Source organism: Myiozetetes cayanensis, unplaced genomic scaffold (assembly GCF_022539395.1).
Source record: "Myiozetetes cayanensis isolate MyiCay16 unplaced genomic scaffold, myiCay2020 scf1, whole genome shotgun sequence".
Taxonomy (NCBI): Eukaryota; Metazoa; Chordata; class Aves; order Passeriformes; family Tyrannidae; genus Myiozetetes; species Myiozetetes cayanensis.
In genome coordinates this window covers 27,635,356-27,707,444 of record NW_026086604.1, presented here as the reverse complement: position 1 = coordinate 27,707,444, position 72,089 = coordinate 27,635,356, and the positions used below count along the sequence as shown (strand labels likewise).

Sequence of the window (72,089 nt, the reverse complement as noted above, 5' to 3'; positions counted from 1 at the left end):
CTGCTCTGACCTGGCAAGGCCTCACCTGGAATATTGTGTGCAGTTTTGGGCACCACAATAAAAGAAAGATATTAAGCTACTAGAGAGTGTCCAAAGAGAGGCAGTGGAGATTGTGAAAGGCCTTGAGAGGAAGCCGTATGAGGAGCAGCTGAGGTCACTTGGTCTGTTCAGCCTGGAGGAGATTGAGGGGAGACCTCACTGCAGTCTACAACTTCCTTGTAGGGTAAGAAGAAGGGCAGACACTGCTCTCTTCTCTGCAGTGACCAGTGACAGGACCCAAGGGAATGGCCTGAAGTTGTGTCAGGGGAGGTTTGGGTTGGATATTAGAAAAAGGTTCTTCACCCAGAGGATGGCTGAGCACTGGAACAAGCTCCCCAGGGGAGTGGTCACAGCACCAAGCCTGATGGAGTTCAAGAAGCATTTGGACCTCAGGCACATGGTGATTCTTGGGGTGTCCTGAGTAGGGCCAGGATTGGTCTTGATGATCCTGATAGGTCTCATACATCTCAGCATACTCTATGATTCCATGATATTGAGATGCGTTTCTTTATGATGGTTTCTTTTATTTACTTACCTTGTTAAGATTTGAAAAAACAGGAATAAAGTGGTTATTAGCATAGCAATTGCCTTTTTTTTTTTTTTTCCAGTTTTATGCTTCCTCACCATCCACAAGAAACATATGAATAAGCCATCACCAAAAAGCCAAACAGATCTTCTTTTGGCTTATGAAGCCTGAGCTCTTCCAAACTGAATAGACACATCCTTTTTGCTAAAGCATCTAGTGAACTGAGGTGTTTCTACTGATATAGAGTTTAGAGACAAGATCTCTTTGAGGGTTAGCAAGCATGGAGAGAGCACAGCTGTCCTTTCTCTTTCACTCATTATAGTCATGTACAGTAATCCATGACTTTTGTTCATTCACTGGTCAAAAGATTCACGGGATAACGATTTACTGTTCATGAATCTTTAAGCCATTTGCTGCCACTTACTGGATAGCTAGACATCCTGCTTCATAAAAAGATTAAAAAAAAGGATCACAAATGGGCTTATGAAATTCATAGTAAGCATCACCTTAAGCCTGTGTCAGTGTAAGAAAAATGTCAAGGGCAAAATGAACATTAAAGTTGTTCCACTCGCTGGAGACCGACTTCTTCGTTAATGAGTTACAGCTATAAAATGCTTGTAAACTGTACCACCCCATTTCACTTCCTCCTCCTCTGTGCTGCTCCATACTGGCTGCTTGACTCTCCTGGGAGTGGGAGCAGGCAACTGGAATATCAAAGCAAAAGGAATTTTAATCCATTTGCAGAAGAGTTAGAGATAAATTAACACCTAGCAGGAAGTGAGAATACATTTTCCTACCTTTTTCCACGTGAGTTTATTTCCAGAGGATACCAGTACTGATAGCTTTGCTATTTCCTCAATGAAATGAGAAGTAAATTTTGTTTTGGTGTATCTGGAGAGTTGGCATTAAAAAAATAGATGGTTAGAAGAACATTAGAAACTGCAAAGCTAAATATTTACAAATAGTAGACAGAACTAAGAGGATAGTGAATTTATACTACAGTCTATTCCTTAGTCACACAAGAACATACTGTTTTGCTGGAATTGTTGTCCAGTTGGGAACGGGAGGGTGAGGTACAGCCCATAAACACTTGGTCTATCCGTGGTTTTCAGTCCCTCTTCACACTACTGAGACCCTGATCTGAAGGTAGAATTATTAATTTCTTCCCAGATTGTCCTGAAGAAGTGTCATCCTATTATCCAAGCACACCACAACCACAAATTAATTCATTTTTCACATTGCCTCAAAGAGAATAGCACTGAATTTCTCATTTCACAGCTGACAGCTGAGATGCAATCAGCGATGTCCACAATATTTTCATAAAGGAAGCAGCCAGCTCTCAAGCAGGGAGCCTGGAAGAGAGAAATACCACCAGCAGTCACTTTGGAAAAGCCTTATTTTAGCGGCATGTATGAGGTTTCTGTGACAGAGCCAAGCACAGAGCACAGTTCTGCACTGCAACACCTGTTTTCTTGGCTGTGCTTCTTTCAGCTCCCTGGTTAACATGGCCAGGGTCCAACAGCTTCCTTCAGTCAATAAACCTGATCCATCCCCAAATCAGGTCTATGATGTTTATCAGTTCAGCTGGGAAGTCAGGACAATACCAAGTGATCAGATACTCAGAACTTCCAGACTGGATACCACTAGCCAAATTTTGAGGCTGGAAAAGAAAAACTTCATCCTGGAAGCTTTCCTGATAGGCCAGGTGCCAGGTCCTGCTTTGTGAAGAGACAAAGCAGTTGAAGTGGGCAAGCAGGGAAGATCTCAAGTCAGTTCAATTTCCCCTGGTCATTCCCATTTATGACCACTTTTGAATAAAGTATAAAAAGTGAGTTATGAATAAAGATGCCTCTGTGGTTCAATGTTTCCTGTTGCACAGAGGGATTAAAGGTACAGATTAAGATCCTTCACCCTCATGGTGTGACCAGTAACCAACTCATTCTTCTGTACTGCTTTCTGACTTTCTCACCAGTTCTTCTCAGCATTTCTAGTAATTATGTTTTGCTGTGTTTAGCAGCAGAAAATGTAGAGAAATGAAAAAATGAGAGATTTTGCTTGTTAATGGGGTCACCCTGTAACACCAAAGCTGTCTCTAGTTCTATGAACACACAATTTACCTAAGCACAGTGTTAAGAAACAAAAAACCAAAGCTTTCTGATGTTAAAGGAAGGGTAAGCTTAACACATTCTAGACTTCTCCCAGTCAGGTTTACATCCCTCACCTCCTTAAAGTGGAAAAGTATTCAGAAGTGGGGCATAACCAGTGAAGTAGCCTTCAGGGCAATCATACTGAATGTATTCATTAATTTTTAATTTCTTTATTATGTGGCCCTTTAAAAAAAACAACAAACAAACCAAACAACCAAAACCAACGCAACCACACGGCGTTTGGCTGCTGCTGTGCACAGGCTGTCTGCGGACCAGCCAAGGGATGATGCCCCATCCCTTTTCCACTGCCTTCACACCTACCTCCAAGCATGAGCTCATCCAAGACCAGAGAGGTGGCTGCTGCATCACTTGCTCTGGCTGTGCAGACAGAGAGGAAGGAAGAAAGGATGCACTGTGGCTTGGACACAGAAGATGAGGAGACAACAGCAGCTACCCATGAGTATGTGTGGGGGGGGGGGCTTCCTTTTCCTCCTTGTTGAGCTCTGGACAAGGACAGCCCTGCCTTGGAACAGACTTGGCTCAGGGTGGCTCCATGGCCACTGAGAAGAGAGGTTGTTGGTTGAGCTTTGCCTGAAGGCACAGCCATTTCTAACATAGCTGCTGGCCTGTTTTCTGGTCATAAAGTGGAGTAGGCCTTACAGCATGACAAGTGTTATCATCTGTTGGCTGCAAATAAAGCTGCACACCCACTACATGGGATGCTGCATTTTATGCCTTACTTTACACTGATCTCACTCACAGCATGATCAAAGCACTATGAAAAAAAAGAAAGAAAGCTCAAATCCTCTGCCCTCCTAACCATCTTCTATTTACCTTTTTTTTTTGCCGCCTTTAAAAGTAAATCTTGAGTGAAAATGCTGCAACTCCACTGAGCTTTATCTTTTCCTTCTGCCAAGGATGTAACAGAAAAATTACTCTTAGCGGGGAGAGGCCACAGTGTCGGAGAGGAACAATATGTCCATTGCGACTCCCCCTCTGAGACATCCTTAGGAAGTGAGTTCTGCCAGCAGATGCCAAAGGTAAACCATACCATATGCCTGACACCACATCCACCTGGTTAGCATATTAAGATCAAAACAGAAGAGAGCACACACTAAAGTATAGATGCAGACAGACAGAAAGCAGCATAACCTAAGTGCTTAGGAGTACCTCTGTGCATCAGCTGTGTTTAAATTTCAGATTAATATGCAACTGCAGTAGCACAGAGGCTCAGGGACCACAGGAAGGCCTCATTGCCTACAGAAATCACACACAGTACTGATGTTTAGAAGAAGCCTGAGGAGTCGGTTACTGCTGTGATATCATACATGCCACAAGAAACTACTTCAAAACCACATGAGGTCTGAGACACCACAGCCTGTTCTCCTGCAGCTCAGGAACCAGCGCAAGTGTCTAGCTTTATTAAAACTGCAGACATCAAACTGGCTGCCATGTCCATCCAACTGTGTTTAAAAACCCCCTGACAGAAGAAGGTCAGCACAAACTAGGTTGGATATAGCTCTGGTCATGGATGTGCTACGAGCTCCGGATGAAAGCTGCTGCAAAGCCAGAAGCAGATGCATTCAGCTTTTCCTAAGGCTGAGCTTAATAGCCAGATGAAAAGACAGATTCAGCCTTTAAGCTGCTCCAGCCTAGTGTGTGGCCAACAGGACTTGGACTCAAAACTCCAGTCTGAAAGAGGTCCCATTGATCGGCCATGCACGGCTGGTCTGCCCACACCAGCACATCTGTCCAGCCAGACTGGAACTGCTGTGGATGTTGGGAGCCAGGACACAGACACCTGCCACTCTCAAGACCTCCAGACCCCTGAGTGTGGCCCTGAGTTCTTCTGTACCTTTATGTTCAGACACATGTGAAGAAGGAATTTTGCAGAAACAGGACAGCAAGTGTGTTTTGTTAACCTGTATGACTAAGACTGATGTTTGTCTTGCATTTTCTACTTGAGATAACAGCTGTCCTCCAGCAACCACTTTCCTTTAGATCTTGGTAGATTGGTTTGACTGTAATAAGCAAAATATGAACAGAAGTTACTGTTTCCCAAAACAGTTTCCTTCTGCCTTATTTGCACTTGGGTTTTCTGCCTTTTAAACAACTTTTTTGACCACAATTTGTTCATATTCTCTTTTTTGCAAATACATGTGCATATATATATTTGTGCCCAAACACACATTTACAAATACTCGCACATATGTACATGCACAAATTCCCTATAACATTCACTAAACTGCAAGTGCTAGTTCTTTAATACTTGTATATATAATGTCCTGTGTACTGTTACAACTCATATTAATTTTTATTTTCTTAGATTAGATTTTCAAGCTCCTCTTCTTTGCAATTTCTGATTAGTTTTAAAATACCAATGAATGTCCAAATTGTGGTAGGAAGGTTGCATAGGTCTTCCTCTATTCTTTTCAGCTCTTTTAGAAAAATAAAATATATTTGAAATGGTTGAAATGTTTCAGATTTTGATTACTATTTGTTGCTCTTCTTTTTTTTCTTTGTCCAAGATTAATTCCATTTTGGTTGTCTTCTACAAAAAGTAAACATGTCAGAATTAACATTTCAGAAAAAAAATTATTGTACAATTATGCATATTTTCTCTACAAATTCATTCCTGTTAAATAATTAATTGGTTATTTCTACAAGTCAACAATTAATGAAAAAATTTTGATAATATTAAAAATCTGAGAGGTGATGTTTTGATTGACCAACGGATCTCATAGCATTTCAGTATTCTTCTACCTGGGCCTTTACACTGAGAATCAGATTTCTATTGTAGAGTTGCGCTGTTGCACTTGCAAATATTCTTATCAGGATAGATCTACTTCTTCACAGTTATTTTCAGGCCTCAGATTTCAAAGGAAGATACACAAATGATAAATAATAATAAATAATGGCCAGTCTTCGCGAGCGAAGATCCGGGGAAGGTCTTTCCACCTTCCAGCCTGCGCATTGGATTTTTTAGGTGAGACACAGTGTGCGCGGAACTGAGCCCACCCTTTAATCCTAAGGTTCATCTGCCGGGGCCAAGCGAGCTTGGACGGTGGCAGCGACGTCCTTAGGACGTAGGTGGGTTGCCTTTAAGGGCTAACGAGCCCCACCTGCCCGGGAGTGGCCCTGACCGGGAATCGAACCCGGGTCTCCGCGGTGATAGCGCGGCGCCTTTACCACTAGACCACCAGGGGCTCCACACAAATGATACACAACTATTAATTTAGGAATGGTCTCCTGTGCAAATGTTGATCATTTTCTTTTACAAGCATTTGTATTTAAAAATGAATGCAAAATTACAAAATAATAATATAACAAACTAAATTTATATCAGAACTCAGATACATATCTAGACATTGCTTTATAATTTCTTTTAACTCTGAGAGCAAAAACATGATCAAGGTGATTTTTTTGCAGGTTTGTGTCCCTAAATCTCTTTACAAACATGTTTAAACACAGAACATGCAGCTGATCACCATGGACTTGCATTCTCTTGTGTCCTTGGTCTTGATGTTTCCTATTGATAAATGATTACTGAAAGTTCAGGGACTTGTGTGGGGTTTAAATCACTTGCACATAACTGCTTGAGCCAAGTGCTCTGCTGCTCTAGAACTTGATTCTGTAATTTGAAGTTGCAGAAGAAATGCCAGACAAACACACGAGTCTCTGAGAAATGTTGTTGTCTGCAGGAACAGTGGGGATTACCTATTCCAGCTGCTACTGCAGATGAACAGTGGCTGAAAACCCTGTATTCATGGGTTTTGGTTCCTCAGGTATCCAGACAGAGTACTTGCTGAAGAAAAACACAGCTCACACCTAGCCTGTGTATTTGTGCCTTGCTGAACGGGACACAATCAAGATGTGCACCCCATTGTGGGAATCTGGAAGCACCCCTGGGTGCTCCAGCTTAGACAGAGCCTCTGAGGCCACATCAGAATAGAAAGATGTGACTGGGGTGTCCTTACTCCTTGATAAGTCCCAGCTGCTTCACTGCATATCAGGCAGCCCTCCAGTCTCTGGCTAACTGTACGTTTGCAAAAGGACTCTCTGAATTCCTCTGTCTACGGGTGACTCAGACGGCCGGAATTCAGCCTTACCATAATTCATGCTCAGTTGCCTTTATAACTTGTCCTTTAATTAACTGATGCATGCAAGAAACCTGTTCTCCCAGCTATTCAAAATGTGGCTATGCAACATTAATCCATAGTCTCTTACTATATCAACAGTAACCAGCACAAATTATTTCAGCTACCTGACTTGGATCATTTTGGACAGAAGTGAAGTCCCTTGGATAAAGGAACATTGTTTCAGAGCAGCCTCTCTTATGAGCACAATAGCAGATTTAAGGCCAATTCAAAACTGAATTCCCAAAATGTCATGGGATACTGAAGTCTATTAATTGCTTGCATCCTGAGATGATTAGTGGTTATCTTAAAGAATAAGCAGGTCTATTTTCTTGAGCTGAACTCTGGTGGGAGTATTTGCTAAAACATGTAGCCCCAACCCAATATAGTGAATAACAATATACCCAGAAAATAGACCTAGGTCTCTTCCTTCAGGATTACATTCTTCCTCTCCTCCCACACTCTGTTTTTATACAGTTATTGAATATTGTTAACCATCCATCATAGTTAATTGTAGAAATGACTGCATTTCACTTACAGGTGAAATATTATATTTTTTTATTTTATTCTCTGACAAAGCTGGCTGACAGGCTTGCCTGCTCCCACCTTTGCTCTGTTCCCATACTGCCCTCTCAGTTGTGCCAATAATGACTGTGCAGGGCTGCACAGCAAACCGGATCAGTGAACCGATCTTTTAACTGGCTTAAAAGAGCCCCCCCCCCAAAAAAAAATTCAAAACAAAACACATCCAGGGCTGCATTTCTCACAAAGAAAATGTAACGTGAAACTATGGCCTCCCTCAACCCCTCCCTCAAAATAGTCCCAGTTCTCTGATGAATAAAATACATGGAGTTTTCTCACTGTGGCTGTTTTAATTCTAATTCAGGATGGAAAATGTCAGCACATCAGGATTTTATAAAAGAATAGAAAATCCATTTCCTTATTGGGTCAATTAAACAATTGGTGTCCTTTCAAAGCAGCAAAGCAATATTTTTAATGGCAAAAAAATGAAAATGCTGATTATTAGTGGTATTCTCCAACCTTACACTTTTTTTTTTTCTCAAGACTTTCCTTTTTACTTTCTTCTGTTTATCTTGTGGACGGAAAGGAAAGTTTAAAAATACGCAAGCTCCCTATCAGACCTGCCTTATCTCATCTTGAGGTTTTCCTTGTCTTGGGTAGAGCTGAAGCCAGGCAGAAGCCACGTGCCTCCAGCCACTCCCTTGCTGCCTCCTGAGCACTCAGGGAGAGGAATGTTGGCACCTCAAAAAGAACCAAGCACAGGGAGACCTGCCCTGAGCATGACTCGTCTCATCAGAGGAACAGCACTATCCTTTTTTGACTGAAAAATTACCTTCAGCTCTTTTGTTCTCCTAAAATAATCACATGTTAACTCCATATCTCTGTCCTTCACAGTGACCCAGCTATAGCCCTTCTCTCTCAGCCTCCAGCAAAACTTACCTCTTCTCCGTAGAACTGTGTGTCCCTTCACCCATTCTCCAGAGACCGCCAGGCACCAGGATATCCACTTGCCCACTGCACCTACAGCCAGAACTCTTGAAACCATTTGCAAATCCTGACCTTTCCTCACCCAGTCCTTAGGCAGAGAACAGAAAACATGGAAATGCCAGATGCTGTACATACCCATACACTCCCATACATCCACTGGTTACTCAGGATATTCAGCATCCCTTATTGGAACCCATTCCCACTCCGCTCCCCAAACTTCAAGACCTTGGGCAGCCAGTTGCCTGCCATGGCTCTGAAAATATATACTGCAAGCAGAGACACATGCTCATATGAATAATTTGCAAATTTGCACATTAGTTCATTCCAAAACGAGCATAAGACGTCACATGTGGCGCTGTGCAGAATTTAGCAGCCAGATAAGTGATGGCAGCCTGTCCCTGCTGACAGCTGGGGCAATAGGTCCTAAGAAACAGCTTTGGCCATCTTCCCTCCAACCCTTGCTGCCTCCTCAGGTGTGGACAAAGCCCTTGGGTGGGAGTGAAGCCCAGCAAAGGCAAGGGGCAAGTGGGGTACACCAAAGTAGGGAGTGCACTGGGCTTCATTTCACTGTAATTCAGGCATGCTGAACTTGGTTTCCCACAGTCCTGATCCTTCAAAGATGCCTTTGCTCCTCCTAGCTCTGTGTAAGGAAAAAAGAGACCCAAAGGTCAAGCTTTTCAATGTGTATTGCGGGACAAGGATTTCTGCATTAAATTTATGGATTTTGGAAGTACATCAGCATGGAAATAAGGACCTTTTACCTTCCAGCAAGAAAAAAACATCTTCCAGAGAAATATTTAACAGCCTCTGCCTTCAGACACACAGTCCAAGCGAATGAGGATGTGCTTATTTTGGCAAGGCACTCCTAAACTGAGCTGTTTTGTGTGTGGTTAGGAGTGTTGGATGCAGGCTCAGTAATTTGCCAGTGGCTTCTGGTGGTGAGTAGTTGTTGCAAGGAGGTTGAGTAGACAGCCAAAATGTAGGTCAGCAGCGGGTGGAGTTCACAACCTCCCAACTCTGCTGAAGTCAGTCACTTATTTCACAGAATTTGAAATTATTGATGAAGCCTGAAAGCTTGCCCACTAACTGTATGTCCTTAGAATGATAATTTAATTGTTTACTAATTTGTGTATGACGCTGTTTAATGTCCAGCCTATTCCTGGGTTATCTGTTAGTTAGGAGACCTTCAGACCACGTGCAAAGACACGGGCGTTACTCTACAGTGTTTAAATGAGCATGAGCATTCGCAGTTAAAAAATAAAACAAATTTTGATAACACACTTGAAGATTATTAGTCACATTTCCAAAGTGTCTTCTCTGTCCCACTCACGGCAGTTCAAAGCAACCTTTTGGCTCCTCAGCTCTGACGACCTTTCAACTGGCAGGGCTTTGAAGCAATGATGGGTGAGAGCTGTGGGATTCTCCTTCCACACCTGTGTCTCGTTTTCCTGGCCAAGCATTCAGTAAGAGCAGTCAGGGGCAAGCCTTTAATACAAGCTCTCTATAGCAGCTTCCCAGGCTTTATCCTTCCTGCTGCACGTATTTCAGAAAAAAAAAAAAAAACAAAAAACCAAACAAACCTCAAAACCTTAATAACTTTTCTAAATAAGAAGCCAAAGCAACACACTCTTTTATGTTTGCACACCCTTCATAGCTGCCTTTACTCCAGGCTAAACCACTGCTGTATATCTGCATAATCTTAAATCTTAGCAAATTAGAAAATAAATATATGTGCATGCATTTGAAATAGCACATTCTCCTCCAGGCTTTATCTCTCTGTAACTGCTAAAAGTGTCTGACAGGGATATTCCTTGCAGTCCTATCACACGGATCTGTGGTGAAAAGGTTTCAGCAGTTTGCAGTTCAGATATACTATCAGGACTGTCATGGTGATGCTTTGGAGGGATTTGTAAAAAACCGCTGTCCCTGGAGAAGATTTCTGGAGGAGCAGAGGCCTCCTCTGCACAGACATGGGGTTACTGCATACAGCATTTCTCATACATCAAATATCAGACTTACTGCCAAAACCAGTTGCTTCAGTCATCTCTGTCAATAGGAAAAATGACCAGGCCAGTTAAAAAGTGTCCCGAGTGATGTCTGCATGAATGAAACAAAGCTGGTGAGGATATCTAGTGCCGGAGGCTTTAAACAAGCAGGACTTTTATTCCGATCGTGTAATGTAGACAAAAGCTTGTGCCATACTGCTTCGTGTTTGTAGTTTGCTACCCCGTGGGAAAATGATTAAGGATTGTAGACAAAGGCATTTAATATAAAGAAAGCACTACTGGCACCAGCAGCCCTACATCAAGTTACATTCTACCTGTCCTTGCTGCTAACTCGGAGTGGTCAGTTTGGATGAGGCACAATCACCTACCAGACTGGTCCCTTTAAAGGGCAGGGATGTGCGGTTCAGGAGCCCAAAGATGGACATAAAATAGCAACAAAATGACCAGCACAGCCAAAAGGAGCACCTAAGAAACTTTACAAGTTTTTACAGGTAAAAACACAAGTGTCCCAGAAGAGTAGGTACTGTGAGATGAGGCAAGGTTGCTGTCACTTGCATCCAGGCTGCCAAATTCCACCTGGGTTGCACATTAAGCATCTGATTGCTTTTCTGGATTGGGCTGTATAGTGCATTTACACAGGAAATCTGAGGTATAGTAGGAGATCAATCTCTGATTTTCCAAATCCCAGTTCAGCGCCTTAACCACAGGTTCCTCCTCCCCCAAGTGACTCTGAACTCATACAGATGCTGGAGTTCTTCCAAATTAGCAGTGATACCAGAAGGGAAATAGGCCCTTTAAGCACAAAATAAACATGAATAGTCCATAAATGTTAATGATACAATTTAAGTGTCACCATGTTCAGTGAGTTCAACCTCCCACTCCCAAATGCTGGCAGCTGAAGTTTCTTTTGTCTAAAATCAAACATTGGTTATTTTAATGGGCTTTGTCTCAGTAATCTATCTTAACACTATGGTTAATATCTGACAATTATGCTAGATTAACATCAAAGAGTAATGGAAAGACTGAGGTAAATGTATTCACAACAGAGTCACCACATAGTTCTACATAAAGATATTTGCTGTCAAAGAATGATTTTCTATTATAAACAAGTATATTACTATTAATGCTTCTCTTTAACTATCTGTGAGTAGCAGACAGGCCCTTTGCCACTTCTAATGTCAAGTAACTAAATCATGCAAAGGTTAAGGCTTTAAATGTAAAAAGTCTTGGTGCTTCTCATAAAATAAAAATATAGTATCAAAAATATAGTAAAAACCTGAAAAGCTCTGCCTCTATTTGCCTCCCCATTGTGACCCCAGCCTTTGTCTGTAGTTACCCTGCCTGTCCATTCAGTACATACATGGTCAGTCATAGATTAAAACCAACAGGATCAGATTTCGTAGGATACTCTAGTATCTAAGGAATGATGCAAGGGTGGGACAAGATACAGAAAGGATTTAAAACTCATTGAAAAATTACTAGAAAGAAGATCTTCATCCTGAGAACATAATGTGAAAAATGAAGATACACAGATTTTTTTAATATATTAATGCTCCATTAAAATGACATTCATTGAAGAACATCATTAAAAGTCATACCAAAGGTTCCAGGTTCCTTATCTAATGATGTTAGTGCCTCATGAGCTACAAGCACTGAAACACTGCAGAATTTCCATGGAGCTTCACCCAAGAAGTCACCAGAACAATATACACATAATATTCTAAGGCCAATGTTCCATAGCAGCATCTTTCTTAAAAAACAGTTTCTGCTGTTTTCACTGCTTTTGTTTCATGAAAGGCTAAGCAGGAATCACAGCTGTGTGTACAAATACTGAAGCCGGGACAGTGCCCAAAGCACTTCTGTTGTATGATGTTTTGATCGGTACACAGACCTGTGATTTTTCTGTGTTACTTACTAGTGATCAAATCCCACAGTACAGAGACAGAAGAGATCCTTGACCTCTTGTTTACCATGATTCTTCATAAGTTAATTAATTAAAGCATTATAGCACATCACTAATTCAGGATTTCCAGTGTGCACTGATGCCTTTCATCATTCAACCTGTGGCTTCTAGGATCTCAGTGTGATGATTTAGCTGTTACTGGATACAGTGCTGTCAAGACACTTGTCAAGACACATTTCATCTGCTTTGGAAGTGGATCTCACAGAGCCACAGAATCAGAGAGTTCATCCATTCTAAATCCCTGCTCAAAGTAGTCACCCAGAACTGGTTGTCTAGGATAATGCTTCTTTGGGGTTTGAATATCTCCAAGGCAACCTGTGCCAGGGTTTGATCTCTGTCACAGTAAGGAAAGTTCTTTCGGAATTTGTTGTATTTTAATTTGTGCCTATTTTCTCTTGTCTTTTCACTGGCTATCACTCATGAGACTCTCACTCTGGTTTTGTTATTTGTTCTCATGTCTTTTCCATTATGTCTTATAATATAATATGTTATGATGTGAATATTAGATATATTATGTTTTATGTTATATTACTATGCCTTTGTTATATCTCCCCATCACGTATTTCTTTGCATAGATAAGGCACCCTGTCTCACCACAGACCCCATCTATTTCTGCAATTTGTTTGCTTTCTCTCTATGACTTTGGTGGTTTCCTGAATGCTGGCCCTAACTCCAGCATGCATTTGAGCTCAAGGCCCACCTTTTCTCCTTAGAGTTACTTGGTTACATTAATGCTTCATGGAACAGCAGTACTATCCTTACAAACACACCGAAGGATCAAGGAATGAAAGGGTGAATAAGAATATGCTGTTTTAACTAAAGTTTCTTCTGCTGCTCACACTGAAGCCCACATGCCTTTTAAGTGCAGAAAAAGAAACTGCCTTCTCCTTTTGGCAAGTCCTGTAAGAAAGGTTCTGTGGGAAGGAAAAAAAAACAAGAGGTGGAATATAGGTGCCACTTCACCATAATTTTAAGCACTTGGCCCTGGGAAGGAATCCAGTCCATGTGACATATTGCTCAGATGCTCTGTGTGATCACTGGAGAGTAATCAAGTTCAAATGCTTCCTCCTCTCCTCTGACAACATGCCACAGGGACTATATGTGCCCCAGCAGCAGTTCAGTCTGCATGGGTGTGTTGTTTACCTCCTTCACAAGAAACTGATAGAACTTGGGAAAAAAGTTATGCCCATTCATCCATTTGGTGTCGCGGCCACAGGTGCCAGAATGACCACAGCTGAAACTTGATACAGTTACTGTCCTTCAAAGTTTAGGAGTTAGAGGCTGTGTTTTTAAGTACCGGTGTAGTTCACAGGCTGAACTTCAGGCCAGAAAAGAGCATTAATGATGTGGGCAGGATCCCTCTGGGAGAACATGCCCATGGCCTTTGGAAGCCAGACAGCAATTGAAATCAGTGGGATCAGGTAGAAAACTGATCAGAGGGATCCTCACAATAGCCTGGAAGCTGGGTTGCTTTGCTTATGGCAAAGCAGAACTGATGTTTAGGATTTTTCAGGATCTGATACTTTCTGCAACAGACTACCTACCACGGGATAAAAGATTGTTTCTTTTCTGCCACTGACAGGATGTCCTGTTCTCCAAATGCATCAATCTTTTAAAAACTGACAGCATCCTCAAATCCCCACCTCCAGTTGTCACTGCTTTGGCTGTGAAGCTTGCTGGCACTGTACTTGAGAGGCTTCTCTGCCTTCTTCTAATCTCAAGATCTTTATAAGCTGCATTGACTCAGTAAACTCCAGCTATTTAAAACTAATGTTGTTTGGATGGCAAATTCAGACACTTAGATAGGAAATACTAGATCTGTACAATTGCAGTTTTGTTCTCTTTTAAATTAATTTTGTGCTGTCCTTTCAGTGAGAACACAAGTTACTTGCTTTAATTGTGGTTCTGACATTAAAATCAGCACCATCATAAGCACGCACAGAGGGGAAATAATTACAGCGGCATAAGCAGTAAAATAATTTCCTTGTCTAAGCTCTCATCTTTGTAATCTAATAACAGTGAACCAGTCTTCCTCCCAGCCTTCCTCTATCCCTCCTGTCCTCCCTCTTCCCTCCTTCCTCTCTTCCTTCCTTCCCATCTGTAGTACCTCTCCCCATTCACTTATCAGCAGCATTTGGAGCTCTGAGATTCAAGACTAACAGTAACTACCAAGAAGGAAAGCCGCACTCTCAAAGGCATAGAGAGTTTGCAGAGCCCTGGTTCAAGACTGAAGGAGTGTAATTGTCTTTCTCCTTTGTGCAAACATCAGGAAACTTCTGTTATATGTGCTGCTGCTGTCATACTCTGTAATTAGGGCTACAGATCATTTCCACTCGATGTTAGCCTGTCCACTTCTCTCTGCTTAGGAGGTGAAGAGTGAGATAAGGATTGGTGTCTCCAGTGTCATTTTATTCCCAGAGAAATTCTAAAACAGGAGCATGTGTGCTGAGTGAAGGAGGTAACCCAAAATACCTCTCACAACCTTCAGGTTTTTTTCCCTACAATACTATCTGAGTGTCTCTGTTCTACATAAAAAATTTCAATGCTTTATGCTTCAAGAGGAAACACATACTCAGTTGACAACACATGATTTTCCTCAGTAAACGTTCCTGCACACTTAATTTCCTGAGTAAGTAGGTTAGCTAGTTTGACCTAGGATTAAGTAGATACAGTTGGACACCTTTAAGCACCTTCCTATCTCAAAATCTGTGGGGATACTACAAGCTAAAATCTAAGATCTGTGAAACAGCTTGAAAAAAACCCATAATATTGTAAAAAAACAAATATTGTAAAAAAACCCACATGGAGCTTACACCCACTGTTCCTTGCATTCAGTATCTCACTTCTTCCCCAACAGGTTCCATTTGCAGTGTAATTAACGAGTCTTTTATCTCGAGGATTTTTGTTTCTTGATTGGCTCTCTTGTGTAGATAACACCTTATCACAGTTCATGGTACACATGGTTGCCAGCCTTGAGGTCTCTACCAAGCTGAGCTGTGCAACCCAGACATCAGGATCAGAAGTCACTAGGAAGGATCTTGTGCCCACTCAGACTCAGTTCTTTCCTCTCCCTGGTAACTTATTGATATTGGATTATGCAGGAACATAATTTTATATCAAGACATATATCCTTGTACTAGATGTGGTCAAAGCAGTCACTAGGCTGAAAGAAGTTAATGGCAGGGACACACAGACATAGAGGCAATCACAGAAATTTCCTCCCCTTGAAATGGTGGCAAGTTGCATGTTGCATGCTGATAGAGAAACAGATGGGAAACACCATCAGATAGGCTTGGCATTGGATTGCTCCTTTGCTTCCAGGGTTGTCACACCCAACAGTGACTCCATGGGGTGCTAATTCCTCTGGGTGGGCTCCTGAGCCAGCTCAAATGCCTCACAGCTATCTGACAAAAGGTGTTGAAGTGGTGCAAAATCCTTCTGCCAGTTCAAGTATGTTTAAAAGAAGCTTGAAGAAGCGCTTTTGTCCCTAAAGACTTTTATTCTTTCTTTTTTTTTTTTTTTCTATCAGATATAATCTATCCTTGCCCAGATGACAGTAACATCATTGTCCCAGGTAATTCAACAGAAACACAATTGTGAGTTTACATCACACCTGCATTAGGATAGTTAGTGGGTGGTTATCTACAGTTTTAAACACAGCAGATCCATGTCCTGACATACAGTAAGGTGTCTCTATGTGCAGAGGACTCAGAAGTCATGAGAAATAAGTTCTTATTTCAAGTTCTTCCAAAAATTGTCACCTTCACCTCTGGCAGGTTACTGAATCTCTTTGTTTCCCTTTTTTAATATGAAAAACAGGGATACTTACTTTTCCACGTAATGACAAATGGGAATCATTTCTTTATGTACATTTACAAACAACTCTTAGCTTCTCAGTATTAATTCACGTCTATTAATCTGTTCAGGAGCACCTTGTTAGTCTCAGTAGTTGCAAAAATTTTTGCTTCTGCTGTCACTTGTGTGTGAGTAGATCAGGATTAACTCTCCTGAAGTTAATAATAAAGCCAGACTGAGTAAATGCAGAATTAAACCCTCCCAAAAATGAAACAACCCAGACCCACTCTCACAGGAGATGAACCTCCTCTAGCCATTTCCAACATCTTTACAATCTCTTGTGACAAAAGACACCTGTTTCACAGTTTCACTCCTCCAGGATCCCATACAGACCTAACATTGCTAAATCTAACCCGTTTTCCAAGTGGAGAGTTTAATTTTCTCAGTTTGAGAGCAGTAGAACACCAATCTGGGTGCTTTACTCCCATGCACAGACACTTTATTCTCATTAAAGAACATGTAATCTACAGTGAGAAATGTGAATAATAAATGTTGCACAGTGCAGTCAGGTCCAGAAAATGATGGTGAAAGTGATATTAATGGGTTTACATTTTTCCCCAAATAAGTTCTAGAACAAGAAACACCCATGTTCTGGGGTGCATCCCGATGGAGGTGATTGTCCTGCTCTGCTCCTGGTGTGGCCCCTCCTTGAGTCCTCTGTGCAGTTTTGGTCACCACAATATAATAAGGATATAAAGCAATTGGAGAGTGTCCAAAAGAGGGCCGGGAACATGGTGAAAGATCTAGAGAGGAAGCCATATGAGGAATGGCTGAGGGAACTTGGTTTGCTCAGCCTGGAGCAGAGGAAATTGAGGTGAGACCTCATCACAGTCTACAACTTCCTTGTGAGGGGAAGAGGAGGGGCAGGCACTGATCTCTTCTGTGTGGTGACCAGTGACAGGACCCAAGGGAATGGCCTGAAGTTGTGTCAGAGGAGGTTAAGGTTGGACATCAAAAAGAGGTTCTTCACCCAGGGGGTGATTGTGTGCTGGAACAGGTTCCCCAGGGAAGTGGTCACAGCACCGAGCCTGTCAGAGTTCCAGAAGCATTCAGATAATACTTTCAGGGACATGGTGTGACTCTTGGAGTGGTTCTGTGTAGACCCAGAAGTTGGACTTGATGATCCTTGTGTGTGATATTCTATGATTCTATGAAGAACCTTTCATAACCTTTACCACTGATGAAGAACACATACTGAATACACCCACTTAATCTCTATCATATCTATTTCACTCAGCTATTACTGAATGATGGCAACTATTTAGAACACAGAGTCCTTGGCTGTACACAGCACAGAAAGCTCCAGCTCTAACATCTTCCCTGCCCAAATAACCATGCTGTCTGAAGTCAAGCAGTCCTGTTGTGCCTTCCAAACTCCTTCTAGGTTTCATATGCTGCCTTTAGCATCCAAAATATGCCTGGCAGAAATCTGTTAAGATGCATTCAGCCTCTCAACATGAGGAAGACACAAAACTGCAAATCTAGCTGAAGTTATATTACATTGTTTCAGAGAGCTGAAACATAAGTAAATCTCATACACATCATTCTCACTGCTAATAGATCTTGAATAGTTTGTTGTTGTTTTTTTTTTTTTCTCCTGTCTACTATATTCCACCTCTCAAAATAAAGGAAATTCTCTCTGTAGCATTTTTATGTCTTTTGTAGAGTTCCAGGCCAGACTAAAGTTCAGTAAAAATGTCTCTGCTTTGGTGTAAGGTGGGTTTCTTTCAAAGTATGCATTATTTTCTGGGTAAAAAAGCATGCAGTCTGTAGGTCTGGACGCTCTTCACCATAGAAAGGATATACAAGAGGAGGGACTGCTACAGAGCACAGATGCATGCAGAGCAACCATGTCCCTACAACAGGGACAGTGAACTTTGAGGGTGACTGGAACCAAATAGACTTGAGAAAAGATGGTAGACGATGGTTACTGGGACCAATCGAAATCTGTCAGTGACAAAAATGGCTCCAACAGTGCTCTACACGGCCCTCTACACAAAGTGACCACAGCACAGGTTGAGAGCAGAAGACAGCAGGCCAGTCATATAGGAGGAATTTAACTCCAAATGTGGTGGAGATCCTGTCTTCTCTGCAGCTCAGAGGCCACTGCTGTAGCAATGCTGATAGGACTTCATTCAGCCTCTGCAGCTGCCAAAAATTTAGGTTGCAATCTACTTTTCTCTCTTCCTCCCTCACCTACAATTCAGCCTTGGCTCCCTGTGCAGAGTGGCTGTCAGGACACTGATCCACAGGACCCCAAGCTCTCCCTCACATCAAACTGCCCCACTTTGCTCCAGTGCCTATGCACAAGCTCACATTATGGTCATCTCACACAGCCCCTCATTTTACCTAGAGGGGAGGAAATGAGTGCAGGGCAGTGTGAGTTTCCTCCACCCAGCCACGGCTGCGCTGTGGCAGAGCACAGATCATCCCCGCCAGCGCTGCCCTGGCCGCCCCAGAATCGTTGCCTTATAAAGAGCATTTTGTCTGTGGCTCACACCCATGCCCTGTATACATAAAGAGAAATTGAAATGTTCCAGGCTTTACTGTCATCTTGTGAGCGAAGCAGTAATATAGAGCCTTGAGAGTCCTTTTCACCAAACCCGCTGCTTAGGATGGGTCCCTCTCCCCACACGCTGCTGCAGCCACTGTGCTGGCCAGGGTGGCCCCAAGTCTGGCAAGCTAGCTCCCACAGGGAACCCCCTGGGATGGCTTTGCTCAGCCTTGACTGTTGCCATCGATATTTTTCCCTAAGATGACTGTTGGCCAAGAGCCTTCATAAGAAAAGGCTCAAATTCCTGCTACTGTGTTGCCTTTACAACACACAGGCCATTTACAGCCCTCTAAAAACAACCACTCATACTTTGTCAGCTACCTGGTAATAAAGCTGTACAATTTGCTGGAGGGAGCTGTAGTGGAAGATTACCTCAAAATTTCATCCAGGACAGTTCACATCTTTCCACTTAAAAAACTGCAAGAATGCAGAAGACCAGCATTTCACTCTCAGCAGCTCAGCATGTATTTCATGGCAAGAGAAAGGCAGCACAGCAGGAGAGTGGATATGCCAGCCCTCAAACTATAACTCACTAAAACAGCCCAGAGCAGCAAAAAGGCTTCTGCTGCTGAGAGAAATGAATCAGGCATAATTTCTGTTCAAAACATTGTCACATCTGAGGCTGTTGCACAGGGCTGGGGCGGGTAACTCTCATCCTCCTTCTACCATTACAGGGGCTTGAAGGGAAAATCAGGCTTAAGGGCTTTATGTAGGGCTTTTCCCAGTGAGAAATATCATTAAACTCTTCCTTTATTTACAGGAATGCTGGGCAACACCTGTTTTGTACACAAGAATGTGTGTCTACTGATGGTAAAGAAATCCCTTTGTCCTATCCATCTGCTGCCATTCACCATGGACAAGAAAGCCTTGCTGAAGCCTGTGACCTGAACCTCTCTCGAAGCAGAGATTTAGACTAAATATGCATTATCACCCTTAGATATATTGCTTTGTGTATCCCAACATATATCCTGCATTTAATTCTAATTATATGAGTAGTGACCTCTTCTATTTACAGAAAGGGAAGCTGGTTGGAAAATATTTTTTTTCCCTTTTTGGCTACAGGAGTCCTTCTGACACAAATATGTTAAAAGCTTCTATATCAGCTGATTTGTGTTGAAAGCCCAGCTTTAGCTTCAGGCTTATGTTAACTGATTCTTATTGAAGCCATTCCTGTTAGCCCATCAACAGTGTGTTTCCTCAGCAAAGAGGTTTCATAGCAAAATGCTGCTGTAACTTCCCATATGATTTTTTCTGTCATTCCCAGGCAGGCTCTGCTCTGGAACTGATACCTGACGTACAGAGAAGGGGGGGACCAGAGGCCATCACAGCTCACCGTATTTTCCTGTTTTGCTTTTGCTTTACCAGGCTAGTGAGGGCTTTTAGTACCTGTGCTCAGTCAGGGTGAGATTTGCCCATCAACAATTTACAAGAGCATTCAATGACAGGACAAGGGAGAATAGATTCAAACTGAAAGAGAGTAGGTTCAGATTAGATATTAGGAAGAAATGCTTTACTGTGAGGGCAGTGAGGCACTGGAAAAAGGTTGGCCAAAGAAGTTGTGGATGCCTCATCCCTGGAAGTGTTCAAGGCCAGGCTGGATGGAGCTCTGAGCAACCTGGTCTAGTGAAAGTTGTCCCTGCCTGTGGCAGAGGGTTTAGAACTAGATGATCTTTAAGGTCCCTTCCAACCCAAGTGATTCTATAACTCTATGATCTTCCACCCAGTCCCCAGTATGTGAGAGAGGTGAGCAGGACAGTCCATAGGGGTCCATCTTCTTTCAGATGGTAGACAGTGAGGAGAAAGGATAGACCTGCAATGCAGATGTAGAGAGAGAAGATCTTGATGTGACACACTCTCAGATATACTGCAGACCTACAAATACCAAATTTGGGATGAAAACATATAAATTATATATACAATATTTCTGTAATACTTATTTATACAGATATAAATATACAAGAGATAAACACTTAGCAGTCATTTGCAATATATTAGCTACTTCCTGGCTCAGTGCCCTTTATGTCATCTATAGCAATAGGAAGGAGAGAATCAATGCAAAGAAAAAGCTCCTGACAAACTTGGATTTTAATTTCTTTTTTTCCCCACAAAGTAGGCATGTGTGTTCTGCAGCCTGGCAGAAGACCCAGAGCGAATTCTGGAGGACAAAGGAGAAAAACAAACGGTGGTTTAAATTAGCAAACCACAGATTTATACACAGCACACACAGCTAGAGCAAAAGTGAAAGCTTAGGGAGATGATTCAAAAGGTGAGAAGACTTTTTCCAGAAGCATGATAAAGACTTGCCTGCAGCCTGGAAACACGTTCAGATCAGGAGCACCCAGCTCCCCACAGCTGCTATATTTATAGGACTAAAATTATTTTCTGCAAAAACTTCAGACAGGTTGATGTGGTATCTGCAGTTACAGTCCAGACATTGCAAAGAAAATCTAGGTGTGCTGAATATAGACTAGTAATATCACTTAGAGAGGGGGGAAAACAGTTATTTTGGGAAAAAAATATGTTTGTGGTCATTTCAGTTAGTGGGAAGGGTTGAAAAACATGGGTTTAGTAATAGGGACTCAATTCAGTTGCCTAAGTAAGAAATTTACTGCCCTCAAAGTGTCCTACAGAATCCTGTACTTGTCCCCATGTACTGTTCCAGTGGGGCATGGCTGTCCTGTGGGCCCCATAGTTTATCCATCAATGTATGTGGATGTCCCACATGCTAGTCAGGGCTCTCTGGGTACCAGCAAAATGAACTTGATCCCTTGGTGTCATCAGCAGAGCACTCACCATAGCCATACAGGCTCACGAGGACAAGAAAAGACAACACTAAATACAGGGATGGAAACTACGGGGGAAAACACCCCACAAATTTACAAGAAGCAGACAACAGCAAACGGATAAAATTTTGCTACTAAGTGTGACTTGAAAAAGTCAGAGCAAAGACCAGAACCCAGTGTTGTGTACACTAATATTCTAATAGAAGTTTGTACTGATGGATGCAGATTTGTCCCTAGGTCACAAGCTGGGCTCGGAGGGCTGTGACAGGAGGCACACAGGGTCCCGGGCAACCTCTCTAGCTGACCCTGTTTTGACTGCACAATTTGCAGAGTTTGTTCTGTGATTGCATGTGGAAAAAATTTACTTGCTCTCTCTAAGTTATGACTTCTTCTATCCAGAAGCATGACACAGCTGATGAGCGTATAATTGACGTCATCGTCAAGGTATTTGCCAGAAATAGCATACTGATAATGGCAGTGGTAGACAATGGACCACAGCTTGATTCTTACAAGTTTAAAAATTAAAGCCTTTGCAAATCATGCCAACGTTTTACTTCAAGTGCAGGATATTCAGTGTGTAAATGTCTTGTGGATAGTGGTGCTACAGCAGCTAACTGTCTAAGGATGTTAAGGTACGCAGATTTTAGGAAAGCCAGATGTTTTGTGAAAAATAACTAAAAAGATGTGGAAGAGCTTATATGAATGACAGAAAAAAAAGAAGACCTGAGTGCCAACAGCCTATAAAATAGCCTGAGGAAAATCTGGAATGAGTTATACCAGAGGAATGTCTGTGAAGGGAGGAAAAGAGAGGGAAGATAACCACACGGAAAAAGATTCACCAGTGCAGGTCATTGAGAAGGACTAGTCAGAAATGTAAGATGTGATCTATGAGAAAAGACACTATACAGATAAGGGAAAGGTGGACATAAGCAGCCCATGACAGATGGTAACAGCTCAAAGATTGAGAAGGATATGAATAAATGAGAAATTTATTTAAGGAAGTACTCTAAAGAAGATGCAATCACATCTTCAGTAAAATATTTTTAAAGAGAGTCTTCCTCAAGGGGATTTCTGAGAGGAAATGGCACGGAAGAAAGATTGAAAACTGTGAAGACTCCAACCTGAAAAGGAAGGAAGGAAGGAAGATTATGCAATGGTTGTTCAGTCTATGACAGATTCTTGAAGAATAAAAGAACTCATCATCCCCCTGGGTCAGGAAGATAAAGACAAAGAAGAAAAGATTCAGATGCAAGTACAGAAATAAAGCTTAATTTTTCAAGTACAAGATTCTGAAAAATGGAAAGGTGTAAAAGAATTTGTCCATGGAAAAAGAAAAACTGTCACAGGACACATGCCAGATTCATCTTTGCATTTGAACTGAGATGGTCACAAAACTGAGAAGGTGTCTGGGGAGTCTCAACTGTTGGAGCAGCCGAGATGCAAGAATCGCTTCCTGACAAAGGTCTTTGTCCCAGGATCCCTTGCAGGGGACAGGCTGTTACTGACACTGTTATGCTGGCTCTGCCTGTTGAAGTCTTCATAAAATGAATTTTGCTGGATATGAGACAAGGGCAACCCAGAAAAATAAGGAAAAATTCTGTGACTTAGGTAATAAATAGAATAAGAAATCAATCAGTGAAGGATGAATAACAGTTAAAAATGCAGCAAAATGCATGTACACAACAGAAGACTGAAAACAAAAGAAAGAGCTTGGAAAAGAGCAGAAGATAGGTAGAAACAATTTTGTGAAGATAACAAGCATCATCATTAACCATGCTGGTATCACTATCTTCATTAGCCAAAAATAAATGCCAAAACCAAACCTGCAAAGATGGATTGGATTTGAAGAATTAGGCACTCAGGAGAAGTCTGGAATTCCTCCAGCTCTGTTCAACAGTCAAAGGTGTGAGCAAGATAAAAAGCAGAAACTATTCAATGCTAAGGAGTGTCACAGATGCCAGAATGTGAAACGAGAAGACCAAAGACAAAGAATTACAGGAGTAAGACACACAAAGTTTACAGCCAGCTCAGGTGAAACTCCCTACCCCAGGTCACCATGTTATTTGAAGGAAATGCTAGCACAAGGGGGTTGAGGGAGAATTTCATACAGAAGCTTTTCTAGTCTGTGATATTACCTAAAAAGAGATGAACCAAAGGTGGCCTAATTCAATGGCTAAAAGTCTTCATGAAAGATAAGCCTTTTTTTTTTTGTGACTCCACAGGCCATACACTTCTGGAGAGCAGAAGCTGAATGCCACAGATAAAACGTGATTTGCCAACTTTGCTGAAGGCATTTTGCAAGAGCCCACAGTGAAAAATAGAAAGGGAGGGGAAGATATTTTCTTTTCAGCTGAGGTCCTGCCTTCTTCCCGTGCAAAATACCTCCTTTCCACGGTGATGGACCGAAGGAACCTCCTCTTTGCAGAGTTTACCAGGACAGAGTATCAAGCATCTACCCTAACCGAACTGCCCAGCAGTTCGTGCATATTAAGTGTTCTGAGACAGCTTGTCTACCCTTGCTGATCCCAGAACAGAAGGCTTCTAGTCCACCAGTGTTTGCTGACACACTCTGCAAGTTCATCACGCCTTTCTTCTCCCTGCGACCTCACACAGATCCAGAATAGGAAACTGAGCTGTTCCTGCATGTAACTACCCTGGTAAGGACTTAAATCAGACATCCAGGACATGAAGAGGACATGTCAACCATGATACCTGATCTCTGAAGGCAAGTTTTTAAGATTCAGTCACATGGGTTTGCAGGTGATGTGACAGACTGAAAACATCAGATGAAGGTTGTGAGATTTTTGTCCATGCTAATTCCAAGCTCTGGTGTAGTCATAACCTCAGAGAAGTGCAGCTCCACTGTCCAGAAACTCTGACAGTGTTAACAGCACCTCCAGAATTTGCAGATGAACTCTGTAACCCAATCATCCAATACTGGAGAAGGTTACTAGGAACACCTTCCCAGCTCAGGAGCAGGTTGCTACTGCTGCTGCCTGGAACAGGCTAACCTAAACAGGGCAGGTCAGTGGCTAACCAGCCCACTGTTGGCAAGTCACTTGTGGTATTACCGTGGAACATCAGTCATTTGATGAAGACATGGAGCTGAAAACTTGCTGTAAACTATATAAATAGCAGCAAGTGAGCATTATTCTATGATACAGACTGGGACATTGAATGATAACAGGAGAGTAACTTTGTGAGTCCACATGCTAAGTGGTAAAGGTGCTTCACAGTCACTGCATTGGAAAGCATACACAAGGATCAAACTGCAGCTGAGACATTGCCTGTTAATATCTTTGTTTGTTTTCAGTAACAGGAACATCTACATATACTTCATGCCATTGAATGTATGAACAGGACACTCAAATTTGCAAATTTTCCTGAACACGATGATAGGGCCATAGTAAAACTATTTATTAACATCATCAACAGCAATGTGCAGGGGTAATGTGTATATGTGTATGTAGAAGGGATGGGGAGCAGGGAGTAGCTAAAGAGTCTGTATTCCTCTTCTCCCCATAAGCACTCCCTGGTTTAACATGCACTCCAGGACACCCAACACTAGAATGTTCTTGTGGTTGTGCTTCCATTTCCAACAGCAGCTGCATTCAGCCACAGCTCAAAGGGCTCAGTCTGCATCTGCGCTCATGGAGGTGCACATATTGGCCAAAAGCCTTCTGGTAAACAAGTGTGAAACCAACTTTGTTGGTAGATGAGGGAACCAGAGTATGAAACTTAGCATGTTTCTAATTTCCTATATAACTTGACAATATGATTTTTTTTTTGTTTTTTAAGATGAGGGTTAAGGCAAAATTAAACTAGATTAAATATTGAGCAGTGACTCTTCTCCAGAAGTCTGAAGCAAAATTTCCACTGTATAAAATCCTACTATTATTATGTGCCATTTACAGATTAGTTATGCCAAACAGAATTTTGGTTAGATTTTCAGGAGCAGTCATGGGTTACTGTAGTTCACTGTAGGTACTCCTGTCTTGAAAACATTGCACCAACATGAATTAATTCACTCGAAAGAGTAGAAAAATTCACCAAGCACATTTGTTAATTGACAAATATAATCAAATAAGGCTAGTGGTGATGTTTTGGCCAAGAATTTCAGAAAATTAAGAAAAAAAAAAAAAAAGAAGGCATGTTTCTGTAACAGCCCTTTGAGCAATATGGTAACTCTCAAAAATATTGACTGATTTATTCAGGCATGCTTCTAGAAATACTAGAACGCCATACTTTTCCTAGTCACAAATCTTTTAGTCTACTTGCCATCCTCCTACAGCTTATTTTTTACTTTAACCTTTTACTTCCAAAGTTAACAGTTGTTCAGAAATAAGGTTTAATATATTCATGATTCAAATAGTTCATACTAACAGAGTTAATCCTGCGTTTTTGTTTTCCCACATGAACATTTGTTCGTGGCTTTTATGTCTGTTGTAGATTTAAAATATTGGCATAGATACAAAACATGCATTATTTATGAAAGATTGGACAAGAGGCAAGTTGCTAGTATATTTCCTGAGCTATTACACGCAATGTTATGGAAATGTTACTAAAGTGCCCTATTTCACAGTCAGATCAGCCTCAAAAGAAGCATTTAATACCTGAGAAAATTTAAGTGATAGGTTTATGCAAAACTTGTCAAGAAAGATCTTGGTTTACATCAAGCTAAATTCAGACTCCCTTCCTTCAAGAAATTGTGAAGTGTCATTATCCCTTTTCATCCTGTTTTATGACCCCAAAGAAAGCTGACATTTCAGCATTTCGTACATGAAGCCAGCACGTAGTCATCATCAAGGATAAGACTTCAGCAATAGGCAAGACACAAACTTGTTAAAGTGGGTCCAGAGGAGGCCACAGAGGTGATCAGAGGGCTGGAGGACCTCTATTGTGAAGACAGACTGAGAGAGCTGGGGCTGTTCAGCCTGGAGAAGGCTCCAGGGAGACCTTAATGTGGCCTTTCAATACCTAAAAGTGGCTTACAAAAAAGGTAGTGTGAGACTTTTTAGCAGGGTCTATAAGTGACAGGACAAGTGGCAACATTTTTAAACTGACCGGTAGGTTTAGTTGGATACAAGGAAGCAAATTTTTATGATGAGGCTGATGATACGCTTGAACTGGTTGCCCAGAGAAGCTGTGGATGCCCCCATCCCTGGAAGTGTTCAGGGCCAAGTAGGATGGAGCTTTGAGCAACCTGGTCTAATGGGAGGTGTCCCAGCCCATGGCAAGGGGGTTAGAAATAAACAATCTTTAAGGTCCCTTCCATTCAAACCATTCTGTGATTCTCTGAATCTATTAACAGAAGTAAATTCTGCTGCAGTTTTACTTATTGCTGTACTAGTCAAACAAGTTGCTTGCATTTTTCATCAATTATTACTCTTCTGTAATCAAATATATCAATAGATGTATTTGACTGTTTAAAGGTTTACATCCTAGAGAAGCTTTTGATTAGGAAATATCAGGGTAAAAAAAAGGCTAAAAATCTTTGATTCCGGTCATCTCAGCATTAAACTTGCCTTTTCCATTCTGCTGTACCTCCATAGTTAAAGTTTGTTATTCCAAGTCAAGATGCCCCATTCTTTCCCACAGTCACAGAAAGCTGGGCAAACTACATCTTCCATAACATACCAGCCAGGGCACTCAGAGGGACAACCCTGTGCTGCAGTGAGAGGAATACGAGCCAAATGGAGATATCATGAAGAAATAAAAAAATTGCCTATAAAATTTCAACTTTTTTTCCAGAAAGCACATTTTCCAATGTAGAACAGAAGTTTCTAGCCAGCCTTAATCACTTCAAAAACATAGACTGCTTTCTTGTCATAATCAGGAAAGCGTTGAATGGAAGTATGAAGGTGGTTTCTTCCCATTCCCCCATGCATCTGCAAAACAGATCATGGGTGAATGACTTGCTATAAACGAGGCAGGAGTGTGCAATCTGTCTTCTGCAGTACTTTCCCTTGTGCAAAGGACACATGGGGGCATAGAAATTCTTGACTCTGGGTTAGTTCCAATCCATGCAATGACTAGGGGAGTTAGTCTGGCACCAAAGATGAAATAAACTTCACCCTTCCGGTAAAATTGTACTGTACATCCAGGAAGGTGGGGATTCACTGCCCTGTGTATTAACTTCATTTATAACTCAGAATACTTCTTGAAACCAGTTTTGGAAGCAAGCAATTTAAAGGCTGATCTGTATTTAGAGTTGTGTCAAGAAAGCAATCCAGCTTTACTGTAAGATTACTCAAGAAAGCCTCTGGAAGTGAATTCAAGAAATTAGATTATTTTACAGCCAAACACTGCTAGAGTAAATGATTTATAGTAATTTATTCATTGTTCCACAGTCAGGATGCCACTGCGGAAGGAAGAAAACAATAGAAGAATCTGAAACAAGTAGTACCCAATTAAAAAATGAATATATAATGCCTGTTGACCTGAAATGAACATTTAATTCACACTGGAGCAGCTTTTTAATTGATTAGAAACAGTAACAAATTCAGTTTTCTATCACACACTAGTCTATTCAGGTTCTCACCCCATTGCAGAAACACCCAATTGCTTTCCAGTACTGCATTAAGCAACACATCCTTTGTTCTCCCTTCCTCTGCCCCAGGGGAGACGTTTGTAGGATGATTTGCTTTGATAATTTGGATGCTTTTCTTTAATGTATATGTTGCAATGTATTTATGTCATAAAGGCAGGTTAAAGCACCTTGTTTACATGTGGGTGATGATGTTTGCGATAGTCTTAGCTCCTGAGGGAATTAATTCCATAGTCTTGGACCCGACTTTGAAAGTTTTTAACCTCCTGCACAGAGTATATTAAGGCCAAAGAGTAAATATTTTTTCCTTGATTTTCATCTTGTTTTTTCACCTTGAGCTTTGGCCCATCTTCTAGACCACTGGTTTTGAAAGTGAAGTGTGTGCACCCAAGGGGTATGCAAGACAATCCACTGGGGTGCAGCTAGAAAATACATTTTGTACCATTAATAAATAAATAGATAAAATTTAAAATGTGTTTCATTAGCTTATCCTTCTTTAACTTCTATGTTTGTGTATGTTTTATGAATGTGTATAATACATCATGATGATATTACACATATATAATTTATAAATAAAAAATACAAGTGTATCAGGGATGTGTGCTCAAAATTTTTTTAGTGATAGAGGTACACAACCAAAACATTTTGAGACCGCTGTTCTAGACAGCAATTCCCTGAGGACAGCATCTTAATAACACAGACTGAGATCCCAAGTTTTGATCAGTGTTCATAAGTCAATGCAAAAGAAACACTAATATATCTCTGTCGGGCTTGCTTAAAGTACTGCTGGTTTTGTGGAGAGTTGCTACAACCTTCCTATACCACATGGATTTCCCTGGTGCCAAGAATCTCCTGCAGAAATAGCGTGTAGCTGCTGTCTAACCAAGAGGTGTAAGAAATATGAGAATGGGGCAGCACAGCTCTGCCAGGAGTCTCTTGGCCAGGGATGATTAAACATTGCTGGTTTCATGAGCTCCTATTTGGGTATCAGCAAAAAACCCAGAATTGCTCCCAAGCCGTGGACTGAATGGACTGTGAGTTTGTGCATTCATACCTAGAAACTGCAGTGGACACGCAAATTCTTCAAAACAAATTTCTGTAAGCACCTCTTCTGTCTTGCAGAGATTTCTGATTCAAGAGCTCATATGTTTATGTCATATCCTTGAAAACACAATCGAACTGCTGATATGAGTGTTGATGTAGTAATGATCCTATAATGCTTTAGCATTAGCACCTGCTTTTGAAAATGTAGCCCCCCTAGATTAAATCAAATTGTTACAAAGATGCCACATGTAAGTTTGAAAATCCACACATATAGATGTGTCTGTGAGGCTTTTCTAGAAGTAGCCAATTTGATCTAATCTCAATACTACTTATACCCTCATAATTTCTCTTGTACACAAAAACAACTAAGTGTTTTCCAATTTACTTAAATCTTCCAGAAAAACCTTGTAAGTTACTTGGAAGTAAGCCCAAAGTTTTCCTGACTAAGCCAGGATTTCACAAAGCATCTGAGTTCACATTTTAGCAATTTTTAAAAAGTGGCCAGGGGAGGGGGGAGGAGTTCCAAGTGAAAATAAGAGATGCCTTTCAGAAACACCCCTTTGGCAACAATGTTCCCCACAGCTACATAAGGCTGTTAAGATTCAGTAGATTAGGACCTCCGCTTGTCCATACCAGGAAGAAGAGGAAGAGGAGGAAAATAAAGGATGTTGAGCAAGAACACTTCAGAGAGGCACTTGAAGTGCTGATGCTTCTGGGACACGCTCCAGATCCATGCCATAGTGAAGGGAACAGTCACCAATATTTAAGCAACACTTTCCCAGGCCTAAAGAGGGTGTCTGAGGTGACCATGAGTATTTATACTGAGATTCTGATTTGGATGGGTGAATGCAATAGGTCATTGACACTGGATGTGGGAACCCCTTGTAGCACCGTGTGTAGAGAGAAGCGTGTTGGCACAGCTGAGGGCTTTGATGGTTTGAGGAAATGTATATTAGGGAGAAGGATGTCACACGGGCAATGCAACGGCAGGCAGTGTTGCTGTGGACTCCTTCCCTTGCTTGCACTACCCTGCTTTGGGAAAAGAAAAGAGGACCATTAGGTCAGGGAGTGGCTGGTGAAGTGGGCAGGGGACCTTTGTAAGGACAAAATGGAGCGTGAGGGCCCGAAGCCCACTCCCATTCTCCCAGGGGTTTGGCTGCCCAGACTCAGGGCCAATTACAAGACAGTGCAGCTGGTGACTCTGGGGAAATAACATCCTATAATGAGCACAGCAGTAATAACATTTGAGAGTGCTAACCCTGTTTCTTACTGGCCTGGCATTAGCATCTTTGCTGGCAGATTTCCCTCAGTTTAAGGAATTTTGGTTTAAATTTGATTTTTTGAGTGATTAAAGATATTCTGTACAAAACATTTTAAATAATCATTTGAATTCCCTCCAGCAAATATAAGTTAGAATTATGACTGCTGTATAAAATTGTAGGATTAGCAAAGTGTGCCACAATAAATTGGTTTGTGTTGTTTCCTCATCTCCTCCCAAAATAGGGATTCCCTAACATTGTCCTACAAGGAGTACATTTTAATAAGCAAAATTTTCAATTTTCAGTCCTGTTCACCACTGTGTGGACTAACTCCACTCAGCTGAGATTCTGTGGCTCATGATCACTCTTAATGACTTCTCGGTAATTAATATGAGGAAGGCTTAATGTCTTCAATGAACTTTGGTGACTTAAGACAAAGAGTACCATCAGCCCCCTGGTATACTTAAAAATAAGAAAAATGTGTAAGATCATCTAGAAAAACAAGAGTTGGAAAGCTGCCTAAAAAGAGAGGGATACACTAGATTACCCAAAGCCAGCAGTGTTAGGAGGAGGCTGTAACCTGACTAAACAGGCACTGATCAAAGTCACAGGGAAAGTTGTTTAAGTACCCAGAAGGGCTTCATTCCCTTCTTGATCAGAGTGTATCTTTGATAGCTAGTTCACTGCCTGACAAAGCACATCTGAAGACTGAAAAATACAGGACTACTATGAAGGCCCATCAAAGAAACAAAAGACATGAAAGAGCAGGAATGTACTATTTTTTCAGTCAGGTAAAGGTCAAAATCCAGATGCTTTTAGAGCTGACCACTGTTCAAAATAGACACCTAACCCAGAGACAGACAAAAGGATCAGAAGGCTGTGAATAAGACCAAATAAAAAAATCTTCTGTAGAAACATGCTACATTATTTTAAAGAGGAATGCCTTGCATTTGATAAGGTTAACTGGCCATAGCTGTAGCCATAGGAATACCAAAAAAAAAAAAATCACTTCATCACCTGAGCACTTGGCCCCAAAGAGTGAGATTTCCACCTCCAGCAGCATGGTTCTGATCAGCACTTCCAGTCCTACTTCAGAAAAACAATAATCTTTTTAGCAAAATCCTATGTCCTCTCTTTATGGAAGCACATGAAAACACACTTATCTAGAGGTAAACACGGGCTCGAATGCTTCACTGGAAAAAACAATCATTTAGGCTGCAGATGCCTGGCTGTGTTTAAACAAATAGCAGTGCTGTCCACGTGGAGAACAAAAAAATTGGAAAAACTGAAACAACAAAAACCAACTATGTGAAGAAGTGAAAAGTGATGATGCAGTTAGAGGAGAAGGCTGTACAACAGAAAGGACACACCTGGAAAGAGGCTGGCAAGGACATCTGTTCACAACCAGGCAGAAGAAACTCGTCTCAGAGGCCTATGGGCAGTTGGATATCTCTAGATTTAAGAGTAATGGGAAGTTATGCACTTGATGACCATAAGAAAATGTGCAAACTGGGAGTGAAGGCTGACCTCACTCTGTGATGTGAACTTTCACCAGTGGTGTGAAATCACTGTGACACACCCTTTGGATTAGGGGCAGCAGTGCCACCCTGCCTCCAGGTGCTGCCCATGCATCTGGCACCCTTAAAAGGAATAGCTCAAGTTCTGGACAGGAAAATGATGGATTTAATTCTGCAAGACTAGTCATTGATACTCACCTATTACAACTTTTTACATTGTTTTGTTGAATAAGAAGGTTTCAACACCTCTGAATGCTTTAAAATTGTTTTGTAGTGCCAGAGCGAGATAGAAGTACTTAGTCAGTATAAAAGAGACTTAAGCCAGGAATGTGTAACAGAAAGAGCACAGACCTGTCTGGAAGAGCTACAATACCCACAGCGCAGGCAGACTCAGTCATGTGCTGGCACTCAGCTCGCAGACAGGTGTGCCGGTCGCTGACATTATCATTCTTCCAGTTGTTTCTTACCACTCCTCTGCTGAGAGTTTTCACCCCCGCAGCTCTGTTGGCAGAAGGAATTAAGTAAGCGCTCCCTCGTGTGCTTCCAACAAGTCAAATGGATTAGTCAACAAAGAGGGTTTAAACCAACCTGCTCGCTTTGCCTGAAGCAAATGAAAGTGCTCTTAAACAAACCCCGTTACTACTGTTACCAGCAGAGCTACAGTAGGAGTAACTACAGTATCAAAGAGGAAGCATGTAGGTGCAAACTGGCAAAATCTTCAAATGGCACAGTTAGGTCTGGAACACAGTTAAGCCTGTCCACAGCTTTACAAGTAAGCACAAGCCACAGCATCTTACATGCACAACACCTGTCCAAGTGTATATTTTACTCTGCAGCAAAATATAAAGTTGATGCAATTACACTGAAAGTTTTTCCACTGTGGGCTAAATTAAGGCATGTTATCTTGTATTTGCTATATACTAAGAGCATATGAAGGAAGAGGTATCAGACAATGGATGGTAAGTTCTAATTCATAATACCTTCTTAACCTCAGAGTGGTTAGGAAGGTATTATGACTGTGCAAAGTATGCAAGGTATGACTGTGTAAAAATAAGCAATTGACCTGAAAAAAGCTGTGATTTACCTCACAAAGCAATTCCAAGAGGAATTACTGCACAGACTCAATTAGAATTCAGTTTACCTCAGAAACAGGTACCAATTTTAGTCCAAACATTCTGTTGATATTTACAAATTTTGAGTGTTTTTACTGTCAGGAATTACTATTTCAAGTCTTCTCCAATTGCAGTCTGGAAACAAAGACCATTACGTGACCAGGTGCGCCTGTGCCAGGTTGGACAGAAATTAATTCCCAGCACACACAAGCCTTCCCAAGGCACTCAATGCTCCCTAGGCAGCTAAACCGGTGCCACCAAAACCTGCTTTGGTATGTCTCCTTCAGTGACACCTGAACACACAGTGTAACCAAAACCGCAGACTGAGGATGACATCAAGGTTTCTGAGTCCTTCCTCATGAACTTTGATTGTTGTACTCTTTTCCCGGTACTTGTTCTGTGCAGCAGCACCGTTCAAACTACAAACTGACAGCTTATAGTATTTATTTTCTGCTATGATCTATTTTTCCACTTCTGCCATACCAGGACAAACGTGCAGTTGTTCCTGCCCTGGTATAAGGCTTCAGTTCTGATACACTCACTTTGCTGTGTGATCCCCACAGCAGATGAGCCTATTCTGCAGAGAAATGATTTTGCTTGAGAGACAAGAGCACCTTCTCTCCTATCAGTAAACTTCTAGCTTCAAAAATCCCTCAATATGCATGAGTATTTCAAACAAAACTTTCATATGCTCAGGATTATAGATATCCATAAATACAAAAATCATACTAGTGAGACTTGAACTCTCTGAAAAAATACCTCCTTACTCTATGAACAATCATTGCAGAGATGTGCTCTGCAGCAACCCATGGGTTTCAGAAGCTATCTTGGAAGAGTCAGCCTCATCAGGAAAGTGTTTCTTAGGTCACAACAGGAATTCCAGGACAAAAATCTTTCCAGCTATAATGTGTTGTTCATACCAGTAGAATTTTGTTGAAAATACTTATGATTGGTATACACTGGAACTGTGCAATGTCTCTCATGGCATAACCTATTTCTCACTGATTTCTGTAAGAGACACATCAGACTTCAAACACTTTCCTCAGCTGCAACAAAAGGAGACACTGGATGTGTGTAACAAGCTCACCAACCATGGTGGGAGGGTTGGAACTAGATGATCCTTAATGTCCCTTTCAACCTAAACCACCCTATGATTCTATGGACAGCACACAGGCATCAATCAAGCAAGCATAAGAATTTAATACTCAGAGTCTTGCAAACAGTTTTATCATCTAAAAGCAAAAGATGCTACTCTTTGTGTAGGAGCTTGCAATTCGTTCACTGAAAACCCAATTCAGCAAAATATACAGACCCACATTTAAATGTTTTGGTAGAATGGGCTTTAAGTAGTATGAAATATGGAATTGATTAGTGATGATATTCACCACAAAGGTGTTCTATAAACCATTCTCCCCAGCTGGAGTGATAAACAGAATTTCGTGTGATGCTCACTCCCTTTGGCAGCATTATATCCATTTAATTACTTTTAATTAAATACTGGACAAAACAAAAACAAGTGACAAGTGATGCCTTCCTAGATTGTGTCCCCTCCACAACGTACTGCCAGTGACTGGCAACTGCATAGTTTAGAGTTGGATTGTTCTAGATTTGCAACCACACTGCAGTAGTGTATATAGCATTAATGTATTGATTATTAATTCCCTCATCTCATGCGAGCTTTTCATTTGCAGAAAGCTGAAACAGTTTATGATTCTTTCCTAATGAACACTGGGAGAATTCTGTGTCATTCTGTGACACAGGAGAAAGAAGTAGAAAGAACCAAAGGACTATCAGAAACATAAGGAAGCTCCATGTTGCATCTGGAGAATTAGATTTCTGACTGAATAAAGCTGCATTTGCCATCTACAGGACTAGGACAGTTAACCACTAAAGAATCTTTCCTACATTGTCCCATCAAAGAACAGAAAAGCAAAGAGATCCTGGTTGTTTTCCAAAAGTATGAACTTCGGCAGTAAACACTACTGACTCTGAGGAGACTGTGGGTGAAAAAGGTATGTTAAAAATTACCAGGAGGTGTACATCAATGGTTATTTTTTAATTATGAACCTAGTAGCACATGGGTTTGACAGGGAAACTGAAAACCAGTTGATGAAGAAGCTGAAAATTGTTTCTACAAAATAAATGCATTTTTGCTACAGCATCTCCAGATGCTTTTTGAAATATTTTGTCCTATCATGAATACAATATAGAACCTATTTGCAAAAAAGCAGTCTGAAAATGAGAATTTCTGCCCTGAAGATTAAGCAGTTTGTAAATTTTTGCAAATCACTCAATGACAAAAAAAGCATTATACAAAAGTTAGGACAACCTGCAGAGACTTGTGTCTATGAAGATACTCAGTAAAATGGTAGCATTAAATAGATCAATGCAACTGCAATTCTGGTGCAACAGAGCCATTACAGAGGAATTAAATCAGCTGCAATGATTCGGTTAAGTTCCCTTTCCTGAGAGCACTGCACAGCAGTGGAATACCTCGTAGCAAGGTGACAACAAAAGCATGATGAGATGATTTGGGAAGAGCTGTTGCAAAAGGTCTTCTCAGCAAACAGTCCAAGAGAGTCTGGACACCCCAAGACGGTGTCCCTGAGCAACCTACTGTAACTTTGAGGTTGGCCGTGCTTTGAACTGAGTGAACTCCGGAGGCTTCCTCCAATCTAAATTATTTTATGATTCCGTATCGATCCAGTAGCACTGTAGATTACCTGCTATAATCAAATAACACTTCCTTGCACTTCAGAACAAGGACCCTACAGCTCATTATCCTACCATTCCTCCTGTGTATTTGGCAGTTCATTCCTGGATGCCCACTGGGTACATGTTTAACAGACCAGTCATGGGTGCACTTTATGTCCTCCAAGATCACAAGCAGTTTGCTCTGTAAATGTGAATCCCAGTAGGGATTCTTAATGCAAACTTTCTGTGTACACTCACTGCAATCTGCACTAATTGAAACATATGAGAAATAATCTACGTCACCAAACATTTCTTTAAAAACAATACAAACCAGGCAAGAAATTGTAACACACGTTTGTCAGCTGACAAATGCCAACAGGCAAGGATCAAATACCACAGGAAAGCAAAAACATCAACACATCACCAACCTAAAAGTTTATGAAGTATGGGTCTGTTTTGTAATTTATGGAGGCTGTATCATGGGAACCCTTCCCTTCAATGGACCCAGAGATGAATCATTACCTCCACCCTGTGCCCCAGCGAGGCACGGCAAATTTAAAAATGCATTTCTCTCCCTTCACAAGTCTGTCCCCTTGCCCAGATTTAGACCACCTTTGCTCTTCTCATGGAAATCTGATACTGCCTTTTACAGTTTCTCCATTTCTCCATGACTGACTCTCCCCTCCTCTCCTCCCTAGAATTTTAGAAAGAGTTTTCTAATCTTTCCAGATTATAAATTAATGTTCTACCAAATATCTCCTTTTCCCAAGTAACTCTTTGGAAGAAAGAAATCATTCTTCTTTACAGAATTTTTATAGTACTCTTGCAAAGGCTTCTCAAATCTTTAAGTCCAGGTCAACTCTCTCTCTACATATTTCCAGGTCAAGACACAGGGGTATGTATTTTTTTGCTACTAAATATATTACAACATTACGCAACAACACCACACTTCTTTAGCTGGAAGATTCCATCACCCTCCCTCTCCGAGATATTTTGTTTTCTATGGTACTGGGTCTGGCCAGGCTGGAGTTAATTTTCTTCTTAGCAGGCTGGATGGGGCTGTGGTCCAGACCCGTGGTTGCTGAACAGCGTTTGCACAGCATTGAGACCTTTTCTGTTCCACCCCAGTGAACAAACTTGGGGTGCCAAAGAGGTGGGGAGGTGACACAGTTGAGCCAAGGAGAGCAGTACTCCATGCTGTGTAACATTGCGCTCCAGTGTGGAACAGAGAGGAGGGTGTTTAGGGAACTTAGCCACCTTTTTCTTGGGAACTGGGCAGGCATTGGCCTACCTGCAGGGGGTGGACAGTGACTGCCTGAACACCATTTGTTCTGTTTTCCTTCTCTGTTCCATATCTTGACCTATGAGTTTTCTTGCTTTTTCTTTTCTGATCCGCCACACCACTGGCTGTGAGGGAAAAGCAAGCGAGCGGCAGTGCAGTTCTCAGTTGCCTGATGGGCAAGTATATGAACAGAGGGTGCCAAGAGGATAGAGCCAAGTTCTTCTCAGTGGTGCCGAGCAATAGGACAAGAGGCAACGGCCAGAAACTGATGCACAGGATGTTCCACCTGAACATGAGGCAGAACTTTTTTACTGTGTGGGTGACTGAGCACTGGAACAGGTTGCCCAGAGAGGTTGTGGGAGTCCGTCACTGGAGATACTCAAGAACCGTCTGGAAGCAATCCTGTGCTCTGGGATGCGTCTGTTTGGGCAAGGAGGTTGGACCAGATGACCCACTGTGGTCCCTTCCAACCTGACCAATTCTGTGACTCTCTGTAACCCACTGGGGTCACCCGGTGGGGTCGCCCCACGGCTCCTGCCCGCCGCCCTCCCTAGAGACCTAGGCCCGGCTGGACGGGTGCTCCCGCTCCCGCTCCCGCTCCCGCTCCCGCTCCCGCTCCCGCTCCCGCTCCCGCCCCTTGGCGGGGCCGCTCCCGCCGCGCCTCGCGCCTCCGCCCGCGCGGGCCCCGCCCCGCCGGCACGTGCCGATAACGGTACCGCCGCTCCCCGGGGCCCGCCGCGTCCCCCGTCCCTGCCTCCCTCCTTCCGGCAGCGGAGCGGGCGCGCTGCGGCCCCTCGGCGCGGGGGAGCGGGGCAGGGAGTCGGGAAAACGGAAAACAGGGAGGGCAGGCGGCAGGGGGTCGCCCTTCCTCCTCCCGCCCACCCCTGGGCGGGCGGGGCGAGGCGGGGCGGGGCGGGCGGCGCGTGACGCCGAGCGGCCGAGGCGCGCGCCCGCCCCCGCCGCCCCCTCCTGCTCCTGCTCGTGCTCCTGCCCGCCCCGCTCGCGCCCCCTCCTCCTCCCCTCCCCTGCGGCGGCGGCCGCGGCCGCGGTGCATTGTGGGCGCAGCCCGTTGTTCATTTGCCACCCGAGCCGATCCGGGGCCTGCCGGGACGGAAGCGCCGCCGCCGAGCGACCGAGCGGGATCCATTGTGGGCAGCCCCGCGCCCGCCGCCATCCAGGCCGGACCCGGGGCAGTGCGGAGGGAGCGAGCGGCCGCGCTTCGCCTCTCTCGGCCGCCGCCCCCGCGCGGCAGCCGGGCGCCTCCTTCCCCCGCCCCGTTCCCGCGGCGGACGGAGCGGAGCGCTCGGCCGGGCGGGGGGCGCGGGGCGCGCCCGCCATGTTCGCCGAGATAAACCGGCGGACGCTCGCGTTCCGCGGCGGCGGCCTCGTCACCCCCGCGGCGGCCGCTTCGGCGGCGGGGACCGAGGCCTGGGAGCGGCAGGACCCCGAGGCGCTGAACGGGCGCGGGGCGGACGAGGAGGCGGAGCTGGAGGGGCTGGAGGCCGAGGAGCTGGAGGCCGCCGCCGCCGCCGAGGAGAAGGAGCTGCTGCTGCCCCAGGACGCGGCGTCGCCCCCCGCCGCCGCCGGCCCTATGTTCGCCGAGAGGAACCGCCGGACTCTGGCCTTCCGCGGCGGCGGGGGGCTCCTGGGCGCCCACCCCGCCGCTAACAATGGCTGCGAGGCCGCGGCCTGGCCGCGGAAGCACTTCAATGGGCGGGGGGCGGACGAGGAGATGGAGCTGGAGGGCGCGGAGGGGCTGGAGCCGGAGGGGCTGCTGGAGGGCAAGGAGCTCGTCCAGGACGGGGGCTCGCTGAGTGACAGCAGTGACGATGAGGAGGACGGCGAAGGGGGCAGCCTGGGCGACGGCAGCGGCGCCGAGGGCGGCAGCTGCAGCAGCAGCCGGCGGTCGGGGGGCGACGGCGGGGACGAGGCGGAGGGCAGCGGCGAGGGGGAGAGCATCCGGCACTTCCCGCTGGCCAGGCCCAAGTCCCTGCTGCAGAAGCTGCACATCTCCTTCCAGGGCTCCTGGCTCAAGGAGTTCCCGTGGCTCTACTACTGCCAGGAGACCGGCCTCATGTCCTGCGCCTGGTGTACTGCGGCCGCGGCCGCCGCCGCGCCCCCCGAGCTGATCATGTCCGGCGGGCCCCTGCCCGGGGGGCATGACGAGCTCTGCAAGGGCACCCGCAACTACAAGCGCACCCTGCTGCTGCGGCACCACCTCTCCGCTGAGCATCGCCTCAACGAGCCCGGCAGCGCCGAGCAGGTACGGCGTGGCATGGGGATAGCCATGGGCAGGGGCAGGGGGCGGGGGGACAGGGTGGTACCGGCTTCCCCTTTCGTATAGGTGGGGATTTTCCGTGCCCACGTGTGTGAACTTTTTTTTACGTGGCTGCGTGGTGGTGGTTGTTACCCGGCGGGCTGGGCACACCGCGGTGCTCTCTCTTTAGCCGTCTCCGGAGCGGGAGAGGAGCCCCCTCTCTCGTATTTGGGGCGGCTGTCCCTCTGCATGCGGGCAGGCACGTGGCACGCAGGCACACAAACACAGCCCGAGCCGTGCCTGTTCGTGGCTGTGCCCGGTTCCCGTTATCCCTCCGGCGGTGGCGTGTGCCGCTTCCATTCGTTCATCTGTTTATCTCGTGGAGATAAACCGGCGATGTGGGAAAAAAAGTTGCGCAGGAATCCCAGTGTCACAGCACTGATTTAAATACGCTCGTTACAACTTCCTCCTGCGGTACGGGCGGAGGGAGGGCAGTGTCCGGCCAGCGACCGCCTGTGAAACTGGGACTCGGTAGCGTGAAATTGGAACTGCGCTGCCGCGCTTAGCGGTACGGCCGCGGTGCGCTAATCGGATACCTCCCTGTACTCAAGTTCCTCGCATTTAAATCTTTTTTTGCCAATTGGTTGCTTTGGATTGAGTTGCTGAGCAAGAAGTCTGCAGTCGCTTGGTGTGTGTTTGAGATAAACATGCGGTTTCCTGAAAGCCGTGTTACTATGCCAGGGCTCCTCTAACGCTTTAAGAGTAGTGAAACTCCTCACGTTCCCCGCTGAAGTTAAAATCACCGCGTTTCTTGGCTGCTCTCACGAATGAGGCAGGGCTTGCTCTAGAACATACGTGGATAAAAAGCCCCTAAAGAATACTCGCTCGGAATCTGCAGCCTTCTGCAGCCTTTTCTCCTAGGATGAAAGTTCGTTCGCTCTACCGCCTCGCTGGCGTTAAACTTGCCTGCGGGCATTAGCTAGTGTGCTTCAGGTTAGGCCAGTCCTTGAACTGTTAGGCTGTTAGCCGGAATTAATCCCCTATCGCTCCGTTTTTCCCCGTTTAGAACTCCGTTTTAATTACGACACGCACCGTGGTTGTATAGCTTTGTCTGGAGCCTGAAATGTAACGCGGTAGTTAGATTGAGTTTATTGCTTGAGCGCTTTAAGGATCTCAGGGTACCTTGGACAAGAGCTGCAATTCAAATGTTTGGGTAGGATATCAGGATGACTGATAAAACGTTAGCTGAACGTAGGTTTTCTTAGAGCTACTTGGAAAAGTATGCAAGTTTTATGTGAAACGACTGCGGGACTGCAAGAAGAACCTTATGGTGCACAAACACAGGTTATCAAAACTACTATTTTTGGATTTACAAATGCAACATCCAACTTCGTGATTGATACTACCTTGTCAGTGAGTGTGTTTCTAAGGCAGCTACTGTTACTTTCATGGCAGTAGGTCGTTGTCTTAGTTTCCTCCAATTGGGTTTGCTATTCACTCTGAAGTGTTTTAGCCAAACACACTTTCAGTGACTTGTTTCTGATTATGAAACTTTCATTCTTAGTTTCTTTTACCTCTCTGTATCTTTGCAAATGTTAACTTTTGCATAACGTTATGGCAATATATTCCTCACTGTCTTGTTGCCTAGTTCCTGACTTTGAGTTGTGAATTATTAACCCTATAGAGGTATGTTCTGTCACTGTGTAGCCTCCTGTGTTAGTAGATGCTGCTCATTCCTGCCACCTTTGGAAGTTTCTCACTCCATTTAAGGTGCATTTAAATAAAAACTATTCCACGCATTTTTCCCTACTTAATTTACTAGTTTGCTCTTTTTGTCCTCCTATCCCCAGTCTGCTGTAAAACTCTTAAATACCAGGAAGGTAGAAGGGAGGACAGAATATTGGCTTGTTATCACGGTAGCCTAAAAGTTAATATAAGTATCTATTTGAAGATTGTGTTTATTTGAAAATCTTTCACTGTCATGGGAATCTTTGTAAACAATGAGCCTCTGCTTTTATACCACTGATGGTTTAAGAAAAAATATTTGTAATAACTGTCATAATAAACGAAATGGTAGGAGAGATGAGTCAGTAGTTCTTTTGCATTGTATTAAAGATAAGGTTTGGACAAAGGTAGCTATAGAGAGATTGGTGGTTTCAAGTGGAAAACAGTCCTCTCTGCATCCCTCTGCAATTACATTTTGGTTAAAAAATTTCTCATGAGGGAAGGAATTGCGTGTTTTTTTTTTTTTTTTTCAGGAGGCAATGTAGTTTTCTTTGTGGTGTGCTTCCAGGTTACACTTGCTTTATCGAAAATCTGATTAAGAATCTCTGTTTTCTTTCCACTTCTATGTTTAATTTCCGTATCCTTTCATACTTTTAATGGCACTTGAATTTCTTTTGATACGTATGTTTAAGTTAATAGCAAAACAATAGCCCTATTTTTTTTCCTTAATGCCATGATACCAGATACTTGGAACAAAAGTAGGTAATTTGTACCCTGACCGTATTTCCAACATACGTAATGAGCCAGCAAAGCCGTTTAGATTTAATGAAACTTGGGGAGAGATCTTTCAGCCTTTGTGTTAGAGACAGCACACGTATTCTGGACTTGACAAGCCTCAACTGCAGGGCATGTTTAGCAGCTGCTAATAAACATATGGCAAAGTGCCACTGTTCAAGTGTGGAAAGGAAATTGTAGGTGTTAAGACAGTAAAGCAGTGGAAGTTTCTATAGGTCTGTTGGATATTACACTGGTGAAGAAATGAGTGATGATTTCAGTTTATTTTTGGGATATGTTTAATTTGGAATGCCAAAATACATCACAAGTGGTTGCAGCTGCTGTAATTCAAGGTTATTGAGCTGTCAGCCGATACTTCTTTCTAAGACCAAATTCTTTTTTTTTCTATTCTAGTTTTTAAAATAATCTGTCTCCATATTAAAGCTTAAGGAAATCTATCACCAGCTTGATTTACCTTTGCTTTTTAATAGGTGGATGGTTGTGTTGCAAAAACTTTAGGAAAAGGGTGCGTACTAGGAAATTACTGCAAAATATTTTAATTCTTTGATGAATTTAGGTCCATCAGATGCAGAGTTATTGGCTGCTGGGGGTTCCTCCCCTCAAATCAGCTTCTTAAAACATTTTCTCTCTGGACATAATTTGAAGCTAAGCTTTGGAAATACTGCCAGAAAAGCTTTCTCCAGCCTAACAGGCATGTTGGTTTAAATCAGAAGTTCTCCAAAAGGAGGAAGGCCTTTGATGTGTTATTTTTTCCATGTGAACTGTAATTGTTTGCTTTATGTGAGCAGTGATGAATGGAAGTCGTGCTTCAGATGTAAGAGTTACATTACAGTGTTCTAAGTTAACTTCTTAACTTACCCTTAGCAGAGCAAAAAAGTTGAGGAGGGAGTCAGAGTAAGGATTATTATTTACTGTATTTTCATGTTGTGTTTCTACCTCATCTCAAACTACGCAATTTGATGTTAGTGGAACAATTTTAAATTGCTGAGTTTTCTGTGAGAGGTGCTATGGCGTGTACAATGGTAGCAGGGCATCATTTTGAGATCACCTTTCTCTGTAGCTGCATGTGGTTAAGAAGCTACTAATAGCTTATTTTGTTAAAGTATCCATTTGTCAGGACAAGAATTAATTTAGGGGCATAGGGAGTTGCTGTAGAGTAAGATGTGGTAGTGGGGAAGGGATTACAAAAATGCGCCCTAACTACTTTTCGTATACATACAGCTGAGAAGGAATCTGTGGCTAGGTTGGTTCGGGTATTTTTTTCTTCTTCCTGCCCTCGCTGTTCTTGCTCTGAGGGAGAGAGTGTGCTGATGGAACAGGAGGAGAAAGAAAAGCAAGTTTCTTATAGCAGTTTTTGATCATCTGTTTCTGCTCCTATTAGCTTTTAGGCAAGTTTAATTAGTGAGTTATACATATAAAATAGTAATAGATCTTTGGGTGTATTCAGGAGGTCTCAACTGTTTGAAACAGAACACAATATTAGCTTCCTCAAGTAGTCTCTGTTGTGTTAGAGTGCTTCTCAATCTCACCCACAGAAAGAAGTGTTTGACTTAGAATGCTGTAAATTCCAGAAACTGAAATGAAATTTTGCTGATTCTATCTTACATTTCTTAGTAGTTTTTATTAAAAGGATAAGGTGGTTTGGTGTTGAGATAGGTGATGGTCTGTATTCGGAAAATATGATAGACATCTAAGCAAATACCATTACTTTGTGGTTCTCATCAGAAAAACAGAACAGATGATGTACTGTGTCAGTAACAGAAGTTTGCAAATATACTGTTTTCCTGTAATTATTTTCTGCACCTTACCTCCTGTTGAACTGTGTAGTATTTTTTCTGTACAAATGTTTAAAACATTTTAAGTGATAGAATTTTGGTTTCTTCATTTTTCTCATAGCAAATGTCAATTCCACTTGTCACGCTTGGTGTACATGTGTTTGGTAACTGTTCAGATGTCAGGACTCCATTTCATTTGAGTTGTGGCATTAGGGTTAGCTGCTTCCATACCAGCAGTTAAAACAGTTGTTTCTAATATTGCAGTTAGTTTTAAAAATGTTTCAGTAAAACTGTGAGACTGATCTCTTTCACCAACACACCCCCCTATAGCTTGGACATCGGTTACATAATATCTCTTTCCTTCCACTCAACCTTGTGGTCTGCTCGTAAGTTAAGATTTTAGTCTTGTGTTTCTGTATTAATTTGTGATCTGCATCATCTTTACCATGCTGGCGTATCCTTTTCTCAGGAAACAAAAAAAAACCACGTAAAAATCAGTTCCCGCCCCCGCCCCCCCAGTTTGATTGAGTATGTATACCTATTCAATTAAAATGTACTCTATCTCCATTCTTTAATCAGACATTTGTCAAAATTAAAGAATTGCTGCAGATTGTTGTGGGGTGGTTTTTTTTTTTTTTTTAAATTTGTGTGTTATTTAATGTGTTCTCAGAGAATGAAATTGGCAGCTATCATGGCATCTACCTAACACTTACTGTGTGAGGTGCGAGTCACTGATGATTGATGAGAGTGACAACACTTCAGGGTACCGTAATTTTCATCTTAATCTGATCCAATGTCAGTGTAATTGGTGTTTTGAAACTACGCAGTGCTCCGTTGCTGGATTGACAGGAAGCTAGTCCAGATCTGAAATCTGCTGAGAACTAAGAGTGACAGACTTAGCTGTCATATGTTTGGGGCATACTCTGTTCCAGAGCTCTGATCTGAAGGAGTACTTGGGGTTTGTGAGAGTACACAGAAAAAACTGAGCTGAGGTTGGATAAAGAACCATTGCTTATTTTCACATACAAGCCTAATTGCTTTTATTCCTACCTTTTCACTGATTAACTTGTCTGAGAAGGGTAGAGATTCAGAAGCAGCTTGAATGTGAAAGCAAACTGAAATGATTTCTCAGGAGATGCTGAAATGGCACAGTTTTGGGTATACTGAGCATTATTGGCTGCTTATAGATGTAAACACCATTTTCGATGTAGTTACAGCCTCAACTGTCATTCCAGTGATCCACACTGGGATTATAGTTTGAAGTGATTTAATCTACTAATTCCTTTTTAATATATATAGCTGGTTTCTGCCATAGTCCCAAATTAAGGGCAGTGCTTTTCTACACCATATATTTTAGCCCCATCATAGATTATGGGCTCGTGACAGTGTTAACATTTACCTTCTTAATGCTGATTTTTACCTATTAATGTTGAGGCTGTTGAGCTTTAACAGTATCTCTAGTTCCCAAATCAGTGAGATGTTTTATTAAAGGCAGGGAGAAAATAGTGTTGTAGCTTGCAAAATCTGACCTTCTCTCATCCTAAACCATATTGGAACCATCCAGTTTTGAACTGTCTTTATTTGCGAGGGAAGAAGAGAAATATTGGAGACCCACTGTAAAACAGACTCCGTCATAGTCACTTCTCTTGATGGCAGCACATGTCAACCCGTATAAGTACAGTCTCAAGTATGCCAGTCTGTGTTGCTTTCTGCTTTGTCCCAACTGCTGCTTTGTAGCAGCTCTGAAGCATCGTTTTCTAAATGCTCTAAAATTCAGTTCAGATCTCTTGATGCTTACCAACCTCTCACTGTCTGAGCTAATTTTTAATAACGATTTATTTCTTGGTGTTGGACTGGCTGATAATGTCAGCTTTTAGCAGTTTTGAAGCTGTGTTTGAGATCACATCTTAAAAAAGGTGCATCTGTATAATATGTACCTGTTAAAGGTGTTGCCACTGGAAAGTCTTACCTGAGTAATTTATTTGAAGCTTAAGTGTTTCTTTTGATCATCTGCAGTATTGTCTACTTACCATGTGATACTGTTTCTGTTTAATCCTAAACCTGCCACAGGTAGAAAGTAGACGATAAACATTTAATTTGTAGAACTGTATAAGAAATATATCTGCAGTTATATCTACTTCAGCAATATATTTTCTTTAAAACATTCAACACATATGGGGAGATACAGACCTAAGCTTTATGTATTCTTCTCTCAGCATGAGAAAATGTTTAGTCAGTTATCAGGATTCTGCTTACTTGTTTAAGTGGAGATTTTTAGGGAAGAATAAGTGTTTGGGTATGTAAGAATCATCTACTTAAATCTTTGGAAAGAGAGGCTCATGAATCTTCTATATACGTGGATTAAGAATAATAAGTGCTTCACACTCAACTAAATATTTCCTTATCTTTGGCTGAAATTTCACTTCCTTTGCCCTCAAGGCAAATCTACTAGTTCAGTTTGTTTCAAATTTGGAGGTGGAAGGTGCAGAATGAGATCATGACTCTTAGTTTTCAAAAATAGTTTGTTAATTATACGTTCCTGTCTGCTTTTGTGACCAAGAACATAAATAACAAAAAATTGTTTGATTAAAATTATCTTCTTAAGATTATTTTCATACCCTTATTGTAGTGTTGGAGGACTAAGAAGAGCATTCACTAAGCACTAATCATGTTTGTGGTTTTTTTAATTGCAGGAGGCAGAGTTACCATCAGAACTGAACAATGAAGGATACTGTGATTTTAACAGCAGGCCAAATGAGAACTCTTACTGCTATCAGCTCCTGCAAGAGCTCAACGAGCAGAGGAAGAAAGGCATTCTTTGTGATGTTAATATTGTGGTGAGTGGGAGGGTCTTCAGAGCTCACAAGAACATCCTGGTTGCAGGCAGCCGCTTCTTTAAGACTCTGTATTGCTTTACAAACAAAGAAAGCCGGAACCAAACCACTGTTACCTATTTAGACGTTGTTGCTGTTCAAGGTTTTTCTGTCATCTTGGACTTCTTATATTCTGGTAACCTCGTGCTTACGAGCCAAAATGCCATTGAAGTGATGTCGGTGGCCAGCTACCTTCAGATGACGGAGGTTGTCCAGTCCTGCCGCAACTTCATTAAAGATGCCTTAAACATAAGTATAAAATCGGAAGCTCCAGAGACCGTCGTAGTGGATTACAACAGAAGATCTGTTACTAGGGATGGTTTGTCTCCAAGGGATCAGAAAGTTGCCAGCTTCTGGGCAACACGAAACCTTACCAACTTGGCAAGTAGCATAAAAACTGAGAGTGATCCCTACCCAATTGATGAGGGCCAAATGGAAAGCTACCAAATGAATGACTGCAGTTGGGTCCAGGACAGCTCACCTGAAATGGCTGAAAATGAATCTCAAGGTGAGGGAAAAGTTTTTGTGTGGAATGACATGGGTGCACAGGGACAATCAGTTCAAGAACCTGGAAAAGCAAGAAGGAAAAACCAAACTGCAAAGAGATTTATTTATAATATACCACCTAATACTGAAGAGAACTCAGAAGATTGCTCAGTGTTGCAACCGTCAGTCCCATATCCAGAAGAAGACCTGTCATTTATTAAAGAAGAAGCAGGTAAATATTGCTTAATGTGATCATGTTATTTGAAAACTGAAGTAGTGAGTGAAGTACCTGCCAATGTAACTTTTTTTATAAAGGTATGTTGGATAGGATTAGTAAGTCAGCACAGCAATCATGTTACTGAATCGTTAATCTGATTCTCTGCCTTGGGGCACGGCAGTGATCTTCTGCTGGAGAGAGGAATAGCTGTGCTGTGCAGGATGGAATGTGCTGTTTGAGTTTGGTACTTGAATTGGGGATCCTTATCAGCTGGTACAAACTAAAATTCTTACATTCACATTTAATCTGTGCTGACTATTAGGCACAAAACCAAGGAGTGATAACTGTTGACTAACTGGTTGCATAGAGAGCATGGGCCTTTATAATTTCCTTCCCTATGCTAGCAAAAGAATTTTCTGGTAATCTCTTTCATCTGAGCATCACTTAGAAGGTGAAGTCAACATTCTGCTGATTTTTATGATGGGGATATCTGGGAACCTACAAGATGGAATAATCCTGGTGACTATAGTAGAAACACTTAAAGCATGTTTGTGAAACATGGGACAGAGATGCCACAATGACATATGAGAGGCAAATATATTGTTGTTAAATGATACTTTAAACAAATCCTGAGAGTGACTGAGTTCATAGGATTTTTTTCTCTAAGGATCTATGGTTAATGAAAATGGTAGAATAAGATTAAATATTTGTTTGTTAAACTGATAAGGTCACACAAAGAATTATAAGCAGCAACCTGTTCACAGTATAATTGCAGTTTGGGGCAGTGTAATTACGTCCAGGTTTTTATTTTTAAAATTATTATGCTGTATGAATAGCTAAAGTATGCATTTGAAATACTGTCATTTTCCTTTACTGTCACTTGCATTGCTTTCTGATGAATTAGCAGTTTTGAAAACTTACTGCAATTTAGGAGTCAGATTAAAGACGGATTTGAGACATAGCTGGAATTAAGTTCTTTAGATGTATCTGTTTCTAAAGTAGGTTAAAATGTACGCCTGCTTCAACCATGAATGGGGTGTAGATGTCCTGTCTCCTCCAGGGGCCCTGCTCTGCCTCTGTCCGCGGGGCTGGGGGCCATAGAGGAGCAGCGGTGCCGCAGTGGGCACGTGGTGACCCCACTGTGCTGTGCGGTGCCAACCGGTGACATGTGACAGTCCCGGTCCGCACTGCTGTGCACTATGGATGGGCACCTCTGGAACAAGATACCTCACTGTAGTTAGCAAGTAGTGTGACACAGCAGAGCAGCCCCGGAGAAGCAGCTGTGCTGAGGAGCTAGTGTTGTTCTGCAAGTGCTTCGGGGTGTTTGCATATCTCAAGCCTTCATCTCTCAACTCTGGGTAGATCTGCTTTAGCTTTTCTTGGGAGTGTGCACTTACCAAGTGAATTTCCTGATCTTCTCTTACTGTCTAAGCTTTCCTAGACTGTACAGGGTTTTTCAAGCTGAAATCACAGTAGAAGCTGTGTTTCAAAAACATGCCAGTTGCTAACAGACTTCAGGTCTATAGCACCGGGTTAGATCTAGCCTTAAGTAAAGCACCTTTAGACTCAGTGTGGATGTTGAGTCCTCAGCACCCACACAACAACTCTGTCTGTGCTGGGCTACGCTACTCAATATAGTTGCAGTAGCATGAAAAAGGGCAGCAGACAGTCTGGAGCGGGAGCTCAGGACCTGTATGTAAATTGCACAAACATCACATTTCTGACACAATTTAGCATGTGATTTCTGTTTGATTTCTGTGGGGTAGATATTCTACTTCTTTTACCAATGGATATACAGAGAATATATCTACTAAGTGATGTCACTAGCAACAGAAAGAAATACTTGTTTGCATTCTGTGGAATTCATATGTGTTCTGTGGAACTTTCTTGAAGAAATGAGGAGGAGGACATGGGCAGTCAGTAATGATTAAACAAGTTTAGTCCTGTTTTATTTTTTGTTTCTGTTTTTTTTTGTTGACACAAGCACCAAGGTTTTCAGTAACTTGTTATACTAAAGAATTAAATTACAAAATACATCCATGTGTCATCTTGGTGAAAAGAACTGTGTTGGAGACTAGGGACATACTGAATGTGTGCTGTGTCTGTTCAAACCATTCCACGTTCTGTGACTGCAGGAGGAAGTTTATTTTATTGAGCTGTAAAATACCGTCAACTAACAATTTCCATGGTATTTTCAGAGCACAGCATATGCATCCCCAAGTACATAATTACATTTTCTGTCAGTATTAGAACTCTTTTGGAAGCCCTATCTAGTATTTTTGCAATTATACCTTTTATTAAGTCCTTATGTGCATGCACATTGTGTGAAGCAAGAAGTGATTGGAAGTAGGGCTTACTATAAGAGATTACTTTCACCCATACTCTGTGCTTCAGCCTTTGGTGTTCATTCTCCTCTACTGCTACCTCTTTTTCTTTGCTTTGCAAGCAGATTCCACTCTTAAACATTCTTCTTTAAACTGCTGCCTCTATGCCCAAGAAAAGGTGGAAGAGGGAGGAGAGGAGAGTTGGAAGAATGTCAAGAATGAGTTGTAGAGTAACCTGCAGGTTATACGATAACTTTTTAGTTTTGGATTAAATTTCTTGTGGAGATGAAAGGCTTACCAAAAATAATATAGGCACTGGGAGGTAAAAACACAGAAGAAAATGTCATCTGGAACAGATACAAGACAGTGCTGTGAGAAGAAAAATAAAGAATGGTAAATTCTTATGATAAGAGCTAAAAAGTGCACTGTCTCTTTGGTTATTAAAAGGGAAAGAATGAGCTTCTACTATTATGCTTTGTCATGTTCTGATGGGAATAACCAACACCAGCTGAGCTTGTGAACTGTCAGTTACATGCAAAGTGAGTTCCTGTGTCCTTGACTGTGGTTTTAGTTAGTCTAGTGCTTTTGTGAGGTGGGAGAAAAAATACTGTAGATATGGTGGAAGCCTATTTAAGAACACTTCTCTCACTAAAAAAGTTATCCCAAAAGCCACTTCATTAATTTCTATAGTAAATGGACTTGCCAGTTTGGTACGACCAGGTAAGTATTAAGTAATAAACAGTAAAAGCTTTCTGAACCATCTGCTACCCCTCTTGTCCCAGTGAAGCAAACATGTTAAACTGCTCCTTGCCGAACATAAGTTTTCCTACGGGTATCCATAAGGATATGTCAGCTTCTTCCTTTCACCCTGTGTTTCCAGTGAGTTTGTATTTAACACCTTCTCTGTAAAAGCAGCAGTTTGATGAACTTCAAAAAAACTCCATAAAGTTGAGATGGATTACAAATTGCATGTACCATCTTTTATTTACCTATATTTGCTTAATCTTACAAGACTTCTCCAGTTTTAGCTATATTAATTCAAGTAGCAGTTTAACTAAAACATTGAATGTTACCACCTATCTCTATGTTTTCCCTTCTGGTTGATAATCTGCTAAAACAGTCTTTACTGTTTGCAGCATCGTGCATCCTATAATTAACCATTTACCATGGTAAAAGTAACTGTGCAGTCAGTCAGCATCTCATAGTCAGTTTCCAGTTCATAAAAGCTCAGTGAATATAATTCATAATATTCTTAATATTGGTTCAGAGGAGTTTTTTGGTCAATTTTCATCACTTCTTGGATATGTTTTTTTGTCTAGGCCTGTTTTGGAGTACACATGTCCTGTCCTCAGGCTTCAGAACACAGCTGTGAAGTATTGCTCATGCTTTCCAGAGCTGACTGTGTTGATTTTTGAGGAGACTTATATGCAATATTGCTATAGCTTTATGAAGCTACCACTGGGTTATTTCTTACCTTGATTATCAGACCAGTTAGTGTTGTGTCATGTATTGTGGTGGGGGCACAGGAAAGGATAACAAGTGCAAGATGAATGCAGCCCTTTGGTGGAACAAGAGGGTTCTTGAATGATTTTGTATGGTTCCTAAGGAATTTAATTCAGCTTGCTGTAGAAGCAACTGCTTTTCAGAAGGATAAAAATAGCAACTGAACCTGCTTACAAAAAAACATAGTGCTGGTCACAGCTTTTGTTAAAGGGAACAGCATAACAACTTAATTAGGACTTTACACTGTAGACAGCTAACTTTGAAGAAATCAAGATTGATGGACTTATCTGGAAATGCATATATTTCTTGAAGCGCTTTTCCTGCTTTTCTGTGGTAGTATCACTCTCAACCAGACTTTCCTCAGGTCTCCAGCTGATACCCTATTGAAAGATTTTAAGTTCCTTGATGGACCTTTAACCTCTTTTTTTGCCCCATTCTCTATGTAATCTGGTATTGAAGGCCTTGGAGGTTTTTAGAAGTTCTGTAAAGAGACCATAACATCTGAGGGTCAGTCTCTTCCCCATTCATTAAATTTACTTCTCCCAGGGATGATCCCAAAGACAAGCAGATTTCGACATTCTCATGGTATGGTCTATCGTTGACTGTGCAACATTAAGCAATGTTTTGTGTCTTACTGCTGTGAATTTGTTTTTTTTGTTTTTATGAATGGTTTGGGGAAAAGGGTTTTGTGATGTCTACAGACTTTTTCTGCCTGAAAAGCTTTTTTCTTTTTTGTCTCATGCAATGCATTCACTTTAAAAAAAGATACCAATCTGAAATGCTGGTTTGTTGCATTTATAAAATAGTGATGATGATGGCAACAACTCCATAAGTAAAGATGGTCCATAAGAACAACTGACTCCCCCACACACTGTGAGAGAGAGATCAGCAAAACAGCTTTCCCTTTCTTGGGATGGAGTTTTTCAGGGCATGTTTGGTAAGCAAGTTGAAAAGCAACTGGATGATATATTTGGCATCAGTTGGTGGTCATCTGGCAGATGATTAGTTGGTGCTAGATCTGACTCCATAGTTAAGGCAATATATCATGTTTTTCATAAATGAGAAATAATAGAAATGGAGAGCAATTGGGAGCAATAGATAAAGTATTGGTAAAACTGCATTGGCAAAATGTCTTAAGTGTCTGGGGGGGAACCTTCTGTTGCAAGAGGCAGTTGATCAGTAATATGCTTCTAGAATAACCCTTTTCAGAAGAAACAGGGCTAAAGATGTGAGAAATACTCTTGGAACAAATGGATGTTCTTTCCCCCACCTTCCTAGTATGTCAGTCTTGACAGTGCTGTTTCCTCTGTCATGTTGCCTAACGTAAGCAACAAATCCAGCTCTCTAATAGCAATCCAGATTGTATCAGTAGATTACCAGTACTTTCTTTGCAATCCTTGAAAGCTATGGGCTAATCGCTTATCCTCTCTTCTTTCTGTCTTTTTTAAATTGATCTGAATAAGCAGTCAGTGTCAGAAAAGCTGGTGGGAAAAAATAGTAGCATTCCCTATTCTCTTATTTTGGCACTATTGCTAGTACTAATACGTGTACAGAAAGGAGAGGTTCCCTACAGACAACTGTATCTAATGCAAAGTTTTGTACCTTCTCCCTGAGCTCACCCTATGTCCATATCCCTTTCTCTAATGACCTGTTGAGTGACTTCTGTCATTGATCTTCTCAGTTTCCTTAATCATCACCTACTCAGTAATGTCCCCCTTTTCTTCCCCACCCCCACCCCCACCCCGTCAGCATATTTTTGGTTACAGAAAGAGTGATACTTGTCAAACTAAGGATGTTTCTCACTCATGTTGTCTTTTTCTGGTGATGCTCCCCTACCACTTGCCTTCAAAACTGAAAATTGGTGTTTCTGACTCCTGGTTATCCTTTTTCCTGAGAACAAACACAGTAGAACATAAAATCCTGTGATAATGTTTTTGTTAGTGCTGTAAAAGCCTACACAGCCACTTAATTGTGTTCTGGACTGTCTGTCTCTCTTTCTTCTCAGACTGACATCTTGCAAATTTTAGAGCTGATATTTAATCAGCTTATTTGGATTCTGGTTTTATTTTATTATTATTATTTTTGGGTTTGTTGTTGATTTACTTTTTTAAGATCTTGTTACTGATAGCCTCTTATCCATGCAGGCTAGAAGAATGGGTAAACATTTAAGGCTAATGTTATTTGTATTATTAACTTAGACCTCTTAGAAATCAACTAAACTGTAGAAAAGTATCCTTAGATCAGAGAGAGGTCGTGGTCAGATGGCTTGGTCTGCAGGTACAGAACACTATTTCTTCTAATTAGCTTTTTGCTTATTTTTTGTGTTGAAGATCTGCATTACCGCAGTCTATATTTTCCCCCTTTGCACTCCACCCCCAATCTTCCGGTACAACTGCATACGTAGTTGCTTTTAGTCTCCTATCAAGATCATCTGGGTTTCAGTTGACCAGGACAGGTCAGATTATGACTATCCACAGTTTTGCCAGCAGGTTTCAGAGGGCAATAACCCTCTGGGAGGCTGAACTGGGGAAGATATTAAGAGTCTCAGGGGTCTGTAACGCCTTATGGTTGGCTCACCTACAGTTGGAAACTTACCTGACTGTCAGCTCTACATCCACCTGGGGAAGCTGGTAGAGGCCAGGTATTGCACTTCCAGTTTCCAGGATCTGTGTAGTCTGTGTCTTACCTGTATGGATCAGGAATTAGAGATGCCTTTTTTTGTGGCTTTGTTTTGAACACATTATATGTGTGCTTAATCTAGAAAGCAGGTTTTCTAGGTCAACGAATTATTCTAAGAATAAGCATTAGGTTTAATTATTATCTACTTAGTCCTCTACTGTGCAGGGACTGAAGTGTGTGTAGCAACCTCTTATCTCTTGTGATATCTGTGCTGGTGTTCTTCCAATTTGAAGAGAAAACCTACTATAATATGAAAGTAGAAAGATTTGGTAGCTACTGTCTACACTAGATGACACCTCACAAGTCTGTTTGGCTCTGTGCTGAGTCTCATGCTAAGATCTATGCACTGATTTGAGCTCCTAACTTCCCTCAAACTTCAATACCAGCCTTGTGCATAAATGGTCTGCTAATGTCAAAAGTAGTTCTCCCACAAGAGGGGGAAAAGTGATTGAAATATTTTCATCACTGACCTTTTACTGTTCAACTAGAGATAGGTCAGTTCTATTACAGTGGGAAAAACCTATAAAGAAAAAATCTAGTATTTTAAACAGATTATAAAGATTGTTTTATTTTTTCCTCTGCTAGATCCTGAAGCCTGTTTTTATTTGCAGATTTTAGCCTTAAAAGCCAAGTCATCTTTGCTCTTGCCCAGAACTGTACAACATTGCTTCCTCACTAATCCTTTCTTGTGTATTACAGAAGGAAGTTTTGCTGCTCACCTCAAAGGAATGTGTAGTTGGCATGTCTATAGGGTATCTGTGTTCTATTCCTTGAGCTGTTGTGAGATGCCATTGCTGGAGTCCAAATTAGCATAAGGAGTTCTTACCTCTTTTGGACATAACAGCTATTAGAGTCAGTAATTAAAAAAAAAAATTCCTCACTGCTTTGTTTCTTAAAGGAGAGAGAGATTTATTCCCTTCCCTTTCCACTTCTTTCTTTCTATACCAAATTAGCTTGGTGGATGAGCTTAAAATATTGCTATTTCTCTTCCTTTGTCTACTCAAGGTCTTGTTTTCTAAAGCTCCAGTGGAATGCATAGTTTGGCAGTCGTGACTCAGCTTTGCTTGTCATTTGCCATTGTCTAATGGATAGGATAGAATTATAAGCTTCCTACTTGTTAGGTGATACCCTTTTGAACTGTTGTCTTATGCTGGAGACAAAACCACTGCTGCCAGCTGTAACACTGCCTGAGCAGTAAATGAAACTACTGTGTATGTCTAATGCTGTGAGGATTTGTAATCTGTACTTTCCTCCAGTAAAACTGTAAGTTGTGAGTGTTTGAGTGTGCGGTTTGTTACTAGCTGCATGAAATTCTGGTTTACCCTAAGAAAATTTCTTTTGCTGAAAAAATCCTTAGAATGAGCAGTGTAGGGATAAAGAAGAAAGTCTTTGGACTTGTAAAATGTACAGTTTCAGGCTTGAAAACAAAAATACATCTATTTACTCTTAGTCCTTCTCAAGACTTTTCACAATGGTGACATTGGAAATCTAGTGTGAGGACCAAACACCATCCAGACAGATAAAAGAGAATCTACCAGTTACCACTGTAGTTTGTGTAATATTGTTTGCCTGTGAGGAAGGTAATGGATTTATGAGTTAATGTCTTCCAACAAACTCCTGTCTTGGGGACTTGGGCAAGATTGATTTGCACGCTTACCAGAAGAGTCTTTGCCCCACAAATATGATTTTTGTCAAATGCCTGGTGCAGCTTTCTTGTGTACTGTTTATAGTTCTCTTCTTTGTGCTCTACAGTAGTGATGCCGTGTTCACTGATGTAATGCTTACTTGTTACAAAAGTATAGAATTATCACAGAGTCACAGCATATGCTGAGCTGGAAGGGACCCACAAGGATCATCGAACCCAAACCTTAGCCCTGCACAGGACCATCCCCAAGAGTCACACCATGTGCCTGAGAGTATCATCCAAATAATTCTTGAACTCAAGACAGGTTTGGTGCTGTGACCACTTCCCTGGGGAGCCTGTTCCAGTGCTCAACCACCCTCTGGATGAAGAACCTCTTTCTAATATCCAACCTAAACCTCCCCGACACAACTTCAGACCATTCCCTTGGGTCCTGTCACTGGTCACTGCAGAGAAGAGATCAGTGCCTGCCCCTCTTCCCCTCATGAGGAAGTTGTAGACTGCCATAAGGTCTCCTCCAGGCTGAACAGACCAAGTGACCTCAGCTGCTCCTCATGTGGCTTCCGCTCCAGGCCCCTCACCATCTTCATTGGCCTCTTTTGGACGCTCTCTAATAGCTTAATATCTTTCTTTTATTGTGGTGCCCAAAACTGCACACAATATTCAAGGTGAGGCCCCACCAGTGCAGAGCAGAGTGGGACAATCTCCTCCCTTGATCAAGCAAGGATCTTTTTGAGGTATTGATCACTTCTAAATGGCTTTGTTCTTTTAAAGAAGGAAAGAGGATACAAAGACAACATGAACTGCATGAAGATCTTGTCCAAAACCCAAATGTAAATATGCAAACTAGTCTTTTAAACTGATATATTCCAAATTATTATGGTCTGTTGAATTGATGTGGTTATGGAGTAATGGAGATGAGGAAAAAGGTTTAGACACAGCTGTAGGATACTTTATATAAATAAAGGTATTTTAAGCACTTTATATATACCACAGAGTTATTTTAAGACAATAAAAGAAAATCATACTTCCAGTAGAAAATGTTTACTTTTGTACCAACTAGGCTACTGCCTGTGGCAGACCAGATGAAGTAACTGCACAAAGCAGTTGTAAAGAGAATCCAGTGGAAAACCTTCCAGCCCTGTCATGATAATAGTGAGGGAATAAATATCCTTACCATAAAAGTTCCTGTAGTGTGAAAAAAGCTTTGAATTTTTCTCTGGAGGAGGAGAAGAAATGGTGCTGTGGAGAATAGTTCAAAGATCTCATTTCACTGAAATGAAGAATGCAGTTATTTCTTAGTTTCAGTATTGAACGTGAAAAAGTACTACTATGACTGTTTTAAGGTTAGAAACTTCTTTGTCACAGTTAAAACAAAATATATATTTTGCTAAACAGCATGACTGATTATAACCCAGGAAGCTAAAGTAAGACTGTCTTTAATAGCAACCTCAAGTGACTTCAAGTACGGACTGCTGCCGGGTACCTCAAATGACTTCAAGTATGGTCTGCTGCCGGGTACTTCCAGTGACTTCAAGTATGGATTGCTGCCGGGTACTTCCAGTGATTTCAAGTATGGACTGCTGCCAGAATCTTGGCCAAAAGAAACTTGGGAAAATGGTAAGTATATCCGATGGAGAGAAGTTTGTCTTTTTTGCCTCTGATAGGTGTTCTTTATCTTCTGTGTCATTGCTTGTAATATTGGATTAGTTTGTTTGAAGGTTTATAAAATTCTGTAAACACTTAAAATCTTCTTCCGTATAATTTGCCTTTCTGGATAATGTAAACATGAGTATTTCCTTGGAGGGAGAAAAAGGAATTGAAATGTATAGAAGAATAAGAACAGAACATGGTTTATATCAGCTCTTGTATTGTGTCTGAATGTGAAGATATCCGAGGTTTTTAATAACCTGATAGCTTCCTCCCATTTACTAAGATAATTACAGATATATGGCCTTTGAAATTGAACACTTGGATGATGGAGATAAGGAATTAAATATAATTTTAAAAGGAGATCTTGTCATATGTCTCACTGTCAAAATAAAAGCTTCATTGCAATAATGGTTTTGAGTTCTGTGCAGCTGTAATTAAGCCTTCTTCTGTCAGTTCAAGCAAGCAATTATCTGTAATTATTTTTCTGTCTGAAAACCTACTAAAAACACCACCACATCTAAAACAATTGTTGCTAGATCCTTAAAATACATAAAGTCTTCAGTAAAAAGAGGATCTTAAGGCCTGGGTAATAATAATGCTTACCTGTTCTCTGTAACTTTGAGCTATTACTGGGATGTGGTTTGCAGTTTACTTTAAATTATTTCAGTTTTTACCGTGGAAGAAATTGGGTCATCAGAAGGTAAAATTTTCTAGCAGTCAAGGGATTAGAACCTGGGTCTTAGGAGGTCTGCCTGTTCTTAAATCATTAAAGTCCTGTATATCTTGCAGGCCTGATGTCTGCCTGTTATACCCCTGTTGATGTGTATAGGACTTAGTTTTCTTCATATAAGCTATTATGTGGCATTATGTTGACATGCAGCTTGCCTGAGTGCTCCAATATACCAAAGCAAACTTCTGAATATTAGCAAAACTTAACTTCCATATTATGATGGATTTTGAAGCTCTGAGGAGGCAACTCTAGATATAGGCCTGTGGGCCTGTGCATGTAACGTGCAATTACTTGTGTTTTCTTTCTCCCAGCCTGAAAATGAGAAACTCTTGTTTGTAATCATATAGCCTTAGTCAGTGCTTTTTGTATGCTTCTAGATGGTTATGATTATGTTCATAAATTATCTCACCTGGTTTTGAGCCAATATCTTATTCTCAAAATCATCCTTGTATTCCTGTGTGGCCTTCTCCATGTCATAGCAAACCAAAGTAGAAAATAGATAAGATCCGAACCAATAACTTTCCTTTTCAGCTATTTCAAAATTATGCTGCTTCTTATTGTCCTACTCCTTTTGTCAATATCTATTCTTGCTTAGTTAAACCTTCTTTTATTGATTTGTCAAGTCAGATCTTGGCAGTTACTGCACGTAATTCGAAATACAATACTGGGAGAGAAGATTTTGTCTCAACGCTGCAAAGTTAGAGCTTTCTAATCCAGAAGAAAAATGTTTTCTGTTATAGGTGACCTCTAGAAAAGTGGAATACTGCTAAGTTGTAGTTAACTTATTAATGAAGTAAGACTTCTTTTCAAAGAATTGACTTGTACTACTTCTGTAGTAAAAATACTTTGGTTACAAGTAGATGTTTTTCTAGCGGGATCATACAGGCAGAACTTACCAGCATTTGTGATTTCTGCAGACAGACATTGTCCTGATTTGGCTGATGAAAAGTCATGTGGCTGCTTTATTGTGTTGGCACCTGTTTATTTTTGTGCAACAAGCAGAACATACTGAAATATTTTCTTGTGTGTGTTTCATCATCTTTTCTCCTGATGGCTTATTATCTTGTAGGCGATTCCTCTGCTTTAATCATGAACAAGTTGAAGTGTCCACACTGTAATTATGTAGCCAAATACAGAAGAACACTAAAGAGACACTTGCTCATTCACACAGGCGTGAGATCTTTCAGTTGTGACATCTGTGGGAAGCTGTTTACACGAAGAGAGCACGTAAAGAGACATTCCTTGGTACGTAATCGCAAGTGTATGTGCTTTGAGTGGGTTTCTGGGTTTTTTCACGTTTTGGTAGTTGGAAGAAACGCTGTTCTCTGATTTGTCATAATGTAAGTTGTTTTATCTTAATCTAAAATGAATGAAGATAACATCTCTTTGTGATAACTATACATCTTGTATTCTCAATGGAAAATGCAGTGTCAGTTAAGACAGTCACTGGAATTCTGGTAACTTGAAGATTATTTTGAAAGTGGCATGATACAAATGCAGTATATGTAAGTATTCTGTAGATAATGAAAGGCAGTTTTGGCTTAGTGTTGCTCAGTAGAATAGCACATCTTGTTCAATAATGCTGCATCACTGTTTTCTGTGAGGGCACCCTGTTAATTCAGCAATTGCACAATATCTTGGGGTAGTTTTGAAATGTTTATTTCCCAACTAGACAGAGCTGTAGTATAGTATCTGCTTTAAGATTTAGGAAAGAATGAAAAATATCTGATGCAGAAAGTAAACATCTGTCTGACAGACTACCAATGCCATAATCAGCAGTTCAGCTTACCCTGTCCTGTGCATGTTGCATAACTCAGGATCTGAGTACTTGTTTATCTGAGGAGCCAGAGAAAGTGTTATCTGTCTTGAGTATTTTACAGGTACTTTGTATCTAGTCTATAAGAAATCGCCTTCATTATGATATTTACTATACAAAATCCAAGGTTTTAGGGGAGTAATAAAAGCAAGATTGTATTGGTGGTAAAAAAGTAGTAACGTTTCTCCAAGCTGTGATTTAAAAAAAAAAAAAATCTTATTTTGCAACATGCTTTGTAGGTAGACAAAAGAGGTTGGTAGATGGAGTGGGGTAAATTGCACTTCTCCAGAGTGCTGCACCTGGGTTGGGGCAACACCCCATATCAGCAGAGACTGGGGGATGAACAGATTGATAGCCCTGCCAAGAGGGACTTGAGGGTGCTGGTGGATGAGAGGTTGGACATGCATTGGCAATGTGAACTTGCAGCACAGAAGGCCAAGTGTATCCTGGGCTGTATCAAAAGCAGCGTGGCCAGCAGGTCAAGGGAGGTGATTCTGCTCCTCTACTCTGCTCTTTTGAGATCCCACCTGGAGTGCTGCATCCAGCTCTTGGGTCCCCAGCACAGGAAAGACATCAGCCTGTTGGATTGGGTCCAGAGGAGGGTCATGAATATGGTTGGAAGGATGGAGAACCTCTCCTCGGAGGAAAGGCTAAGAGACTTGGGTTTGTTCAGCCTGGAGAAGGCAAGACTTTGGGGAGACCTAACTGTGGCCTTTCAGTACCTGAAGGGAGCCTTCAAGAAAAACGGAGAGTCTTTTTGCAAAGGCGTATAGTGACAGAACAAGAAGGAATGTGTTCAAACTGAAAGGGGGGTAGGTTTAGATGTTAGGAAGCAAGTCTTTACTGTGAGGGTGGCGAGGCACTGGAAGAGGTCGCCCAGAGAAGTTGTGGATGCCTCATCCCTGGCAGTGTTCAAGACCAGGTTAGATGGGGCTTTGACCAACCTGGTCTAGTGGAAGGTGTCCCTGCCTATGGCAGGGCGTTGGAACTCAATGATCTTTAATGTCCCTTCCAACCAAAATAATTCTATGATTCTGTGATTTTGGTAGCTTTCCTCAATCCTTTGAGGATCAATGGACACTTTGCTTTCTCGCAAAGGTGTTCTGTAAGTCTCCATAGCCTCCCTGTAGTTGGCTTTTTGTGAGTAGAAAAAGTGGAGAGCTTCTATGTTTTCATGTGGATGCAGAAAAGAGCTTTTGGTGTAAGTCTTCCAAGCTTTCCTTTCTAGCTTCTGTTATAATGAAATTGACTTTGTTAGCCAGTAATGTTATTAAAAATAACTAATAACCTGAGTCATATCAGGATATAGTTCTAGAAGGTATTTATAAGACCCCTGTAGTAATTTTTTAGTGTTTCTTGAAATGCTCTACAGGTAACGAAGTCATATGTTAATAGCTCCTGGGTAAATTTTAGAACCAACATCTTATTTTCTGCTTGACTTTGCTCATCTTAGAGTACACTTCTTACTACCCTTCCACTGCTGCCTTTCTTCACCTCCTGAACTATCTAGTGAAGGCTTAGATGCCTAAAGGGCCAGGAGTACCTGTGATGTTACTGAGTCTGAGGAGCTGTTGTGCCTGTAGGTGACTGCAGTAAGGGAGGTGGTGATGGTGCAGGGCAGCTCCGTGGTGTGGCAGAGGAGATTGGGGCATTATCACCTCCTTGATGGCCATACCCAGCAGCTGCTCCTTTCTTTGCAGCTCACTGGAGAAGACAGCAACAGTGGGAGATAGTTTACCAAGAAGAGTAGAGTGGGACTTCAGGTTTCTGTTCTGCAGTATCTGACCAGGTCTTGTAGCTGAAGATTTTTTTTTCCCTTCTGGAAAGGAGGTGAAGTCAGACTGTGAAAATAGCTATAGAATTAGCTCAACCTAGTTCTGTGCTTTAACTAGGCTGTGTCCTTTCCCTGTTCAAGTCTGAATACTTTTTCTTTCTTTGTTTCTTTTTCCCTCTCCTTTCCCCTTTCCATTCAACAAATCTCAAACATTCTGCTTTATGTAAGTCTAGAGGCTGAGGAAAACACATGTATCAGCTATACAGATTATACAGCAGGACTGAAGTAACTATTTGTATCTTGACCTAATTGTTTTCCCCTCGTCTGGATGGTAATTTCTGTTTTATCTAAAATGGCAATTTTTCAGTGGGACCTCGAAGGAGATATTTAAGCAACAGATACAAGAAGGAAGTCTTCAGCCTAATTTTTTTGAATTCAGTTACATGTACAAGTAACATACTTCCAAATTGAAAATTAAAATTTAGTCAAGTTAGTCAACAACAGCCTTTTAACTTTTATGCACAGGCTCCCATACAGGACAAAAAACTCACTAAGGGACCTGGAAAGTTGATGTTGGTTTTAGTCATGTTGGGATGAGATGTCATGAAGAAGGATTTTTTTTTTTTAATTCATACAGAATTTAATAACTCTTGCTCATTCTAAATGTTTCTAGAACATAAAAATGTAAGGGCAGTTTTCTAAATGAGGTATTATCCTGTGTGCAGTGTAAGTGCTTGTGCTGTTCTCATTGCCTTTGAGTCTTGCTCTGTAGGGTAAATATTTGTGGACTGAACACTCACCTGTGTATGGAACAGGCAGGTGTTCAGCTGCCTGCTGAGCTGTAAGGAGGGAGTTTGGTTTTGGAAATAGTTCATGTCTGTTGAGGAATACATAAATAGACCTCTAGTAGTCCTTCTCTTACTCTGAACAGTGTAGAATATCTTGGAAAAGTTCAAAAAAGGAATTTTTATATTAGTAATTGCTATTATTATTATCAGTTTTCTAGTACTGTATGCAAATGTAACTTGATATCTGTATTTTCAGCTCTTAAAATTTCTCTTCCACAGGTGCATAAAAAGGATAAAAAGTATAAGTGTATGGTGTGTAAGAAGATTTTCATGCTAGCAGCCAGTGTTGGAATAAGACATGGATCACGACGTTATGGAGTTTGTGTAGACTGTGCAGATAAATCTCAACCTGGAGGGCAAGAAGGAGCAGACCAGGTGCAGGACACAGATTTCCCTAGGGATGAAGAATATGAGGAAAATGAAGTGGGAGAAGGTGATGAGGAGCTTGGTGATGATGTAGAAGAACAGAACGACCAGTCCCGATGGGATGAAGCTGGGGAAGTTTGTATGCCTTTAGATGACTGACAGAGCATATGACTTCAGGGTGCTGCAAATGGACACTGTATGGATTGACTATTTGACTATATGAATTTTTGGACTGAAGGCTTGCGAAATATGGTACAGGCTGGATGGTAGTTACATTGCTGTGAAAAATGTAGGGTCAAAGCCTTATAGCAAAAAAAGGATTATTAATTTTTTTATGATATTTGCACAGGACTGTACAGCATACAACCATTTGGTTGAATTATACAGAGTCCTCACATCTACAGTCAGTTATCAAAAGAAAAATGTATTTTTTATTATTTATAGGCTATAGCTACTTGGGTCCTATTCAGACATAGTAGTAACTGTAATTATGTTACACATTCATGTATCCGTTACATGAATGAAGAAAATTGCAACTTTGTATGGAAATGCAGAGACAGCTTTCCCAAATCCACTTCTATTGTTGGTGAGTCAGTGAAGCTAATTTGGGCTAGTGGCTCGTTTTCCACAAGCATGTCTTTGCCACATAAATTTTACCTCTCCCATAACCTGATGGGTGAAAGCCAATCATTTAAATATGCGTCACAGATATTGCCAAAACCATACTGAAATTTGGTTTGAAAACTTTTGGCTCTGTGCTGGCAGGTGGTATGGGTGATAAGCACTGGAGAAGTTGTTAATGGCATTAATTTAGTGTCTGTTTTCAAGGAAGGTTGTTGTTGATTCATCAGTTCAAAATGATAATGCATAAGAAATGACCAATAATGAAAATAATAGACTGGTCAGAGCATGGGTAATTCTTGTGCCACTTGTAGTCAAAAGAGACAGTCATGCTAAAAGGTATCTGATGTAATAATGTTTCTTCCCACTAAGGTGCCCCTTCTCTCAAACGTTTTTATTTCCCTGGTGTATACCTCAGTCCCACAAAATAAAAATACAAGGAATGGAGAAAGTGTCATATTAAACAACTCTTTGGTCAATAATTTCTTCCTTGTCCACTTTTTGGCTAGTTTGTGATGTGAATTGAACACTAGGCTATTTTGCCCATCGTTCATCATTAAAATGAACACAAACTATTTTTTATTCTTTTATACTTAATGGGTTGTTGCTAGTATTTAATATAAACCAATTACGATTAATTTACTCATTTTCTGGAAAATGACAAAAAAAACAAAGTCCAAAGCAAAATTATACTCTTTGAGTTGTCCACTTTTCAGGAGGATATGCTCCCTGTGCTCTTTGCTTCAGATTTTCTAGGAGGCATTGAAACTTGAATTTTTGTAGCTATGTAGATTTATTTCTTTTTTTCCTAAGCTTGTAATATTGTACCAATGATTTCAGGCCCCTTTCATAGGGAGGGGAGGGCATTACACCTTCACCTTAAACTCCTCTGTGTTGTCTAGCCTAAGGCAAACCAATTCAGGCAATCATTGGAACAATACATCTGATGTATTATTATGTCACAACGAGTAAATATGCAGAGCATTTGTCATGACACATAGCTAGGCCAGTGTGACAGTACTGTATAAAAACCAATTGAGGGTCACCATATTTTTCAACTTTGTTTATTTTAAAATGATTATATTTTTTTCCTATTTTATATCAGGTAACTAAATTATGGTAGTTGTGTGGATAACTTTGAATTATGCTTTGACAGACAAAATCTTACTGGTGCTCCATCTGATCAAAGTTGGTATGTATTTAAAGAGACAAGCTTTACTGTTGTCCATAGAACAGTAACATAATGTTAAGACATTGTTTTTGCTGATTGAAGCTAAGTTTGAACTACAGTTATATGGGAATTAAAATGCTTTTTTTTATCATCCACTTGTTTCATTGGTAGCTTCCACATCATTGTAAACCTGACATGATTAGTTTTTTTGGGGAGGGGGGGAAGGGTGGGGTGCCTTTTTTTTACACTGAAGAATACATTTTATTCTCATCGTTCTAGACTGAAATGAGTAATGTGTAATTCTGGTGGGGTCCAAAGTAGAAACTAGTTGGGCAAAAATGATATGAATTAAAAAGTATTTTAAACGTTAAAATAATGTTCTGCTTTGTGAATATGTAAGTATAGCATAAAGATTTTTCCATCCCGTTTATCCCTTTTAAAACCATAGTTTACAATTGGTAGATCTGTCTATATATATAAGTATATATATATATATCTGAAATTCACCTAAATCTGCTTTATTAGGATACTGCTCACTGAATGCTTAGAAACTGGACCTGGCTCTACACTCTTAATGTATTTTCCTTTTTTTTTTTGTTTGCTTTTTTTTGTTTTGTTGGGTTTTTTCTCAAGTATGAACTTATTCTCTTGGAATTGAATCTTCTTTTACTACTTAAATCATTTATGTATATCTGGTAAATTATGACCAAACTTGTTGTTAGACTGCATACAGTAAATTGAAATATACACTTGGTACACTACAGAATTGTTGTGCTTTTGTTCTGGTTATATTTGGAAAAGCAGACTTTTATAGAAATTTGTTATTTATAAATATTCAGTTACTATTCACTGGCCTTAATATTCTGTTGCATTTTGACAATCATGTCCTTGGTAATACTTAACTGCTTACTTTTAGAAGTTGCATGTAATTGCCAGTGGTAGGATTGGAGGGAGAGGGATGACTGTCTTTAGCAAATGATGTGAAATACTTTAATGGAGATCCACTCTTCTTGTGTTGTAGACCCAAAATAATTCAGATGCTATCTGCAGTGTGGATTTTCTGAGCTCTTTATTCGGAAGTAATTTAAAATACATTAATTTGATTGGGTAGTTCTAAATAATAAATGTACATTTCTGAAGAATTAACTTTTGAGGGACAGCTCAAGTTTCTTAACTAGCATAAGAAGTATAAAGAGATTTCTGTTTTGTGCTAGAAATTCTTTCCCTCAAGAAATGCTGGAGTTAGGCTGTAGTAACATGGCAGCAGATTTTAATTTGTTTTGAAATTTGTTTTCTTTTTAAAAGAAGAAAGTCTAATGCCCTTAAACTGTCTTTGTTATCAAATGAAAAGATACCTTACCTCTCATTTTGTCTTCTGAAATCCTTTTCAAATCAAGTTCGAGACTTGCTTATTTGGGGCAATGCCACGCGAGTAGTTTTATGAAAAGAATCATGTATGTTATTAAACAAACACCAAGTTCTGATGTTGGGATTCCCCCTTCTTCTGTGGGTTTTTGTTTGTTTTCTGGTCTCTTCAAGTAGTGGTGGGTATCTTTTAGAAAGAAACATATAGAGCATTTTGTGGCAGGGCACTGTGATGAAAGACGAAATCAAATCATTAAGTAAATTCACTTAAGATTCACAATTAGAACTCTTGGTCAAAGTAGGTGTGATGTAAGGAAGACACACAATATAAGATGTGTTTATCCTATGCCATTGTTATTACAGTATGTTAGAAAGCATTTTTCAAATGTAGTGACAAATGCATTTTGCATGAAAAGTGGCATTTTTCCCAATTACTTAGAAACTTTGTGTAGTTCTGTTTGCAAAGAAATCCTCTTGTAAAATAACTTTCTGAAGTGAAACCAGTTTTGAAAACCAGTAGTGGTATTTAGTTGTTAGCATGCATCCTAAGAACTAAGAGTTGCAATTACTGGTTCCCCTAGTGTACACTTAGTTTTTGAGATGTGTATCGTTCTGCAAATGCAGTTTTCAGGTATCACTACATTGTCCCTCTTCCTTCTGACAAGAAAAGCACTATCAAGTGAGGAGAAGCTTGGGCCAGGACACTGGCATGAGGTACACTCCTAGTTGTGGGTCACAGCAGTAATGCTGTTAGCAGAAGATGCTTTCCTTGCGTAGCTTTAAGTTGGTAAGGCTTTTAATAGGATTTGCTTTAATGAGGCCAGTCTCAGTTGTGCTTGCTTTTAAGTTCAGTTTCACTTGATTTTTCTTGTTCTTGCCACTCAGTAACGCAAGTCTCCCACCTATTCTGAAATATTTGTTGTCTGCTGACTCCACACAGATGCAGAATTCACTTTGCAAGTACTGTACCTTGTTTGTGGTTTCTTTATTACTTTGTTGTATTTAAATGGCTTTGGAAACTAATAACAGAAATGAAAGCAAGACAACTGACACCACCAGCAGCCCAAAAAACTTGTGCCAAAAGAAAGTGAAAAAAGAAAAATGTGGAGTGCAATGTGATGAGAAAAAGGCTTTTGGATTTGAGTTGTTACAATTCTTCTGGCTTGTTACTTGAATATTTTGGACAGTTCACTGTGCTTTTCTCTAGCACTATTTGGTGACAGCCTTCTGATGAAGAAGCTATGCAAGAAGCCCAGTTTTGAGTTTATTCAGTGCCTCCAGAATGTGGTTCAGGCTCTGCAGAGATAGTACCACTGAGTAGCTTTCTGTATATATTTTACTGTAGACCCTTCTGTTACATCCCTCTTCACTATGGAATCTATTACCCAATTTTTATTTGATAAATGCTTGCTCCTTTGCCTTTTACACATTTTAATAGCACATTACTGTGTATTACTGAACAGAATGGTAAAGGTTAAATATTGACACAGTGGATAAAAAGGAAATAATTTGGTTTTTCTATGGAATCCTTGAACAAACCTGTAATAAAATAATTCTTTTGTAATAAAGAAAATACAGGTTTGAAATGCAGGGGCACAGGTGTTGCTGAGCAGAACCCTTTGAGATGATGAAGATTCCGTATATAATTCACCATGGGTTTTTGAAATACTTTCATGTGGGGAAAAAATGCAAAACTACACTAGAAAGACTTTGGCTTAAACTTGAAAATAAAATTGGCTTACCAAGTATTTTGTATTTGACATTATTGCAATTTGAAGTGAATGTTTAAAATAAGCTATACATAATGTTTCTTACCTGGATCAATTTGGAGTAGCTACTTCAGAAGGCAGATAAAAGTGACTTCTCACTGACATTTTGGTATATAAACATAATTTCAAGACTTCTAATACTGTGTGCTCCAGTCTTTAAGTTACCATGCTGCAAATAAATTTAAGAAATAAGAGTTTCATCCATTTTTCTATGCCCTGCCCTCTCACCCTCCACAAGAAGATGCAGAGAGATTTCTTTGGATGGCTAAACTTCAACATTCAGTCATTTGCTCTGAATAACTTCTGCTTCTGACATAGAATAGAATTTATAGAAAACAATTTATTTTAAGGTTTTATTTTAAACTTCTTGGATAAAAAGGCTTATCACTTTAAGATGACCCACTTCCAAAAACCAGAATTCAGATGAGGTGTTTATACCTAAAACTGGATTTAGACAAACTGCAGTGCAACGCTGAGCAGGTCACTGGAGGGGCACTTTAGCCACAGTCTAGTGCATGCCAGAAATTTTGGATCCCCTCAGAAATGCAGTGGTACTGTGTGTGCCCAAAGCCTTTCCATTGCTGTTTTGTTCCCTCTCTCCATTTCCACCAACCTGAGAAGCTGCAACAAGTCCTTTCAACCTGAGTTTCTCAAAAGCTTCTTGACTGAATAATGCTGGGTATGTGTTTGAATGGATCCTTTGTTATATGTTATATGTGAGTTATTGTTGGTAGGTTATACACAAGTGGATTTCTTCAGTTAGAAAGTGATCAGTCCTTTGTTGGTTCTTTCAAGGATTCAAAAACTTCAAAATTTTCTCTTTGCCCTGTAGAGAAAACTTCAGGTTTGATATCCTGGATAGGCAAGTCTGCTTGTGTATCTTGACTTGGATACCAGGGTTTAGTGAAGACCAAAGGCCTCTGTCCTATCAACTTTTCCTGTTAGGTGCACCTGCACACTGCACATCTGACGTGTAGGTACAGCGTGTAAGGGAATTGTCCTGTGGGGGATGCTAGCTCTGGTTTGGGAAGAGCCCAGAAAAAAATAACTGCTAGGTCACTGAACAAACTGCATCACTTCAAAAACTATCTGAATGGTGGTACCCAGAGAATTGTTTTAAGACTCGAATATATTTCATTTAACTTGTTAATTATGTGCAATATAGTAATGTGATGTTCTCTCGTTAAATATATGTAAACTATTGTGTTTTGTCTACATATGTTATGAAAAGAGCTTCAGATTCCACAGAACAGTGTGAACTTCGTAGCTAGAAAGGAGCAGCAGGAGAAGAAATATGATTGAATTTGCTGAATTTTAACAATCTAATTAGATTAGAATTAACACTGGGACAGCAAGCAACTGCAGAAGAAATTGTAAAGTTTGTAGGAAGGTTGTGAAAGAAGCCAGTGCTGCAGGAAAGGATCTCCAGAAGCTTTCTTAATGGGCCTGAAGTCTAGCTGCATTCATCAAGGACCAGGAAAAGATGCTTATCTTTGCAGCATGGTTGAGTTGGTGATGCTGTAAAACCCTTAACTCTTGAAATGCTGACCTTTGAAGGCTAGACCTAACATTAAGCTTTGAAATAGCCAGCCTCTTTCTAGCCCTTTAATTTGGAGATGCCTCCAGGATTGACTGCTGAGATACCAAATTTATGCTGAGAAGTAGCCCTAGTTATTTTCAGATCAAATGAAGAGAGGGGTTTTTTTTTTATGTATGTGATAATACCACTTCAATGCATTTATTTCTAAAATTCTTACAGTAGAGGCATAGTACTAGTCTAGTACTTGTTAGCTTGACAAGAAATGGTAACTACATACCAGTCCTAGTAACTTCAGATGCCTCTAGCTTGGGAGGATTGCTTTTATCAGTCCGTGTGCTGTGTTCTCAGATGCTGTCTGCATAGGTTACATCTTGTCAAACTAGCCTTAAGTTACCCTTCCTGGGTATAGATTGCAATATAGTTTCAGTGAAGAAGTGTCACAAAATAAATCTTACCCAGGAATCTTTTTTCTTGTTTTCTCCTTGCTGAAACACAGGAAATAAATTTCTAAAGCACTGCTTTAATTGAAAGATCCTTTTACTTTAAGTAACTGTTTTCCTTAAGGAACACTGATTTGTGCTCTTCAGATATTGTCATGCCATCTTTCTTCAGGTTATCCTCTGCATCCACCTGAAAACCCAGACTACTGAGGTCATAGGATATAATATTAATACATCTGTTAATTTTTGTCGTCTTTCTCAGAAATGGAGGTAATTGGAAAAGAGTGGAGTGGGAAGGTTTGTGTTTAACCTCTGAGTAACTGGAATTCAGGAAGGTGCTTTGAAACCTTACTGAGACTTGATCTACCAAGATGTTTATAAACTGCATGGGATATCACTGGCTAAGTTTGCAAAAATTACCACTGTCATTTTTAATCATATTTTTTCAAAACTACTGGTGTTGTCATCTCTCTAATCTTTATTGTCATACCTCTGACATAACTTGCAACTTTATGGGATCTACTAGCTTTCTTAGAAACAGTAAGATATGAATATATAATGTTCACAAAGAACTTGTCAATAACTTTCTGTTGAACATTATTATTCTGCCCTGGATTCCTCCTTGAAAGGTGTGTTTTGTCTGGAAGGTATGGAAAGGGGCTTGGTGACCACTGTCTGCTCACAGGGCTTAAAGAAACCTGATTAGTCTGCAAAAAAGGCATATGTATTTTCATACTGGAAGCAGACTTTTCCCTTGGAGTTTCTTACACCTTGTTGTGAAGCATTTCAGTTTTGAAACCTGCGTAGTAGTGTGAAGAGGCCACTAGTCAGCCTGAACTTGTAATTTTTCTGCTTATACACCCTTTAAATTAATAAAGATATGACCTTATTATAATGCTGCACAGGTCTTAACTGCAGTTGTCACTCTTTGCCCTGCTTTAATAACAGCAGCTATTCAAGTGGTGTATCTGAGGCAGCCTTTGACAGGGCTTTTTAAAGCTGTTTTCTTTTCCGTGTGTGTCATGGCCTGCTGGGTAATGTCAGGGAGGTTATTTTGCCCTCTCTGTTTCATTTCCATGTGTAGATTGTTGTCTTTTTCCTGAGATACTTCATAAAGCTTTTCTGAAGCACTGAGGAAAAATTGCTACTCAAGAGCCAAAGTACTGGAGTAGCTGTGTAAACCTGTGTAGTATTTGATGAGAATTATTGGAAGTTCATCCTCTTTGATGTAGGTTTAGAAAAGAATCTAAAACTGAATGTGGTTTTAAGTTACCACATCAAATGATTTAACTTTAGAGTTTGTTCATCGTGATGGATGATGACTCATTTCTTTATTGTCACAGGATAAAGTCTCAAGCAACTGTTCCTTGAGAAACACTTCTACCTGTTTATCTTGCACCAGATACTCCTTTGTATTGGCTGGAATTTGTCAATTGAGTGCATAATTATCTTTTCTGCACTTCCATTAACTGGCTCTGAAGTGATTGTCTATCTAGATCCATGGATTTCCTTCCTTGCTGGAGATGTAAAAACTCCGGAAAGGAGTTTCTGCAGGAAGAACATTAGTGGAGTTAGAGAGATCTGGATCAGCCCGGTGTTGTAGCTGATCATGTCAAAAACCATTTGAATTTTCTCAATGTGATCATAAGAATTAAACTATGAAAAAAAAAATCATTAAGTATCTTTGGGGAGATTTTGTGATGCTGCTTTGCTTTTACTGATGTTAATGAAGATGATTGGCTTTTCCCCACACCTCCTGCTGAAAGTAGAACAGTTGCAATACTTGAAGTGACTGCATCATGGACATTGGCTAAACAATTCTGCCTGTAAAATTGTCTGCAAATTTGATGTATTCTGAAGATTGATAGAATGCTAGATACATATTTGTAAGAAAATGAACAGTAGCTTTTAATTTTGGATTTGATGACACTGTTCCACAGTGTTTTAAGTAGCTGAAAATGCAGTTAGGGGTTTGTCACCAGCATTGGGAGCTATATTGCATTAACTGCAAGTTACTGCACCAGGTAGCCTGTATTTCTGTAAGTTGATATTGGGCTCTCAAAGCAACGTGTTTAATAACAAGAAACCGTCTGATTGCTGGATCTGATGTAGAGCCTGCCAGATGGTTCTCTTGTGAAGAATGGTAGGGAACAACTGAAAGTATCATAGGAGGGGGAATCCTCAGCTTTGACCCAGCAGGGAGGAGGATCCCTGCCTTTAAGAGTTTCTTTCACAGTAAAACTGCATGGAATTAGATTTATGTACTTTGGAAGGCGGAAGGACTGAGTCAGCCCTGTTGGAATGTGAACTTTTGTGCTAGGGCACTTAGATGATTCCAAGTCTGAGCTTACACTGCATCCCTTTTAACATGTATAAGAGCTTAATACATTGGAGCATTAAGTCTGCTACCTGTTATTACCATGTGAAGGTCAGATTTCGGTTTTAAAGAGACTTAAATTCCCAACTTGAACTTTAGTAATTTTTTTTAATGCTGCTTTCAAGTGATTCTCATTTGAGAATCCACTATTTGTCACTCTGTGTGTAGTCAGGTGTTAAATGCAATCGATACCTATAAGATAAAATATGCAGTATCTTTTCACATGCAACAGGGGCTTTATTTTTCATCTTGCAGTTCTTAGATAAGCAAGCTGGAGCTCAGGTTGTCTCCCTTTGTTCCTTCTAGGACTCTGGATCGGGATTTCCCTTTGAAATGCAGCTACTCTTCCCCTCTCAGCTGCTTTTCCTGT

At 41.1% G+C, this 72,089-nt stretch overlaps 1 protein-coding gene across 1 annotated transcript; it reads left to right on the top strand.

Moving 5' to 3' along the window:
• Positions 1-38,126: 38,126 nt before the first annotated feature.
• On the top strand, positions 38,127-67,556 carry ZBTB10 (zinc finger and BTB domain containing 10). Its single transcript, XM_050313121.1, has 5 exons — positions 38,127-39,236; positions 46,219-47,116; positions 56,696-56,869; positions 58,702-58,877; positions 62,290-67,556. Exons 1-5 carry the CDS (start codon positions 38,310-38,312, stop codon positions 62,593-62,595), a joined length of 2,481 nt encoding a protein of 826 aa, XP_050169078.1. The 5' UTR covers positions 38,127-38,309; the 3' UTR covers positions 62,596-67,556.
• Positions 67,557-72,089: the final 4,533 nt, after the last annotated feature.

Coding starts and splice junctions, on each gene's coding strand:
- ZBTB10 (XM_050313121.1), top strand. CDS start 38,310: ATGTTCGCCGAGATAAACCGGCGGACGCTCGCGTTCCGCGGCGGCGGC. Junction 47,117..56,695: donor ATTTATTAAAGAAGAAGCAG/GTAAATATTGCT, acceptor TGTCTTTAATAG/CAACCTCAAGTGACTTCAAG. Junction 58,878..62,289: donor ACGTAAAGAGACATTCCTTG/GTACGTAATCGC, acceptor TCTCTTCCACAG/GTGCATAAAAAGGATAAAAA.